The following is a 67,022-nucleotide window of genomic DNA, read 5'->3' on the forward strand; positions in this document are numbered from 1 at the left end:
TGGTGACCATCTTCTTGGTTGCTCTCATGGCCCACTACGTATCCAACGCCATGATGCTCTTGTTTCTATAGTACATCATGCTCTACTGCAAGATCACCCTGGTGTTCTCCGTGAGCAAAGCATTGCCTCTGATCAATCTCGTCCTGGGGACATTTACCATCCTGATTTTACTCTAGGCCATCCTGCTTACTTTGACCTCTCTGTCAGATGCACAACTCAGCCTTCCTTCATTTCCGCTGCTGCATCTAAGGCTGCATGGGGTAGCTGCTGCTGCCGGTGAGGAGGCTAAGGATGACCATTATTTGGAAACTGTTATTAACCATGGTGGTGAATTTTTTCCCCTGGTTTGCGAGTCGTTTGGTGTTTGGACACCCTTTGCTTTATCAACCTTATCCACGATTGCCGACCGTACCACTGTTAAAAGTGGTATTCCCAGACAGTTTGCAAGGAAGCAATTGCTTCAGCGCTTGTCAGTTACTCTGTGGCGATATAATGCCAAAATTATCCTGAGGCATTATGGCTTATGCCCAGAAGATGGCATAGACTTGTTGAACTAAGTTATTAATTAAGGTTGTTTTGTAGTTAAGGTAGCTAGTTTTGTAGTTAAAGTACTTAGTTTGGTAGTTAAGCTAGTTAGAATTTTGTATTTAATATATTTAATTTTACTTAATCAAAAAAAAAAACTTAATCAAAGCAGGCTTTCAGTTGACTGTCAAAAAACAGTTGGCGATCACGAAAAGTAGAATCAGCTGGTGAAGGAAATGTTTGTAGTAAGAAAAAAAGACAATTTGGACAAGGTCTGTACATCAGTGTGTTAATATTATAAAATAATGGTATAATGGTAATACCCTCCCGCTCGCATCATAATAATTATAAAGGTTGGATGAGAAACTAATAATCACCGAATAGGGGCCTAATTGCTAGCCTGTATACTCTTATTGACTTACAAACTTAATGTGTGACCGAATTGTGTTAATTTTATTAACTAAACCAGGTGTACATAAACACCAAAGGGTGTTAAAAAACACCAAGAAGTGTTCAAAATTGAATTAGTGCAGTGCAAACACCCAAGGGTGTTCCTACTACACCATAACAGTTGTGGGTGTTAGGGATGCGGCGATCATGCCGGCATAATTTCGAGCATAATGGGTATGTGTGGGAATCAGGAATTATGCTAGCACTTTGAGGTGATTATAAAGCTTTAACAGTAGGAAAATCTGCAGACTGCACATTCCGTTAAAAAAATCGAGATGCTCTAATCTAATCAAAAAACAGCCAAGCTGTAAAAAGAGGTGCGGCCCCGAAATAGGCCACGGTGAAAAAAGATGTGAAATCCAAGGTGGCGGCGAAGAAATGGCTGTGATGGTAGGTTAATGGTTAAATTCTAATAACGACAATTCAGGTGAATTTTGTGCCGCTTGGTCTTGGCACCAAATTCACCTGAATTGTCGTCATTAAAATTTAACCATTAACCTACTATCACAGCCATTTCTTGGCTGCTACCTTGGATTTCACATCTTTTTTCACCGTGGCATATTTCGGGGCCGCACCTCTTTTTACAGCTTGGCTGTTTTTGATTAGATTAGAGTATCTCGATTTTTTTTAACGGAATGTGCAGTCTGCAGATTTTCCTACTGTTACAGCTTGGCTGTTTTGGATTAGATATCACTTCTTTTTGTATTTGTATACTGCAAAGCCGGCATATGGCTGGCTTTGGGGCTTTTTTAACCCATGTGTTTTTTTTTTTACCACAGGAAGAAGAAAAGAACTTAAAGAAGATTTTAATACTTCAATTATTTTTGATTTTATTAGTAATTATACAAATTATATACATATATTTATTACATGCCCATTATTCCCCACAGGATATTTTTTGCAGCTGATCTCTCTACTGGGCGGCTTGAAATGTAGCTGAACTATATACAGGATGGTTTCTTTGTAGCTGAACTCTCTACAAGGTGACCTCTTCTAGCTGGTCTCTCTACAGGGTGATTTGTTTCTAGCCAAACTCTCTACAGGTGATTTGTTTGCAGCTAAACTCTCTACATGATGGTTTCTTTGTAGCTGAACTCTCTACATATGGTTTCTTTGTAGTTGAACTCTCTATTAGGTGACTTCGTCTAATTGAACTCTCTACAGGGTGATTTTTTTGTAACTGAACTCTCTACATGGTGGTTTCTTTGTAGCTGAACTCTCTACATATGGTTTCTTTGTAGTTGAACTCTCTACAAGGTAACTTCTTCTAGCTGATCTTACTACTGGGTGATTTGTTTGTAACTGAATTTTCTACAGGGTGATTTGTTTGCAGCTGAACTCTCTACATGGTGGTTTCTGTGTTGCTGAACTCTCTACAAGGTGAATTCTTCTACCTGATCTCTCTACAGGGTAATTTGTTTGTAACTGAACTCTGTACAAGGTGCGTTTTGTAGGTCATCTCACTGCAGGTTGATTTGTTTGTAGCTGATCTCTCTACAGGGTAATTTGTTTGTAGCTGAACTATCTATAAGGTAATTTGTTTGTAGCTGATCTCTCTGCAGGTTGATTTGTTTAAGCTGAACTCTCTACAGGGTGATTTGCTTGTAGCTGAACTCTCTACAGGGTGATTTGCTTGTAGCTGAACTCCTTATAGTTTCTAGCTGATCTCTCTACAGGGTAATTTGTTTGTAGCTGATCTCTCTACAAGTTGATTTGTGTGTAGCTGATCTCTGCAGGTTGATTTGTTTGTAGTCGATCTCTCTACAGGGTAATTTGTTTGTAGCTGAACTCTCTCCACAGTGACTTGTGTGTAGCTGAATTCTCTAGAGAGTGACTTAATTGTAGCTGAATTCTCTACAGGGTGCATGACTTGTTTATAGCTGAACTCTCTTCAGTGTGACTTGTAATGTTCTGAATCTCTACTGTGATATATTTGCTTAACTATCCACAAGGTGACTTGCTTCTTGCTGAACTGTCTATAAGATTAACTTTTTGCAGCTGAACTCCCTACAGAATAACTTGCAATGTAATAGAATTCTATAATGGAATAAATAAATTAGCTTAATGCTCTATTAGGGTGACTGTTCTATTAGAGTATCTCGCATTTGCTACACGGAGTTGGCTTTCGAACCATAACTCAGTGGTTTGTAATCCGATTCTTCTGTACTACTGCAAGGACTTTCTATGAAGATTATTCCAGCTATACACTGATTTTCAGCTCATTGCTCTAAGCGGTTTGCCTAGTAGGCGTGAAAACTAATACTTTTTTTTTTTTTAAAGATACTAAGACAATGATAATATAAATAAACACTTAAACAGTGGGCAGAGAGGCAAACTCTGCCCAGTCCTGGGATGATGGTATTGTTGCCATTACAGAAGCAGCATTGCCACGTTGAACATCAATGGCAACCAGCGGCGGAGGAAGTAGTTGATATGAGGGGGGGCTGGGCTAACCCAGACTTATTTCTATAGTTTGGTAAGGTGAGACCAAAAAAAAAAAAAAAAAAAGGTCACAACCAACTGACAAGAGCTTTCCACCTCACCAGCTACCATTTCTAGCTGATAAACTACATAAAAATCCTTACATAGCTCGCTACACACTGACTACTTTATTAGAGTGACTGCTCTATTAGAGTATCTCGATCTTTATCACGGTTTTCAGCCCCACTCCAAGAAAGATAATTTCGTTGTGATATCATTCTGTGGGGGGCTTAGCCCCCCTTAGCAGACCGAGGGGGGCTTTAGCCCCCTAGCTCCCCCCTTTCCGCCGCCTATGATGGCAACCTTCTGAATCAAAAATTGGGTGGCCCTATTATCACCAGACTGTTCCATCACCCGGGAACCTATTCGCCTCACTAATGAGCGTGCACATGATCCCCAAGCACCCAAGGTGTCAACACAAAGGGGAGAAGTGAAATGATGGAATCAGAGAAGAATACTTTCTGCACTTAGCTGACTCTGCAGAGTTTGCCAGCCGGCTGGCACCACTTGCAGAAGTAGATAAATTAGATGGGGCCAGGGTGTCTGAACAGGTAAAGTCCCAGAGCAAGGGTAAGCCCCGTGACCAAGGAATCAATGACGGTGGGGTCTATTCTACGGAACGGAACGGAACGGAACGGAATGATGGACTAAACTGCGGAACGGAATGCTTTCTCAGATTGAAGCTTGCAGCTTACCATTGCTGTACAAGTTATCAGTGGCACTTCCAGCAGGTAATCAAACGTACCCCAAGAAAGATAAAACGAATTTAAGGATCGATTGTGGTTCTTGTTGGTTGTCATTAGTAACGAAGTACTAATTGTGGGAATAGCTGACTCAGTGTGTTCATCTTCGGATATATCAAGTAGGGAACTTAATGCATGACTTGTTTTTACTAGTATGTGAGTTATTTTTACCTGCTTTGACTTTAGAGTGTACAGTCTGAGGCCCAGCCTTCCTAATCGGCATAAATCAGTATGTGTATAGCTACACTACAAAGGAAACAAGTATGGTGACAAGCTGAATCAACTCAGTCTAAGCAGAATCTAAAGGAATTTTATGCAGTGTGTGAGGAGCAAACATTCAGATACTTCAAAGAGGCTATATTGTGTGAACATCAATGATTCATTGACAGAGTAGTGGACTATTGCCGAGGGGTCACTAACTCACGAAAAAGGGGTACGGATTTCAAAATCTTGAACAAATTTCTCAAGATTTCACAAATTTCATCAAGGATTTCACAAAATCGAATGACAGCTGCAAAATCTGATTTTAAGTTACAGGTTGGTGTAGAGTAACAAGTTCTGAAACACTAAAAAATAATGGGAGAAAGAAATAGAAGTTCATGCAGGAGCAAAGCCTCACGAAATTGAGAATAATTGCGAAGCTATATAAACCAGGAGCAAAGTGAAGACATAACCATCAAAGGAAACCATACAAACCTAGGAGCAACTTGCAGCTGAAGCCTGACCGGGAAACAAGGCCAATCATTTAGGGGAGAAATCCCTCAAAACCTGGAGCAACTGTCGAAGCCCTATATGGTGTGAAACCCCACAAAACCAGGAGCATTTGTATGCTTTAGTTGCTTTTGTAGTTTGTGTGTTGCTAAGTTTATAAAGTGTTGCTAAGTTTTTGTAGTTTGCTCAGTAAATCCGAAGCGGAGCGGAACATCAGATTTCATTCTTACTTTTGTGCAGGAGCAGTTTACACGATTTTGTGCGGCTTCTCACAGCTCCTTGTTTTGTGTGGCTTCTTTCCTACAGCTCCTGGTTTTGTTTTGACTTCCACAACTCGTTTAATACAAATCCGAAGTGGAGCAGAACATAGAATTTCATTCTTACCTTTGAGCAGTTTGGATTCTCTCCTGGTTTTGTGCGGCTTCTTTCCTACAGCTCCTGGTTTTGTTTGGCTTTCACAACTCGCTTAATACAAATCCGAAGCGGAGTGGAACATCGGATTTCATTCTTACCTTTGAGCAGTTTGCATGGATTCTCTCCTGGTTTTGTGCGGCGTATTTCCTACAGCTCCTGGTTTTGTTTGACTTCCACAACTCGCTTAATACAAATCCGAATCGGAGCGGAACATCGGATTCCATTCTTACCTTTGAGCAGTTGGCATGGATTATCTCCTGGTTTTGTATGGCTTCTTTCCCACAGCTCCTGGTTTTGTTTGGCTTCCACAACTCGCTTAATACAAATCCGAAGCGGAGCGGAACATCGGATTTTGTTCTTACTTTTGTGCAGGAGCAGTTGAGATACGGTACCAGAACGAGTATGTAAGCAGAATCACGATAAGAACATAAGATTTCATATTTCAGGCAGGATTTCATTGAAGGTGTACGAGATTTCGAATCAGTTGGTGACCCCTCGTGTATTCCTCTACTGGGAGCTGCATGACGGCACTCTTATCTCTTCTAATCCTGCACAGCTGTTTTGAAAGTCTAGTATTTCTGACCTACAAGTGCCCTCCATGTATACTTGATCAAAGATACTTTGATCGATGCTAAAACCCAGACCAACGCCTCCCAGAAACGTCTGATATGCGACATAGCAGTTGGTGTCGGCCATTAGCGTAGAATTCGCAGAAATACATTGTACGGACGGCTCCTGTGTCATCTGTCCTCTGGCCACACAAATACAGGTGAGCAAGACAAGAAATACAACAGTTATCATCTTCTTCGACCTCGTAATTTTAGTATTCTCTATAGTACAAACTGGGGCGTAACGAACCAAAGCCGGATATAATAGCTAACCGGTTAGTAAGCATGCATGTGACTGGCACACCGATCTGGATTATTGGTTACCATATCCAAACATCCTGCATTCCAATATTAATTAGCTTTGTCATTGTTTTTGTTATCGGTACTCGTTACGCATAACTGAGAAGGTTGTGGCTAGATACGTACTATGTAATTATAAACCACAACTATGAATACTTTATGACAGGTAGATGTGTAGCCAAGGCATGTACCTCTACAGCAGTACAGCTAAACATGATAGTATTATTGATAAAAGTTGCCTATATATAGAGTCTAGCTACAGATATTCTAATGACTATACAATGGCGGATCCAGGATGGGGCATTTGGGGCAAATGCCCCCCCCCCCCCCTTCACCTTGTGGAGGAGCCAGCCACACCTCTGAACATAGCTACCAAACTTTATGTCAGGCCAAGAAACTCATGAAAATATGCTTTTACTAGCAATTTATTACAAATTCACCTGAAACCAAAGTCGAAGTAGCTGTAAAATTGTCACCCAGCACCTTCGTGTGTATTAAGCGCCTCTAAAATAATTATCTTGTTGTTTGAGACATTCAGAGCCTTTAAAGACTTCACAACCACCTGAAAAAAAAGGCCAAAATGGTAAAAATCAATAGTGAGATACTACTAAGAGGTGTATTATTTGCGAGATTATTTGCTGCTTCAAAATTGCACAACTAGCTAACAAGAGGATCTGCAGCTGGCTCTCCCCAACCACCTACAACTTGGCCTGCTTGTGCCCCTCCCCTTGCCAGATCCTGGATCCACCCCTGCTATATCTATATGTGTATAATTACAATTACATTCAGGGTTTACAAGCTACAGTTCAAGCCATGTTTCCATCAACTGTGTTAAATAAATACTACATGGTATTTGCTGCATTACTATTTAACCTCTAGGAACTTTTGATCATTTTGCAGATTCTCATCCACTATGAAACAATTATGTGCATGCCTACCTTGTTGCATTTACAATACCAGAAAAACCTGTCTATTCCAGTCACCACGCATTGCACCAAAATTTCCTGATCTTATTAAGCAGGTGGCTGCTTTAAGTAGATCACTTTGTACACAAATGGCACAATGACAGGTGTCCTCATTATACAGTTAGACAGGTTTCTCTATTTACTATATACAACATCCTTTAACTACCAACCAAGTAGAGGTGTACCGATAATCGGATCGGCTACAATATCGGCCACCGATATGGCATTTTTTACCAATATCCGTATCGGTACAGAACAGCAGGAGGACCGATATCGCTACCGATATTTATACAGTAGCAATGGTTTGTGCATAAATGGATTGTGCATTGGTTTTCTACGTTATTCATGTGGTTCATTAGTGCCAGTGGCTTATTGTTCACTCTGCAACAAGCGCTACGCTACGAGAAGCCATATAAATGCACACGATTGTAGTGTTCAGTCTTTACAAATGAAGCAGTTATAGAGTACCTTTGTAATAAAAGAAGGGTCACAGGATAACCAAGGAAACTTGCTGTATCAGCTTCCTCACAAGCCATTAGAATGCGGAGTAATGCAGAAATATCCGTTTTAGGCTTCATGGGAGTATACATAAAAATATTTGTGGGTGCCTAATTGTCTGGATTGCACAATAGAAACTCAAGCTGTATACCACCACAGGTACAGTATAGCAATGAATACATGCACATGTTGTACATAGGGTAGGTAATTGTACATTTTCGTGTACTTAAAAAATATCGGATCGACTATCGGTTATCGGCTTCTTTGGTTGCATCATAGATAATATATACCTTACCCGGGATTGGAAACCGGACACACTTCAATACAAAAATCGCGAGCCGTCAGCATTGTAATAATTGACACTTTCGCTTTGATATGTAAGGTTTCACCTCGCCGACGGAAGAAAGGAAAAGAACGGGTAGATAAGCTACTAGTTGTGAACATGAAGAGGATTTACCGTGGTGGTAAGAACAATACTGTTGTATTACTTGCATACAATCGTCAAAATTTTGAACAAATAGCGTTTGACGCGGTTTATGCAAAAAAATGGCTTTTTAGTCGTACCCTCGACTTTTGGGGTTCGTAGAGCAGTGTGGGAGCGATATTTTTCGATGTAAACTACACTGTTTGAAAGCTGAGACATTAGCGGACAAAATCATGCAACTTAAAACCCTTAGTTTTACCGTCTATGCCATCAAATTGCAACGCAACTGCGAAACAAGCGATTTTGAGGTATTAAGTTTTGAGGCCTACAGGTCATTTTCTAAAGGCTACTAACTTTCTTTCTTAAGTATTTCCTGTAATTCATATGTATACAAACAAAATAGGATAGTTTTAAGGCTGCTGACTTGTACTGATGTAGGCGAAATCCTTGAATCTTCAAGTGAATGCAAGTATTTCCTTTTCAGAACTGTTGCTTTATTATTATGCATATAGCTATAGTTTGCACTGGATTTTTTTGCAGATGAATGATAGGAGAGGTCACAGAAAGCTTAGACTTCATAGTAACAAACACTGGCAGCCTAAACCTAAGAGGCTACCAGTTTCAATTCCTTTGAGAGATGTGTCAGTGCTGAAGGTGTCTCTGCCACTGTCATTTCAAGTGTCTCTGCCTTTGTGCTCATTTGTTGATGCACCAGTCAGGTCTTTGGATATTTTGCACAGTAGACTGAAACAGTGTAATGGCATTCCTTCAGGTATAGTGACACAGTGTGTGCAGATGCTTAGCTAAATCGTTCCTTTTACAGGGTGGATTGATACAATCCAAAATGCAGAATTGAGAATATTCCAACTGGGTTATTTTGAGTCTGGCACTGAGGTTTTAAGATCGTTAGCCATTAAGGAAGACTTCTCATGGATTGTGAATTATAAAAGAGAAACTCTGAAGCCCTCATCTGCTCTTTTGAAAGACATTCCGACATCTCTTAATTCAGGTATTGGTTGGATTGCTGTACGATATTAAACATGCAACGGAAATTTTATGTTTCCTGTAGTTTCACATGTATCAAACTTTATCAACATTCTACATACAAGCAAGGTTTGCGAAGGCAACTGTGATGATGCATTCTTGAAGCTCCCAAACATTCAGAATGGCGAACTCAAAGATAATTCAAGTAAGCTGTCCTTTCTGCATACATTTAACTGTATGTAAAGTCAATAGAGCATGACAAGTTTTATGTGTGCATACCTTTGTTGTGTTCACCATACTTTGATGTGAATAACTTTTGTAGGAACCAGCACTGTGGCAGCACTGGACACCGCAAGGACTGGTAGCTTATCCATCTATCATGTTGAGTGTGATATATTGATGAACAGTACAGAAGAGTCCAGGCTGTGCATATGTTGTAAGAAATACAAGAAAACACTATCAGCTATGCTGTCACGTCGCCGAAAAGATCAGAAGACTCATCCCAGCAGTCATACAACTTATGCGAATTTGAGTGCGTCTGAAAAAGATGAGCGCTTGAGAAATCTACACCAGGAGAGCAAAAAAGCAAAGCTTCGTGTTTGTCGATTACAAGAGAAGATTTCAACTGCAGCTACCCAAGACGGTGTAACCTTAAACGTTGATCTGCATGATGATATGAAGGCTATGATGGATGCAACCACAAAGCAAGTACATTCTATGTATCCAGAAGGATCTTTTCAACGCCTTTTTTGGGACCAACAGCAAACAGCATGCTCTATAAAGGACTCTCGGTCAATGAAGTGGCACCCACTAGTCATTAAGTGGAGCTTGTATCTCAGACATTTATCTGGAAAATCATATGAACTACTGCGGAAAACAGGATGCATCAAACTGCCTTCACAAAGAACACTGTGTGATTACACCCACTATACATCAACTACCATCGGCTTCTCTGCAGAAACAGATCGAGAGCTTTACGACATTGCTTTTTTGAGTAACGAGCTTAACAGATATGTCTTCTTAGTCATGGATGAAGTTCATATCAAGACTGACCTTGTATATGATAAACACCAGGGTTCTTTAATTGGCTTTGTCAATCTAGGCAACACTAACAATAAACTGCTTGAATTTGAGAATGCTTTGGGTGAGACACAACATGAACAACAACTCGCAAGTTCAATGTTGGTGCTAATGGTGAGAGGCATTTTTCAGAAGTTGAACTACCCATATGCGCAGTTTGCTTGTAACAACCTCAGTGGAGAGTTGATGTTTGACCCTGTGTGGGAGGCAATATCAAGGCTTGAGAGAATGGGCTTCCGTGTTTTAGGAATTACGTGTGATGGTGCATCACCAAATCGTCGATTGTGGAAACTCCACAATGCCAAAGATGAAATGGTCTACAAAGTACCCAACCCTTTTGCACGAGAGGGACCACGTGACTTGCATTTCATATCTGATCCTCCTCATTTGCTAAAAACGATTAGAAATAGCTGGAACAGTAACAAACGAAAATTATGGGTAAGTTGATAGCTATAGCTGCAATGAGAGTACGTTATTTTTCCTTTTACATTTAGTGCAATGGTAAAGAAATATCATGGGGGCACTTAGAACAACTTTACCTTGATGATACAGGAGGACCACAAGCAGTACCCCAACAAGGAGGAGTTATTAGACAAGTGAAAAAGCTGAAGTACGAGCATGTTTATTTAACGACGTTTTCGAAGATGAGAGTGGATTTAGCTGCACAAGTAAGTTCACAAGAATGTGATTAGCATGCTGTATAATGCATTATACATGTGTAGGCTCTTAGTGAGACAGTGGCTAAGTCGCTTGAAGAGAATTATGGTGAAGAAGTACAGGAAACAGTCAAGTTTGTTAAAATGATCGATAAGTTTTTTGATTGCTTCAACGTATCCAATGCTGTTACTGGATACCACAGCAGGAAATCATTCAAAGATCCCTACACTTCTAAAAAGGATTTTCGTTTGCAAGTATGTTATTGGTATTATTATAATGTATGCATTGGGGTGTGACATTGTTTGTAGACAGTAGACCATTTTAGAGAACTACTTAGTAGATGTTGTACTTTATTGTTTGCTTATGCACTGCAGTGGCTTGAAGAAGAATTTATGCCTTACTTGGAGAACTGGGAGAAAAGTGTCTATGAAAGGGAAGGATTTTCTCCAAAACAAAAGGAAATGATGTTACTACCTAGGGAAACTCGTCTTGGCATCACTGTCACAGGTATTGCATGCAGTAATAATATATCATTTTAATTATCAATTAATCTTTTTTAGTTAAATCATTTGTGGAACTGGTTAAATACATATTCACCATACCAGGAGTTAAAATCTTCTTGAGTGAGAGGCTTTGTCAAGATCCTCTTGAAAATTACTTTGGCTGCCAAAGGCAACGTGGAGGGAGACATGAAAACCCAAATGTCAATGATTTTTGTAAGAATAGTCAGGCACTGAAAGTAATCAATTCTGTTTGTGGAAGCATTTCAAAAGGAAATTTCCGTGGCAAGAAGCAGTCTATAGATATAGAGCAGGAGAGCAGGCCACTTAAGAAATGGTGCAAGGCTAAATGTAGGGACAAATCTTATTCTAAGCTTATAAAGCCACCAAGAGTATTCAAAAGCAAATTGAAGTTACTGGCAGCCAAAAAGGTTAAAAAAAAGTCATTTGCTCCAAGAAAAGAATTGTTTACAGCTTCAAAATATTTGGATATTCCTGTACAGAAAGTTGTTACTGTTGACATGCCTGCCAGTTCAAGCAATAACCCTAACAGTAATGATGTGCCAGCACCAGTACTTAATGAAAAAGCAACATCAGATGTGACAGAAGCCTCCCATGAATCTTGCTCGAATGATCAGGTGAAAAGTCATAAGCATCAGCAAACTTCTGCAGAAGTAGACATTGTTGAAATGGATGAAAAGGATACACTTGCTGGCAGTCACGATAGAAATGATGTGACAGAAATGGACATATCATTTGAGCAGAAGGCCCATTCTACTGATGATGATATGATTAGTGAGGCACTAGGACCAGGACCTGCAGAGGAAGAATTATCAAGGTGTTGTACCATTACTTTAACACGTCATGACTTCTGGACTTTAAAAGATACCGGATGGTTAAATGACCAAGTAAGGCTATTCGTGATGTAGTACTTATTTTTTATGTGTTGCCATTTTCTTTTGCTAGGTGATAAACTGCTACATGAAATTAGTAGCTGAGGCCAACACAGATGTCTACGTATACAGCACATTTTTCTATCCAAAGCTTGTACGTTTTGGTTCCCAGGCAGTGTGCCGGTGGACAAAGGAAACTGATTTATTTAGCAAGAGGTTGTTGTTGGTTCCAGTGCACCTTGGAGCACACTGGTGTTTAGCAAGCATAAGCACAGCTGACCTACAGATTGTTTATTATGACTCGCTGCATGAACCAAATCCAGCATGTTTGGAAGCATTAAAATTATATATTTTAGAGAAATCATCCAACTGTGCCTCTACCACGGAATGGAATTGCTCTACTTCGCAAGGTGTTCCACAACAGACAAATAATTCAGACTGTGGTGTGTTTGTATGCAGAATTGCTCAGTGCCTGGCTAACAAAACTTCTTTCAACTTTAGTCAATGTGATATGGCTAGCATTAGGCGAGAAATGGTATTAGAATTACTTCTGCAAAAGCTGTTGCCTTAAATTCCATTTTTATTAATCAATTAATTAATATTTCGCTTGTATCATTTACTGTGTTGTTGTAATCACAAAATAAAGTTGTGTTATGCATAGCATTGCAAATGTTAATAATATAATATACTATAAGCTGCTATCATACAAGTCTCTACGTAAGCTTTTTGACCGCTGTGTACTCTTTTTTGCTGACTGCTTAAATTTCTCCATCCAAAAGCTCGCATATGAAAATCCACGGATAGTCACATAAAGCTGCACTATTTCCTTAAGAAGTGCACTATGTACCTCCTTCTCACCAATCTCGAAATCTGCAGTGGAAATCAGCCAATAAAATTCAACATCATCACTGGAGATAACTTTTTCAACAATCTCCTCTTTTTTTCCAGCTGCTGGGTTGCTACCAAGTAACATTTTTAGGCATTCTCTCACTTCTTCTTCTATTGCAATAAACAATATAAATGTTGTTTCTTTAACATACCATAGCCCACCTCTATCTAGTGCTAATGTCCATTCTTCAGAACTGCCACATTCACTATGTTCTTCGGGTGTGTCCTTTGTTAAAGCCATCAGGCACAATACCATCTCTTCCTTAAGCTCATGTTTACTGCGTTCGATTTTCTTACGTAAATGTCTACAAACATAGCCGGCAGCATAACGAAGAGCATTGCCTTCGCGTTTTGTTACAGCTGGTGCTGGATCAACCTTGGTTTCAGCTGTACACCCTGTCACATGATCACCAATGTATCCCCTGAACAAAATATCAGTTAAATGCTGATACAGGATAGGTGTAGCAGCCACATTAGCGGAGTCCAAAAAATTTACCCAGTCCTCTCGAAATTTCTCTGAAGAGCGCAACAGAAAAAAATTTCTCCAAAGTTTCTCACGATTGCATGATTTCTTCTTACAAGAGCTGATTGCCTGTTTCAGGTCTTCTGACAATTTCAAAACAAATGTTGTAAAACAGCTATTGTTGGCAGCATCAAGACACCAGTCTAACAGAATCTGTGCCGCTTTTCTTGCTTCAATTGCTTCTGAGGACATTATTTTAAATGAATCATCATTCAATACGCTTCTGAGTGCTTCCACAAAAGTATCTTTTGCTTTGGGACCTGCATTGAAAGAAAAAGACAGGTATGGTATAGCATAGTAAGGTATATATTATCTATGGGTATAGCTAATGAATGGCTACATCAACATAACTTGCACACAAACAAGGCCAGGCCAGGCACATCAGTGATTGAATGTTTAAGCTGTAAAAATGCCCAAATTCTGCTACCAGCGCTGGTTGTTTATTGTTAGCTATAATGACAACGAACCAGCATCGTCATTTCCATCGGATTCTCCGCTCTTCCGCTTCGAGCTCTTCTTTCTAGCACGAGTTCTTTTACGAGTTCCAGCATTCGCCATTTTATAAAACACGGACTGAATTACGGAATTACGTTACACTAAACTCGCGATACTACAACGCTGAGTGAACTTGTTGATAGGTGTTGATTGCCTCCGTTTCCAATCCCGGGTAAGGTATATATTATCTATGGGTTGCATCATAGATAATATATACCTTACCCGGGATTGGAAACCGGACACACTTCAATACAAAAATCGCGAGCCGTCAGCATTGTAATAATTGACACTTTCGCTTTGATATGTAAGGTTTCACCTCGCCGACGGAAGAAAGGAAAAGAACGGGTAGATAAGCTACTAGTTGTGAACATGAAGAGGATTTACCGTGGTGGTAAGAACAATACTGTTGTATTACTTGCATACAATCGTCAAAATTTTGAACAAATAGCGTTTGACGCGGTTTATGCAAAAAAAATGGCTTTTTAGTCGTACCCTCGACTTTTGGGGTTCGTAGAGCAGTGTGGGAGCGATATTTTTCGTATATATTATCTATGGTTGCATCAATATCGGATATCGGTACATGCCAAAAACCCATATCAGTACACCTCTACAACCAAGTCATCCATCAGACACATCCTAGAGGTTGCATACGTACATGCATATGTTCACAGAATTTAATGACTTGAAACTGTGGTGAGTGGAGAAATGGAAATTACTTTATTCTTTAATGCAATTACGTACACACTTTGCTGTCTTCACCCAGATCTTCCCTATTGTGGTTGCAAGAAATCAGGACTTACTTCTTCATTCATTGTATGCACTTTTTCATTTAAAATGACAGTTTCTCTTTCTGCAAACAAGTTTCAACAAAAACTACCAAAACCCTCATACACTGCTCATGGTACATGAATGTAGCTGTAACTACTTGTGGAGTTTTAGTGAATTGAATAGTTGTAAACAATGCAGAACCAGTCACAAAAACAAGTACAGGTAACAGAAAAACCAATAATATTTGTATAAATAGCAGTCCAGCTTATTTTTGAATTGAACAAATGACATCTATACAGTTCTTAATAGCATCAAACAACAGTCTTAGCAACTATACACACTACAAAAAGTAATGATTGATATTTAATGTCCCAAAAGAATGAATTCTAAACTACATGCACACACAATAATAGCAAAATTATTATTACTACAACTGAACAGTCTTCTCAGATAATCAGGCTTATCAATAACAAAAGGATGGACACCAACAGAACATTAGCTGTTTCTGTGATTGCAGCACAAGTGGCAGCAGCAGTTTGCTATATGGAGTATAACAATCAACACAATAAGCAACATGAAAAACCGCTGTATAAATACCCCCATGGAACCACAGTTATACAGATTCACCCCTGTTAAAGCTATTATTTTTGTTTTGTAATAAGTCCTTTGCTTATTGGTGAACTATTAATTTAGCAAATGAGTTGCTCTTTACTGACATTAAACATGAAAAGGGGTTGCTGAGACGAGGTTATTTTAGTAAATACAGCAGAGATTTACCATTTCACCAATGAAAATTGATGCAGCCTGCTTAAATACCTTGCAAGGAGCGGTGACACTCAAGTAATAAGGTTAGCTGGACATAATTGTACCACAAACCTTGGTCAATACAGAGTGATTTTTATACACTCTGACTACAGTAACTTAGGACCCTATGACGTTTAATTCTTCAATTTCTTAAAAAGGCTGGACAAACACTTATATTATTATTAAATAAAGGCTGAGAAATCAACCCCAGCATGACTATATCTACAGGGATCCAATCAAGTACTACACGTATAGTTACTCTACTATTTGCCTCACTTAGTCAATTAATATTTTTATGACTATTTGCCTTTGCAGCCCATAAGTCAAAATATTTTTTATTACAGGTGTGACAATCTTTTGCTTAAATTTGTCATGACCTTATTAATGGAATTCCACTTATTTCTATATGCAATAGTTTTTGGATCCCTTATGTGACTATCAGATTTTATGACGATCAATTTCTAAGGGAAATTTTTCATTAAATTATATTTTGGTATGTCGATTCTTAGTAAGACTTCACTGTATGTCTAGTACCAACATCTGATGTCACAGCACAAGTGCTGTTATGTGTCCTAATATGAAATGAAATGAAAAAAGTTTGCCCCTAAGTTTGCCAGGTGGCAACTACTGCAACAGCTTTTGGTGACTTTGTGGCAGTTTAACGCCAAGACGATACTCCGCCAATATCCTCTTTTTCCTCTGAGGACAACTTGGACTTTGGTTAAGTTATACATGCACAGGTAGCTAGTGTTACTGTAGCATAAGTAATTTGCTTTCAGTTGTAGTCTATCAGCTAGTTGCTTCTGTATTGTCTGTTTATCTAGTACTGTAGCACTTCCATATTATTTCATTGAAAATTAGCTTGTGATGCTAATACTATACAGTGATAAATCATAATACATTACTCACCAGTACACATCTTCCAGGATTAGTAACAGAGCAAAATGCATATGCTTGTTCAAGAGTGATAATAATATCTGAACTAGATCTGTAAGAAATTTGTTAATTTTATATACCACCATCAAATGTAACCACTCACAATCCCACATAAGTGAATTCCAAAGAACAACATCCCGTTGCATCTACAACAGCTTGAACAACCTGAAGAGTGAAATGGATTCACTTGTATTTTACTCTAAGAAATTGCTGATTACACAACTATGGATATACTACTGGAAGTAAAATTCCTGTATTTGGTTTCATTTCAGTAAGACAAATAATACTGATCTATTAAGCTCATTTGTTTGTTCATTATTGGCAAACACACTAGGAAACATGCAATTAACTGATAGAACAGTCATTAGCATAGTTAGCAATAAGGCAACTGCTATAGTAAATACTGAAATTGAGATGCCCTATAACAGACCAGTCATCAAAATATAAAACAGCAATCACACTATACTTGATTTGCCAAGTGCAATTTTAACTGTTACGAGTACAATTATTCCCTAATTGCACAAAAAATATGTGTGATTGCCTACTAATTACATAGTGACCACCCTTCATGCTAAATAATCTGACAACCATAGCAACTGTTACTAAGCACTAAGCAACAGAAATGCAAAAAATAACCACTGCAAAAGGCTAAGCAGACTTAGCAACCATTACCTAGCAACTATTGCTATGAGAGGTTTACCTTAGCAATGGTTACCTAGCAAATCGTTGCTAAAGCAACCACATTTTGCTATAAAATAGGGTATCTGTCACTATGGTAACATCAGTTGTCAACAGAATTACTCTATACTGTCAGAGTAACATTGCAATTACAAAAACAAACCAAGCAATTGAGACTAATTGCATTCCCTACTATTGGAACTGATGTATGGTAAACTAGATAACTAGAGCAATCACACTACACTTGACTCTAATAGAGCAATCAATAATTATATTCCTCCTAAATTGTTTTGGTTACATACACCTTTGAGAGTTACATATTGTACAGTTTAACAATACTTAACTTGTATTTATACTAGCAAAAATGATGCTTTATTTAAAGGTATTTGATTCATATATTGTGATACAAGCACGCAGTGATAGCAATTTTGGAGCTTCACACACTTTACTGATGTATATTGACCAACTATTGACACTGACCAAAAAAATACAAAAAGGTGATAGTGCAAACTGCAAAGTTGAACCATGATCTCTGGATTAGTACACTCTCATTTCTTCCAAACAAAATTATTGTTTCTATGGGTCAGGTTTAGGGTAAGTGTATATATAGTCAGATTCAGTTTTGTTTCGTAGCCATTCTAGTTCTATATCTATATGTATATATTATCATGAGCTCATCAAATCCTATGGACACGGGAGCATGTAACACTGTACACAACCAATACTATGGGAAAAATTCAAACACGGCATCCAGTGTTACTATGTATATAATTGGTTACATCATTCTTACGCACAACAGGGATACACTGAATGGGCTGCTACTCCATCGTCTTATGTGAAGGTAGCAAAGCTGCTTCAATAGGAAGATTGTCGAGTTGAAGGTAGAGCTTGGAATAGTCAAGCAGAGTAATTTTGCATGATCATCGACTGTAGAAAGACTGTCATGCTAAGCCTGTGCTACTATTCCTCTGTCGTGCTATTGAACTTTGTTTCCATAGCTTTGCTTCATTGCAGTGGAACATGACATACTCGAGCATGTGCCCCCTGCATTATATCCTAATTAGAAATTTTTTAAAAGTTACTTATAGTACATGGCAGCCATGTTTGAATTTTGCTGTTTATGGAGTTACATGCTCCCTTGTCCGTATGATTTGATGTGCTCCTGATATTATATAGGTTTATTCTTGGCTAGTTTTGATAAGATATAAGCATAATAAGCATAATAATGCCTGTATGTGTCAAGCTATTGGTTAGAGTTGGTCCACCATCACCACCCTCTAACCATAATTCACCTCATATGTACTCACCAAAAATGTATAATATTTTTGTAATCATTGATTGCATACAAAATAAATTTCCGCTTAAGCCATGTAAACTTAGCTGTCAGTTTCTCATACACCAATATTCAAAAACAACATTGCAGACATTGCAGATGGACGAAATAATTTTATTCTATAAGACTGAATTAGATAGCTCACATGACTCAGAATACAATTTTCTTAGTCTGTTTTATTAAGTGAATAGTAAATTTCACATGACTTACATACATAAAACAATTGTGATATGTGACCGGATTTGCAAAAAGGTACCTTTTTCACACACAAAATTTGACCCATTTTTTGAACTTTGATCCTTCATAAATTTTTGATCATGGCATATAATTGCCTAGAATTTTCCATGAGTGTTGCTACAGTATCTGGCTACAGTTTGATAGTAAGAGCAAGTTAATCAGCATAAGGAGTGAAGTGTTATATCATTTTGTTTGCTGGTATGTAAAATGTGTGGAAAAGGTACCTTTCGCAAATCCGGTCACATATAGTGATAATATAATTTATCAGCTACGATAAATATTTCCGTACACTATCATACACTTTCCTTGATTGAAGCACTATAAGTTGGGGAAGAGGCACAATTTTTTTTGTTGTTAAAGTGCATCAGTAACTATAGCTAGGGGGCATGCAATACAACTTCAAAGCAATATCAAAACTTATACGGGTACAAGGAAAATTTGAAATTTTCAGTTGGATTCAGGATCAAAGAATAAAAACGTAGTGAAACAAGAGAGGTTGTTTTCACAATGAACATTAATCCCTAATATAGACTGAAGTATAGGATTAAATGTCCATTAGTATAACTGCAGATATAGGCAACCTCTTTTGTTTCATACTGTTTTGCTCTCGTTTTTGCTACTCCCTTGTTTTTATTCTTTGATCCCTAATCTTTCTAATTTTTCCTTCTATTTGTTTACCTGTTTAATAACATAGTTATGAGTAATGAACCCATGCACATTGCATCAAAAGAAAGAATAACACCAGGCATGCTATAAATTAATTTTGCACCTGGATACGTGCCCCAAAAATCAATTACTGAAAGGTACAGCGGTGATTATGTTTCGTCTTCAGCTATGTTCACCCATTACACAGTGATACAGTACAAGAAGTGTCTCTGCAATCACAACGGATTATATGGGTGATGCTACCACTGCAGCCACAGGGAAGCCATGTCATGCTACTGTGAATTGACACCTTGCATTGTCAGCGAAAAGACCTGAGACACAAAGGAGGACGTAAGCAGGGGCGGATCTAGGATTTGTAAAAGGGGGGGGGGGGTAACTCAAGGTACTATTCTCTTGGGTAGAGGTGTGCAAAGCACACTTTCCAGCATGCGAACTAAGGGGGTCTGGGGGCATGCCCCCAGGAAAAATTTGAAAAATAGATGCTAAAATACTGTAATTTGGAGATATTTCCACATAAAATTCATAATATTTTCTGCCTGTAGATATTTTATATACTGCCTTTAGGTTATAGGTATGGCTCTCTGAAGCATTTTGCTAATGGAAACATTTGGGTAGGTACAGACAACCAAGTACATGCTGCACCCCTCTCACAATTGCACAACACTGAATAGGTGCATGTTAGAATAATAATGTTGAAAGTGGAAAATTTTGAAATTTGAACAATGCAAGATTGAATCTGAGAGTATTTTCAATGGAAATTGTGTACCTGAATTAAGTATTGCCATACATATTAACTACACAAGTACATGAATGAAGCCCTTTAAACAGACCAATGCACTTCATTGTATTTATAGGTGCAGTGGAAAAATTCCATAACAGAACCAACTACATGTTTCCATTGAATGTTCTATTAGAGTAGTTAGCTGACTGCTCTATTAGAGTATCTTGATCTTGTACACCTCCAATGCTGATCCGGGTCCTTGTTGTATAAACTTTAGCATAAATCCACTGATAATACCTTGGAAAGATGTTTATAAGGTGGTTTTATGAGTATTTGTATTGTTAGTGATTATATAATTATGCTAAGACAATATTTCATTATAATACTCAGCATATTGATCAAGTAAAGCCTAAATATGAAGGGGGGGGGGGCTTCAGCCCCCAAAGCCCCCCCCCCCCCGGATCCGCGCCCCTGAAAGGTAAGTCCATGGTGTTTGTGTTATATGTGTACTGCAGTTATGTCTTGGGATGAAGCAATGAAGTGAAAAAATCAAGCCCGTAGCATTATGCATTATGTTTGGCTGAAGGAATCAGCTTGTCAGTTAGTAGAAAATTCTGTTAAATAAGAATTTTTTAAAATTCCACACAAACTTGTTGGAGTCATTCTGAAGACATATTTGGGTTTGGTTATTACCACCAAGCTGTTTTGAAGAGAAAGAGATTTTATTTTTGAGGTGATATTGTAGGACAAGAAAGTTCAAAACTCCGTTATCCCTAATATACAACACTACCACACTGTATATAATACATGATACCAGGCTGTGTTTAGAACTTCAAAAGTTGGGGGGTTCAAGCCCCCTGAGCCCCAGCTTTTCACTACTGCTTTGGTATTATCAGAAATATTTAAAAACTGTTATTATAGAAAACTAAAGTAGAGTGGTCAGATATCAGAAACTCTATATCAGCTATATACAACATTCAATCAAATAGCTATGTGGCCAGTAGTAAAGCTACATCAATATGGTTACACTTATTATACTCATTAATGTCATACCTGTGTGCAGGTGCTGCTGCAACTTGGGTTAACAGGATCTATCACAGACTCACAGGCCTGGATGGAAATAATAATTTCTAAACTCTGAGCTATGCACAAACTGCTGTGTGAAATGATTAACTCTTACTGGCACTGACATTATGCACAGTGCAGTATCAGATTATTAGGGTATAATGCACCACAGGTTGGTTGTTATGCAATGGCTGGTAATCAACCCCATGGGTATTGCTGTCTTTTGAATTGTGGTACAAGCCAGTTATATCGTGCTTACTACTATAGTGTTACTACACAATATTATCATATGAATAGTATTCTTGTATAGCTACTCATAATGATGATACAACTAGAACTAACTTGCATCACCAGTAACATGACAAAAGAGGCTAAAGTTTGTCAAACTAGCAATTTGGTGGATACAGGCTTGGTAAATTTATCATGCATCCAATATTCACAAAAGATAATCGTTTGGTAAATTTCATCCAAATTGTCAAATTCACTAGTCTTTAGCCCAGCCAAACTTTTGTTGCTGATGGTGCTTTATACCAAAAAAGCAAAAATTTAACTCCAAAACTCATACAGCAATCCATCTGACCAAGCAACCTGTATAATTATGTAAACTTAAATACCGTTGTGACTGGGGGTAAACAAAATCCAACCACAACTCAGCCACTCACGTCACCATCTTGGAGAGCTCTGAGGGGAGTATTTGTTGTCAACAAGGCAATACAGCTTCCCATGTCATTTCTGCGACAACCAAAATCTGTGTAGTATCTTATAGCCTGCTGAGGATCATAATCATCCTGTAAGAAATCACTTACTAGCATAATAAAATGCTCCTATGCAGTCTAACAATTGACACATCACACAATTTAATGGCTGCACTTGTTAATTACTATTCCACTAGGGACCTGCAAGCTTGTGAAGGACAGACTCAGCAACTTACACAGACAAAAAACTTAGACTAGGTTGTGACTTGATCCACAGATAGCTTGCAGTCTTGGCAAGTGCCTGAGGAGCCACACAGCCTGGGATACAGCATTCAACCAGTGCATGCATATACAGATAAATGTGTTTCTTTCTCTTTATTAAGGACTGCATGTGTAAGCATATTACTCCATCATTGTATTTCAGAAGTAGAGAAAAGAGTATAGGACAATCTACATGTGCATATGACTATATCCAAGTAGTGAAACAAGATAATATGGTGGTAATACAACATAGCTATGTCGTAAATCCCTACTTTGGCGTGTTGATTTAATTTGTTCAATGCCAAAGTAGGGTTTTGTTTCACAACTTTATTTTTTAAAATAATTACAGTTTGTTTCTTTTGTTATAGTTTAGCTATGATATTCATGTGTGACTGTTCTATTAGAAACATCTGTTGTACCAAGGTGACTGCTTTATTAGAGTATTTTGCTGGTCTTGACTGAACTTCTAGGGAGTAGTAAAATTACATGATCAATCAGTAAGGGGCATGATCATCGTGCCATGTCTTCGCCAGTGACACCAATAATTGTTATAAGTCAGCTAGATCATTAAGGAGTAAGAATTCTCCACAAATAAAGGGCAACCGCCAAATGTGCTGCCAAAAAACATCATAGAAATATGTTACATGACAAAAAGCACCCTTACAGATAAATCTAATATCAAATCTAGTGTTAAATCTAAGAAACCTTGTATATAAGTATCAATATTGATTTTTAAACAAATCGCCATAGCCCAATTTTTGATCTGCCTAGCTTTCTGCATGCCTGACCACAGTCAAAAGTTAGAGGCTAATTGACACATAGTATATACAACCACCATGTTACTGTTCTCACAGTAACAAATTCACAAGCAGCAGGTGCCTTTCGCAGTTCTCCCCTGCGTGCTTTGCCTTCACTATTTACACTAGTTGTCATCTTATGCAATTACAAGGAAACCATATCAAGGTGTTAGTTTTAACACTTTCTTTGCAGGCACATACATAGATACCACAAAATCAGTTGAAGCATTTTAATATGCTACCGTTAGAGGGAGGACATAGTTGCACTTGTAATGATCGGTTGGCTAGATGATCTAGAGCTTCACTGATAATTATTACTAAAACACATGACTACACCACTGTACAGTACTATATGATACTACTAAATCATAAGTAGTATCAGATGAATATTTTAACTAGTTCAACAGAATGAAATGAACTGCTAAGGAAATGCGTCACTATATCAAAGTCACTTCTGACTACTTGTGATATAATTATACAAAATTCCTTCACGTTTTATATATGTAGGGAGGTGTATTACTTACCTTTGTACAAGCTGTAAAATAATTAATCAGACGTTGCCTACATCCTGGGGTTGAGCAAAGTGTACCATACATCTTGTCAACTTCAAACATTCCCTCCTTCCTCTTCTAAACCTTCAAGCTCAAAAATAGACTGCACAGCAGTACCACAACTATCCCCTTGACTAAACAGTGATAAACTAGCAGATTCACAAGGAGAGAGAGGTGGAGCAGTAGGTCCCTACAATAATGAAGTATCTGTTTAACACTTCAAGAGTACCACAATACTCAACTAGAAGACACAACTCTAACATGTTAATATGACAAGCATATTTTACTATTGCACTGTAATGCTTTACATATACTGTCTAAGTATATGAACTTTTATATTACAAGTACCATAAGGAAAAATAGGAATTTTAAGTTTGATTAGGGATCATAAAAAAGTTGGGAAACAAAGGAGGTCTCCTACAGATTAAATGTTCACTAGTATATCTGCAGGTGTAGTTGTTTCCCTTTTATTTTCTATGATTCCTAATCTCCTAATTTTTCCTTATACTTGATTGTTTACTTTTTTTGTAACAACATTATGACCAGTGAACCGTGCATACTGCATCAAAAGAAAGGATGGTGCCAGAGTTAATGTTTTTGTATGAACACACACCCCAGCTATCAATTACTGACTCAAAAGTGAAGTGGCCATTATGCTTTGCTTTCAGTTATGTTCAGCCCATTACACAGCATTACAAACAAAGAACAGTATCACCTCTGCAATCAATCCAGTCACCACAAAAAATACAGAAGATTCCCATTTACAAATGCAGGAAAGCCATGCATTGCACTACCACAAATCGACACCTTGGGCTGTCAGCAAAAAGAATGGAATGCAAAGGAGGACAAAGGTAAGTCCATGACACATGCATTGTACATGTTGCAGTATGCCATAGGCACATCTCGGGACAAAGTAATGTCGAACAGTGAAAAAATCAAGCGTGTAGCCTTAGCTGCTATTGAGTTATGCTTACTGAAGGCATCAAACAGGCAGGCAGGCAGGCAGGCAGGCAGGCAGGCAGGCAGGCAGGCAGGCAGGCAGGCAGGCAGGCAGGCAGGCAGGCAGGCAGGCAGGCAGGCAGGCAGGCAGGCAGGCAGGCAGGCAGGCAGGCAGGCAGGCAGGCAGGCAGGCAGGCAGGCAGGCAGGCAGGCAGGCAGGCAGGCAGGCAGGCAGGCAGGCAGGCAGGCAGGCAGGCAGGCAGGCAGGCAGGCAGGCAGTTGATTTTGGAAAATCACCCATATGGGTACACATGAAATAATTAGAATTTTTGTGTTTAGTGGGTTGCTAATAAGAGCAGGGCACAGTTTTGAAAATATTTCAAAAACTTTCTTGTAATTTAAGGTATTGAGAATGGCGTAACACCATCAACAAGTAGATTTGCATATAAAGTTTGTGATTTGATTAAATATTTTAGGTGTCAAATGTGGGTAATTTTCCAAAATTCTACCATAATTATGTTTCCTTATCACCACCCGCATCAATTTTTAGGTAGCTAGCCACTTCAATTTTTTGATTATTTGATTACAGATCACGTGAATGCACTATTTCATGATAGAGAGATAGCCAAACGTAAAGATAAATGCATTAGCTGTGCATAACACACAGGAGAAGGGCAACTCTGTAATGGGGTGAAATCCCTCCAATTATGTTCAATAGGCTACCTAGTCTTTGCACCTGCAAGATCGAGACTAATAATCAGTTATCACCTTCCGCCCGCATCAATTTTTGCTGCGCTAGGTGACGGGAAACAAGCAATAAAATAATGAAGCTAGCTAGGCCTCATAGCTATATATGACTAATGAAAACTCATTTTGCTTTTTTTGTTATCAAATCTGCATTAATGGCCTGTGGGCACTGAACATGTACCCACAGCCAGAGAAAGCATAGCTACATATACATACAAATTACAATATTTAGAAATAATTGTTATATGCACAATAAGTATGAAATAGCTCATAAACAAGTAGCCGTACAGCGGTTTCAACACTTAATTGTTGCAATTTGTGCGAGTGGCTGTGTACGGATGTGTGAATTTGCTGTAGCTATCTGATACAACGGGGGTAGTAGGTACCCGAATCAGACCCCAGGCTGTTGTAGCTACACACCACGATTTTCATTGGCAGGGGTGGTAGAAGAGTCTAAGAACAGCCAATTATTATAGCACTCACGCATGCGCACAACACAAAATTGCAAGCAGTGCTGAAAGCTGTCGTTCGATTTTGCAAAATCCTTGATGAAATTTGTGAAATCTTGAGAAATTTGTTCAAGATTTTGAAATCCGTACCCTTTTTTCGTGAGTTAGTGACCCCTCGGCAATAGTCCACTACTCTATCAATGAATCATTGATGTTCACACAATATAGCCTCCTTGAGGTATTTGAATGTTTGCTCCTCACACACTGCACAAAATTCCTTTAGATTCTGCTTAGACTGGCAGCTTGTCACCATACTTGTTTTCTTTGTAGTGTAGCTATACACATACTGATTTATGCCGATTAGGAAGGCTGGGCCTCAGACTGTACACTCTAAAGTCAAAGCAGGTAAAAATAACTCACATACTAGTAAAAACAAGTCATGCATTAAGTTCCCTACTTGATATATCCGAAGATGAACACACTGAGTCAGCTATTCCCACAATTAGTACTTCGTTACTAATGACAACCAACAAGAACCACAATCGATCCTTAAATTCGTTTTATCTTTCTTGGGGTACGTTTGATTAGTCTCGCGTAGCCAGACCGCTTTTTTCCGTATATTGGGTGGGGAAAAAAGGGTCTGGTGCAACTCCAATAGCTGTTTACTTCTGAGCCGTCCCCACATTCCGGGGACGCTAATTGAATAACATTGGTCACAAAGGAGGTGCCATGACGTCAGTAAAACTATGAAGTATTCCTACACTCCTGCTCCGGTTGTGAGTCTTGTTACACGATGAGGATTAACTTTCAAGACGCTATAAAAGAGACATCGGAGCAATTTAAGATTCGTTTAAAGGATAAACAGATCTCTAGTTAACTTACTGACGTCATGGCACCTCCTTTGTGACCAATGTTATTCAATTAGCGTCCCCGGAATGTGGGGACGGCTCAGAAGTAAACAGCTATTGGAGTTGCACCAGACCCTTTTTTCCCCACCCAATATACGGAAAAAAAGCGGTCTGGCCACGCGAGACTAACGTTTGATTACCTGCTGGAAGTGCCACTGATAACTTGTACAGCAATGGTAAGCTGCAAACTTCAATCTGAGAAAGCATTCCGTTCCGCAGTTTAGTCCATCATTCCGTTCCGTTCCGTAGAATAGACCCCACCGTCATTGATTCCTTGGTCACGGGGCTTACCCTTGCTCTGGGACTTTACCTGTTCAGACACCCTGGCCCCATCTAATTTATCTACTTCTGCAAGTGGTGCCAGCCGGATGGCAAACTCTGCAGAGTCAGCTAAGTGCAGAAAGTATTCTTCTCTGATTCCATCATTTCACTTCTCCCCTTTAGGCCAACATAATAAGATTCCTTGTTTCCCGTCACCTTGAGAGCAATCGGGTAATGAGGGCGGGTGGTTATTATTATTAATAACTAAAATTTTATTATTTTGGTCAGCCTTAACTGTCCATAAGTTAACTAGTCTAAAATAGCATTCTAGCTAGCTACAATGGATGTTTAAGAGCTTGTCATAAGCATACCAGACAAGTAAGCACTTAGGAAAACGTTTAGCAACAAGGTAAGGAGTTCAAAAATGCTATCAAGCAAATAAATATCATTAAAATGTGTTGTAGTAGAATAACTGAGTGTATGGCTGACTGCTCTATTAGAGTATTTCGATCTTTACACAGAAATATTTCGTATTTCTAAATAGTTATAAATTCTAAATGCAATAATAATTGTGACCGGGCCTGCAAAAACAGGGCATGTGGGCACAAACTACACCCTGTCACTCTACAGGTCATATCTCAGTATTGGAAAAGTATATTTCCATTCTGTAACTTGCATCATGATGCCAATTAAATGCTTATTAATAGCTGGAAATTGCAGTTTCATAGCATAATGGTGCAAAATGTTATGAGTGGTGAAACTTTGAAAAAGTAGGCAAAAATTGTGTGCCCACATGTCCTATTTTCGCAGGCCCGGTCACAATTACCAATGCGGTAGGCAAAGTGGGTATGCGGGCGGGTGACGGGAAACAAGGAATTAATAAATGTTGGCCTTATGTGTTGACACCTTGGGTGCTTGGGGATCATGTGCACGCTCATTAGTGAGGCGGATACGTTCCCGGGTGATGGAACAGTCTGGTGATAATAGGGCCACCCAATTTTTGATTCAGAACGTTGCCATTGATGTTCAACGTGGCAATGCTGCTTCTGTAATGGCAACAATACCATCATCCCAGGACTGGGCAGAGTTTGCCTCTCTGCCCACTGTTTAAGTGTTTATTTATATTATCATTGTCTTAGTATCTTAAAAAAAATAAATTAAAAAAAAAGTATTAGTTTTCACGCCTACTAGGCAAACCGCTTAGAGCAATGAGCTGAAAATCAGTGTATAGCTGGAATAATCTTCATAGAAAGTCCTTGCAGTAGTACAGAAGAATCGGATTACAAACCACTGAGTTATGGTTCGAAAGCCAACTCCGTGTAGCAAATGCGAGATCGAGATACTCTAATAGAACAGTCACCCTAATAGAGCATTCAGTTAATTTATTTACTCCATTATAGAATTCTATTACATTGCAAGTTATTCTGTAGGGAGTTCAGCTGCAAAAAGTTAATCTTATAGACAGTTCAGCAAGAAGCAAGTCACCTTGCGGATAGTTAAGCAAATATATCACAGTAGAGATTCAGAACATTACAAGTCACACTGAAGAGAGTTCAGCTATAAACAAGTCATGCACTCTGTAGAGAATTCAGCTACAATTAAGTCATTCTCTAGAGAATTCAGCTACACACAAGTCACTGTGGAGAGAGTTCAGCTACAAACAAATTACCCTGTAGAGAGATATAGTTACAAACAAAACACTTTGCAGAGAGTTCAGCTACAAACAAATCAACCTTTAGAGCGATCAGCAACAAACAAATAAACTTGTAGAGAGATCAGCTAGAAACAAATCAACCTGCAGAGAGATGAGCTACAAACAAATCAGTTTGTAGAGAGATCAGTTACACACGAATCAACCTGTAGAGAGATAAGCTAGAAACAAATCACCCTGTGGAGAGTTAAGCTACAAATATATCACTGTAGAGATTCAGAACATTACAAGTCACACTGAAGAGAGTTCAGCTATAAACAAGTCATGCACCCTGTAGAGAATTCAGCTACAATTAAGTCACTCTCTAGAGAATTCAGCTACACACAAGTCACTGTGGAGAGAGTTCAGCTACAAACAAATTACCCTGTAGAGAGATCAGCTACAAACAAAACACTTTGCAGAGAGTTCAGCAACAAACAAATCAACTTGTAGAGAGATCAGCTAGAAACAATTCAACCTGCAGAGAGATCAGCTACAAACAAATCAGCTTGTAGAGAGATCAGTTACACACAAATCAACCTGTAGAGAGATAAGCTAGAAACAAATCACCCTGTAGAGAGTTCAGCTACAAAAAAAATCATCCTGTAGAGACATCAGCTAGAAACTAGACACATGAGTTCAGCTACAAACAATCACCCTGTAGAGAGTTCAGCTAAAACAAATCAACCTGCAGAGAGATCAGCTACAAACAAATCACCTTATAGAGAGTTCAGCTACAAACAAATTACCATGTAGAGAGATCGGCTACAAACAAATCAACCTGCAGAGAGATCAGCTACACACAAATCAACTTGTAGAGAGATCAGCTACAAGCAAATTACCCTGTACAGAGATCAGCTAGAAACTATAAGGAGTTCAGCTACAAGCAAATCACCCTGTAGAGAGTTCAGCTAAAGCAAATCAACCTGCAGAGAGATCAGCTACAAACTAATCACCTTATAGAGAGTTCAGCTACAAACAAATTAACCTGTAGAGAGATTGGTTACAAACAAATCAACCTGCAGAAAGATCAGCTACACACAAATCACCCTTTAGAGAGATCAGCTAGAAACTAGACACAATATAAGGAGTTCAGCTACAAGTAAATCACACTGTAGAGAGTTCAGCTAAAACAAATCAACCTGCAGAGAGATCAGCTACAAACAAATTACCTTATAGATAGTTCAGCTACAAACAAATTACCCTGTAGAGAGATCGGCTACAAACAAATCAACCTGCAGTGAGATGACCTACAAAAACGCACCTTGTACAGAGTTTATTTACAAGCAAATTACCCTGTAGAGAGCTCAGGTAGAAGAATTCACCTTGTAGAGAGTTCAGCAACAAAGAAACCACCATGTAGAGAGTTCAGCTGCAAACAAATCACCCTGTAGAAAATTCAGTTACAAACAAATCACGCAGTAGTAAGATCAGCTAGAAGAAGTTACCTTGTAGAGAGTTCAGCTACAAAGAAACCATCATGTAGAGAGTTCAGCTACAAAGAAATTACCCCGTATAGAGTTCAGCTAGAAGAAGTCACCTTGTAAAGTGTTCAGTTACAAAGAAACCATTATGTAGAAATTTCAGCTGCAAACAAATCACTCTGTAGAGAGTTCAGCTACAAAGAAACCGCCATTTAGAGAGTTCAGCCTCAAACAAATCACCCTGTAGAGAATTCAACTACAATAAATCACCCTGTAGAGAAGAAGTTACCTTGTAGAGAGTTCATGCTACAAAGAAACCATCATGCAGAGAGTTCAGCCAAAGAAACCACCATGTAGAGAGTTTAGCTACAAACAAATCACCTATAGATAGTTCAGCTAGAAACAAATCACCCCGTAGAGAGATCAGCTGGAAGAAGTCACCTTGTAGAGAGTTCAGCTACATAGAAACCATCATGTAGAGAGTTCAGCTGCAAACAAATCACCCTGTAGAGAGTTCAGCTACAAAAAAATCACCCAGTAGAGAGTTCAATTAGACGAAGTCACCTTATAGAGAGTTCAACTACAAAGAAACCATCATGTAGAGAGTTCAGCTACAAAGAAACCACCATGTAGAGTGTTCAGCTACAAAAAATCACCCTGTAGAGAGTTCAACTAGGCGAAGTCACCTTATAGAGAGTTCAGCTACAAAGAAACCATCATGTAGAGAGTTTAGCTGCAAACAAATCACCTGTAGAGAGTTTGGCTAGAAACAAATCACCCTGTAGAGAGACCAGCTAGAAGAGGTCACCTTGTAGAGAGTTCAGCTACAAAGAAACCTTCCTGTGTATAGTTCAGCTACATTTCAAGCCGCCCAGTAGAGAGATCAGCTGCAAAAAATATCCTGTGGGGAATAATGGGCATGTAATAAATATATGTATATAATTTGTATAATTACTAATAAAATCAAAAGTAATTGAAGTATTAAAATCTTCTTTAAGTTCTTTTCTTCTTCCTGTGGTAAAAAAAAACACATGGGTTAAAAAAGCCCCAAAGCCAGCCATATGCCGGCTTTGCAGTATACAAATACAAAAAGAAGTGATATCTGATCAAAAACAGCCAAGCTTTAAAAAGAGGTGCGGCCCCCAAATAGGCCACGGTGAAAAAGATGTGAAATCCAAGGTGGCGGCGAAGAAATGGCTGTGATGGTAGGTTAATGGTTAAATTTTAATAACGACAATTCAGGTGAATTTTGTGCCGCTTGGTCTTGGCACCAAATTCACCTGAATTGTCGTTATTAAAATTTAACCATTAACCTACCATCACAGCCATTTCTTCGCCGCCACCTTGGATTTCACATCTTCTTTCACCGTAGCCTATTTCGGGGCCGTACCTCTTTTTACAGCTTGGCTGTTTTTGATTAGATTAGAGTATCTCGATTTTTTTTAACGGAATGTGCAGTCTGCAGATTTTCCTACTGTTAAAGCTTTATAATCACCTCAAAGTGCTAGCATAATTACTGATTCCCACACATACCCATTATGCTCGAAATTATGCCGGCATGATCGCCGCATCCCTAACACCCACAACTGTTATGGTGTAGTAGGAACATCCTTGGGTGTTTGCACTGCACTAATTCAATTTTGAACACTTGGTGTTTTTTAACACCCTTTGGTGCTTATGTACACCTGGTTTAGTTAATAAAATTAACACAATTCGGTCACACATTAAGTTTGTAAGTCAATAAGAGTATACAGGCTAGCAATTAGGCCCCTATTCGGTGATTATTAGTTTCTCATCCAGCCTTTCTAATTATTATGATGCGGGCGGGAGGATATTACCATTATACCATTATTTTATAATATTAACACACTGATGTACTACCTTGTCCAAATTGTCTTTTTTTCTTACTACAAACATTTCCTTCACCAGCTGATTCTACTTTTCGTGATCGCCAACTGTTTTTCGACAGTCAACTGAAAGCCTGCATTGATGAAGTTTTTTTTTTGATTAAGTAAAATTAAATATATATTAAATACAAAATTCTAACTAGCTTAACTACCAAACTAAGTACTTTAACTACAAAACTAGCTACCTTAACTAGAAAACAACCTTAATTAATAACTTAGTTCAACAAGTCTATGCCATCTTCTAGGCATAAGCCATAATGCCTCAGGATCATTTTGGCATTATATCGCCAGAGAGTAACTGACAAGCGCTGAAGCAATTGCTTCCTTGCAAACTGTCTGGGAATACCACTTTTAACAGTGGTACGGTCGGCAATCGTGGATAAGGTTGATAAAGCTAAGGGTGTCCAAACACCAAACGACTCGCAAACCAGGGGAAAAAATTCACCACCATGGTTATTAACAGTTTCCAAATAATGGTCATCCTTAGCCTCCTCACCGGCAGCAGCAGCTACCCCAGCCTTAGATGCAGCAGCGGAAATAAAGGAGGCTGAGTTGTGCATCTGACAGAGAGGTCAAAGTAAGCAGGTCGGCCTAGAGTAAAATCAGGATGGTAAATGTCCCCAGGATGAGATTGATCAGAGGCAATGCTTTGCTCACGGAGAACACCAGGGTGATCTTGCAGTAGAGCATGATGTACTATAGAAACAAGAGCATCATGGCGTTGGATACGTAGTGGGCCATGAGAGCAACCAAGAAGATGGTCACCAAACTGATCTATGACAGACAAACATGTACAAAGTGGTAACAATGGGAAAAGAGGAACACCCAGTGTTGGGCAAGTTACTTTGTAAAAGTAACTAGTTACATATTACATATTACTTGCAACAGAACTATTTAGTTACAGTTACATATTACCCATAAAATAAAGTAACTGTAATAATATTACATATTATATTACTTCTTGTCCACAGCCTTAAGCTGTCACGTGTGAAACTACCACTTTATCACGTGACATGATTGCGCTGTTGGACAATATGCAAATTTTGGTTATAAGTAAGAAGCTGGTGAATAAGCTTCATGCAGTAGGCCTCGTTACTTCGCTGTGGCTAGGCATTACTCAGAGGATAACTAACGAGATTAGTAACTTCGTTACTTGTAGTAATAATATTACATAATATTAGACTCGTTACAGTAACTATATTACTTAGGTAACGCGTTATATTTGTAAGTAAAGTAGCTTGCGTTATATTACCTGTTTTTATAGCGTATTTCGTTATATTACTTTGTTACCACAAAAGTAATAATATTACGTAACGCGTTACATAAGTAGCGCGTTACTCCCAACACTGGGAACACCCAACCATAAACGGACAGCGATAACAAACTCATGTGGAGAAAACGCCAAACCCAATGTTGGTTGAGGGATGGCCTTCAGCCAGCCACTGCTGACACCAGAGGAGTGAGCAACAGCACGTAAACGAGCCTGGTCACGGATTGTGGAGGTGTTGAAAATGCTTGCAAATAATTGATCATCAAGGGAAGCCTGTAAGTTATTTTGAGAAGATAAGTTAGAAGGCAAGATGGATAGACTTTGGAAATAGGAGATAGCACAATTTTCACCTGGAAAAAAAAGTCTTCTAACTTTGATGAAGTCGATAGAGCAGGATTGCAACTGGCACTGCAGCAATTTGCTAAGGAAAACAACAGTTCTCCTGGTGACATATAGCGCATTGTAGCGTTCATCAACAAAAATTATAACAGTTTGGTATCACGTGTTCTTCTGAGCATGCGCAGAGTAAATAATGGCTTACCATGCGGTAGCTTAAGAAGGATGCAGGCGGTGGATGAGAAACTAATAATCACCAAATAGGGGCCTAATACAAACAAAAATATCTACCAGCATTGCACATACATTAAATCGTTAATCATTTACAATGAAGAAGGCCAAACAATGGATAGGCTGGCAAAAGCATCAAGCAAAATGCCAGCATAATAGGACGATTTTCAAGATTTTAAATCAAATTCGCAATGCGCTCGCCAAAAATGCAGCAAAACGTGAGCACACTACACTTTGGTACTGCATTTCATATCAAGAAATTGTGCGACGCTATTATTTTTATTGTTTCTTGGCTGATTATTCACCCTTCGCGGAAACAAGATCGAGATACTCTAATAGAGCAGTCAGGAAAGGCTGATATACTCTAATAAAACAGCCAACTCTAGAGCATAATCTTGATTTTGAGAGCATAATAGGCTGGATTTTTGAATACTGCTCAAGAGAATAATAGGCTAGTTTCAAAGCATAATTGGCTCAATCCTATTGATAACAAGTGCAAGAAAGAATTAGGAATTTTCCATATGAGTAGGGACTGGAGCAATAAAAAGCATTGAAACAAGCCGCTGAAACAAAACATAACTGAATGATTGCATTTTAATCCCTACTTTAACCATAGCAGGCTATAAAGTAGGGATTAAAATGCAATCATTCAGTTGCGTTTTGTCTCAGTGGCTTGTTTCAGTGCTTTGTATTGCTGCAGTCCCTACTCATATGGAAAATTCCTAATTTTTCTTGCACTTGTTTGTGTACTGTTTTTTGTAAATTTTTATTGAATAATCGTATAGTAATCCCCCTCTGCAATTCTTGAAATACACAGCTCAGTAAACGTTCCTAAGAATGCGGATTTTTAACAAACCACTTTAAACAACACATTACCCACAGAAGTATCTTTTCAACTGTTTTATAGTGTGTCTACAGTATTATTTTCCACTAATTAGGGTCTCCACTCAAAATTGGAAGGTGCTTCATTTTCTTGTTTCTGGAGATTTTCACACAGATTTACCTTTAAGATAAAGAAAACAAGTGCTAATTTGTTATTGGAGTGTTTGCAGCAGTTGCTATCAGCACAATTTTAGCATATGTAGCTAAATATCCAAAAAGTGGTCATGTGACCAAAAATCCCTTCATATAGGATTTCCACTGCAAAATAAGATGATGTCTCAGCCTTTTAAATTATTTTCATGCGGGCTGACCTTAAGATAAAACAAACAAGTGCTAATATATTAGTAAATTGTCTATTGTTTTCAATATCAATGCAGTTTTAACTGTAAATACCTAAAAAGTGGTCACATGGCCAACAATCCCATCACAGCTATACAGGATGCTAAAGCACTACAAGATGTAGAAGTCTTCATTATAAGGCAAGAAAACATACTAATTGTGACTTCGGTCACCCTAAAATACAATGATTTTCTAATAAGCTGCCCAATTCAACTATTAGGCCACTCCAATTGGTAATTTTGTTTCTGGTCAACCGCCCGCATCCTTTTTTGGAGAATGTTAAATTTCAGAAATACACGAGATACATGGGTAAAATTCCCGCATCAGCTTTTTGAAAAACCTGGATTTCAGAAACAAATATTGGGCTGCAACAAGTGTGCTAAATCTAACCATAATTTGTATTTTATCAGTGAAAACCTGCAAGAAATGGACATAGTGCATAGTACAGATCGATATACTCTAATAGAACAGTCAGTAAATCACAAAAGTACTCTAATTGAGCAGTCACTTCATTGTTGCTTTGTTGCTGAATTCCGCCCGCCCGCACCTAGGACTCATTTTCAAAGGACCAGAAACATAATTAGAGGAACTCACCTAACATCGGACGGGCTCCAAAATCGGACGCAATTACTCGAGCTACAACAGGAATTTTTGAACAACTCATATGTCTTTAGATAGTTCAAGGCTGTGGGACTTTGGGCACCAAGTATCAGCTTTCTCGGCTTCTTTGTCTGGTGGCAGCAGCCCTGCAAAGTCATTTCCGATTAATACGTATAATCGGAAAAAACAGTCGATTCACGGACACTTACCGTCTACATATCAGACTTGCATTCAATCAACAGTTTTCTATCTTAAAGTAGTAGAGCAACTCATCTACTTTCTAAATATCCCTGGTTTATTAAATCAAATCCTTTTAATCACGAATTACAAATCAAATAAAATGAGACGTCACTGGAGTAATAATCGCTCTATGAATTTAAGTATACGGAAGTAAACGATGTTTGTAAAAGTATACGGTGAACATTTCCCGTATACGTATCTCAAACAACGTATACTTTATCAAGTTTCCGTATACTTAAATTTATGGTGCGAATATTACTCCAGTGACGTCTCATTTTATTTGATTTGTAATTCGTGATTAAAAGGATTTGATTTAATAAACCAGGGATATTCAGAAAGTAGATGAGTTACTCTACTACTTTAAGGTAGAAAACTGTTGATTGAATGCAAGTCAGATATGTAGACGGTGAGTGTCCGTGAATCGACTGTTTTTTCCGATTATACGTATTAATCGGAAATGACTTTGCAGGGTTGCTGCCACCAGACAAAGAAGCCGAGAAAGCTGATACTTGGTGCCCAAAGTCCCACAGCCTTGAACTATCTAAAGACATATGAGTTGTTCAAAAATTCCTGTTGTAGCTCGAGTAATTGCGTCCGATTTTGGAGCCCGTCCGATTTTAGGTGAGTTACTCTACCAATTGAAGTGGCCTTATCATAACATAACAATTTTGCGAATTTGGTGAATGCTCTATTAGAGTCAGTGAATACAGTCATTATGGATTTTGGTACTATACAGAGCATTTCAAGACTACTTTTAAGCAGAAACACTTAGCTAGTACAGTGCTATATACATCATAGGGACTAATAAACTTCCTTTAATAATGAATCACATTATAGAAGTCAAACGTGTCAGACGTGTCGCCAGTAGCGGTGTGAATATAGTTTACAATTGTAGGGATTTCATTAGCTAGATAAACAGCCATTAAACCACTCAATACGTCAAAGTGAAAAAAGTGATTGTAAGTGTATAACTGCTGCTGATATGAGCACAATTATTTTGAGTTACTCTAATAAAGCAGTCACCCATTTTTAGATTTATTTTTGTTACAGCGCACAGCAATCCTTCAAAGAATAATTGTAGGCTTTGACGTTTAGAGTATTATTAGCTGTACCATATGGGCTAATGAATTCATTGCAACTATGAATCTTGTTTAGGTAATAGTGGCGACATAGTCCAGACTAAATGGCTACCAGTGCAAGACACTGGTAGACCTTCAGTTCTGTAATTTAATTGTTATAAGCTCTTAAATATTGTTTAATTTTGTTTTTTGATCTGTACAGTTCTGTAAAGTATTAATAATAATAATAAATGACACTTATAACCATATGAATATAATTTGCACTTGTATGGATTTAATTAGTTAGATAAGCTACTGGTTGATCAATAAAGCTGTCTGCACACATCAATTAGCTCTCAGTACAACTATTTGTGATTTATGACAAAGTAATTTTAAAACTCTCTATTAGAGCAGTCTTTCATTTTTAAGTATTAAATAGTTGGTAATGATGATATTTTTGGCCAAGTGACCACTTTTTGTATGTTTTGTGTGTTAAACTTATGCTGATACCCAATGCTACAGGCAATCCAATAATAAATTAGCACTTGTTTGCTTTATCATAAAGGTCAGTCTGTGTGATAATCACCAGAGACAACAAAAGGAAGCACCTTATTTTTGACTTGGAAACCCTATTATACACTAATTCTCTCAACAGAGCCTCAGGGCTGTTTTTACTTTTAGTTCGCGTAAGTACGGGTCACACCTACTTTCTAGACGATGAGATACGCGAGCCTATGAGGCCTACTACGGTGTTTTTCAGTTGTAGTACACCTGAAAAGTGCTCTGGGAAAGCTACCCGTAGAGTCTGTAGAGAGGCGCCATATACAACCGGTCGGAAAAGAAACCACCTTCGAGCCAAAGCAAACACTCTAATCCTTGCGCGTGTAGTGGCGATGTTTCTAATCCTTGCGCGTGTAGTGGCGATGTTTCTAATCCTTGCGCGTGTAGTGGCGATGTTTCTAATCCTTGCGCGTGTAGTGGCGATGTTGAACAGGCAGCAGAATATCCCGAGGTGTATTCCAACATTAAAATCACGTGCTTGCTACAATTATGCTACACGTTTATTCCAATTTGTTAAGGCGCTGTGGTGTGCGTGCTTTGATGGAGGCCGTACCCATGAGAAATGGCCACGATAAAGAAGATAAAACTGTAAGACAGCAGTGTACACATCGTAGGTATTTAATATTGTGAAAGTTTTTTTCTCCACAAAATTTGAAGTGTTTCTGCCAAAGAAGCAAGGCTGTAGCTGTAGCCAGTTTTCCGCTACGCTTGACTGAAAGCATCAGTAGTGAGGCAGGCAGTGAGGCAGGCAGTGAGGCAGGCAGTGAGGCAGTAGAAAATTTGCTAAAATAATGTTTAAAAAAAATTTAGTAGCACCTTGTTGGAAACGTTTCGGGTAGTTCTGAAGACACATTTGGGCTTGTTTATACCTGACCAATACTGTGAAATGGCCGTGAAGGATTACTAAAGATGATTTTGTGTAGATTTTTCTTTGTGGACCACTCCCACACCTTCATCGTCCCTACTATACAGTACTATTGTACTGTATGATATGGTGCATCCATGTCATGTGGTTCCCACTACACCCTCAACACAAAATATTAGCCTTTATTTTCCTCAGTAAGTTTGCTGTTTCGACTGTCTGCATGTTCTTTTCTTCCTGATGATGCCAAAAAGCATGATGCACAAATTTTAAAACATACTAGACTCAAACCATATGTGACCAGATTTTATAAAACTAATCCAAATTGCACATCAGGCAAAACTAAACTAACACCTCCAGTGGATAGCTACACTATTGTACTAATAGCTTTGACACTCAGTATCACTCAACTACTCGAGGCTGGTTTCAACAGATGTCTTTTCTGGGTGGTGTGCAGAGCTCAAATGGCAGTTTTAGTAATTGTAATTGTAATTGTAATTGTAATTTTTAAGCAGGGAGTCCACTCAGTAAAACTGATTTTCAGTGGAGCCCTGAACAAACATACAATAGACACATACAATAACTAATAATATACAAAAAAAAAAAAAAACAAACATACATACACAACTAAGGATACATAGACAAAATTACACAGGAATTAAGAATTAAGATAATAATTACGAAATGACGACAAAGTGGCAGCCCCAGTAACAGTGGACTTAAGGTTGTTCCATAAAACAGTTCCTCGGTAGAAAAAAGTTCGTTTGCCATAGTTGGTAAACACTCTAGGAACAAATAAACGTTTAACATTACGACTAAGATGACCAGTAACATCCTTCGAAAACTGAAATATATCATGTAAATAAGGAGGAGAAATTCGATGTAAAGATTTAAAAATCTGAATAGCCGTATGAAAACGGCGACGTTCAGTCAATGTAAATGTAAAACGGCGACGTTCAGTCAACGTTAGGCCTTGTGAAGGACCTGGCTTGGCAAGAATAATCAGTGGTTTTCTGGTGGACAGCCTGATATTGTTGGCCAGACGTTTTTCTGTGGATTTTGCTACATATCAGGCACTAAGGAGCCAGTAAAGCCCTGCATGTAATCTCGTCTCTGGACTCCAATCATGGTCTGCCGCCATTTTGAGGTCTAACGCTTGCCCACCCCCACCCTCCTTGTCCAACTGCTCAGGTTTTCTATCTTATTTGGCGGGAAACTCTGTGAGCAGCTGCAAGTACTGGAAGTGGTCTGAAAGGTAACAGATTGATGCATCTTTTGTGTGAATTTCATACATATGCTTGCTATCCTTGGAGAGTTATGCTGGCTTGAATTCTTTAAAGTTTATCTCGAAACTTTCAATGTGTAATTTGGATGGTTTTTCCAAAATCCAGTCACATATAGTGATCACTGACTTGAAATGTACAAATAAATTTATAGCCATTTAAACCATACATTAAAATAAATAAGTGAATAAAGCCATATATGCAACAGGTTAAAAATTACGTTATACATGTCCTGGTTTATGTGTTCACATAGCTTGAGCTGTCTTCATCAACTTCTGACTATTTTGTGATTTGTGTAGGAATCCTACAGTGGGGATGACATTAGTAATACATACCACAAGTGATAATTTTAATTACAGTGAAATGGCATTAATAGGTCCACCTACAGAATATGCTATTAATGAGGTGGCTGCTAATTATCCAATGTGTGTGATAACTAATGTGTTTTACAGGTGTTAAGCATAATGATGTCTTTTACTCTCTGTAGTTTACTTACTAACTAACTATGTAACTATAGGGTGCAACCCTTGAGGCACAGTTGCAAGAATTTCAATGAACTACTTGTTCTGTATTTTCAGAAGGAAAAACATGGCCACATGGCCATCTTATCAACAATTGAATCACAGATTCTATAGGAAATGTGTCTGACAGAAAAGACATCATGCCTAGCTGCATTACCACTTCTCTACACACCACACAACAACACAGCTAGTCATTACCTGTCACACATTATGGCAGTCACTTTTTGGCTGTTCTGCCATGACTCAGATTCCTCCGCACTGTTATTTTCACCCCATGTCATTACAAACAGTCCATGATTGTGTATTAAATCGATAACTTCTGACAAGTTGTTCACCCGATCAACACATACACTAATACCCTGTAACATAATAGACCAATGCTGAATGTATAATCTCCAGACACATATGTATAGGAATAGCATATAGTAACATCAATAGTGTGTAAAATTACACACAGTGGAACATTTCTTAAAAGCACACACATAGCTATTGGTCTCCTTATTGGTTATTTTTTACATACTTGACTTGACTTGACAGATTAAAGTATTATACTAGCAAAGTAATGAAAGTGGTCTTAGAAGTTCTGTACAATCACAGTAACACTTACAGCAAAGTTTTGTGATTTTGAAAAAGCAACTGCATCACAAGCAGAATGATTCCTTATGTCAACAGCTAAGGGATACTTCAATGATTTGCTCTCCGTTAAGAAGAAGACTGGAATTTGCGGCTGTTTCAATTGTAACCTGAAAGAGTTAATCATTTAGTAATCAGTGATGTTATCAACCTCTCACATTGTACAAAGTGATGGATCAAATGTTGACATCACCATATTCCTTTTTGAACCATATTGGTATAATGTAGAGATGATTACATCAGCAATTGTGTTACGGTTGACGTATGGGAAATAGTCACACTCCTCACTATCCTAACACAATACATAAGTCACTATACACAAAAATGTGGCCCGCTGAACGAACACTCAACTTGTTTGCATATTTCTGTTTTTTATTATATAAATGCCACTGAAATACATTAGATAAAAAATGTGTCCTACATAAATAATTTTACTCATGTTTTAATTAGTGTTGTTTTAGTTAACTATAACTAAAAATAAAAGTACTTTTAGTAAGGCAAATATGTATTAGTTAACTAAAACTATAACCAAAAGCAAATCCATTATTATAACTAAAACTAAATCTATAACTAAAAACCGCAGAATAATTTACTAGAACTAAATCTAAAACTAAAAAGAATTAAGAAAGATTACTAAAACCAAAACCAAAAGATTTTCTATGCTCAACTAAAACTATAACTAAAATTAAAAGGCTTTCATGTTTTTAACTAAAACTAAAACAACAAAGACAATATGTGACCGGATGTGACAAAACCAGGCTTCCACACACATCCAATTCTTCGACTTTAATCACTTGTAACTTGATCACTCAGTATGCTATTGGCCTACAATTTTCACAAAATTCATTCATTGCATTATGTAATAACAGGTGACAATTTGAAAGTGATAGCTTACTCCTACATTGAGTTATGGTCCTTCAAAGTCACACATCTGGATGTGTGTGGAAGCCTGGTTTTGTCAAATCTGGTCACATATAACCATAATTAATCTATAACTAAAATGAATTAAGAAAGATTACTATAACTAAAACTCTTCACTATATTGTTCAGACCAATGTATGTATAAGTTCACATATGTTCTACAGGTGGAACAAAGCACAGAATGAAACTGTGCTGCTGTATGTAGCATCAAAACATCAACATATGCTATAGTTTGTGACCTGATGGTGGTTTGGCGATTATTAGTTTCTCATCCTAAAACTAAAAGTACTTTTAGTAAGACAAATATGTATTAGTTAACTAAAACTAAATCTATAACTAAAAGCAAATCCATATTATAACTAAATCCATAACTATAATAAAATACAACAGAATATTTTACTAAAACTAAATCTAAAACTAAAAAGAATCGGAAAAGATTACTAAAACTATAACTAAAACTAAAAGATTTTCTTATGTACAACTAATACTATAATACTATATATAACATTTTTAGAAATGTTACTATAAGGCCCCTATTTGGCGATTATTAGTTTCTCATCCACTGCCTGCATCCTTCTTAAGCTACCGCATGGTAAACCATTATTTACTCTGTGCATGCTCAGAAGAACACGTGATACCAAACTGTTATAATTTTTGTTGATGAACGCTACAATGCGCTATATATCACCAGGAGAACTGTTGTTTTCCTTAGCAAATTGCTGCAGTGCCAGTTGCAATCGTGCTCTATCGACTTCATCAAAGTTAGAAGACTTTTTTTTCCAGGTGAAAATTGTGCTATCTCCTATTTCCAAAGTCTATCCATCTTGCCTTCCAACTTTTCTTCCCAAAATGACTTACAGGCTTCCCTTGATGATCAATTATTTGCAAGCATTTTCAACACCTCCACAATCCGTGACCAGGCTCGTTTATGTGCTGTTGCTCACTCCTCTGGTGTCAGCAGTGGCTGGCTGAAGGCCATCCCTCAACCAACATTGGGTTTGGCCTTTTCTCCACATGAGTTTGTTATCGCTGTCCGTTTATGGTTGGGTGTTCCTCTTTTCCCATTGTTACCACTTTGTACATGTTTGTCTGTCATAGATCAGTTTGGTGACCATCTTCTTGGTTGCTCTCATGGCCCACTACGTATCCAACGCCATGATGCTCTTGTTTCTATAGTACATCATGCAGCATTGCTCTACTGCATATACATATACATTCTCTTTTAGTGGGCATCATCTTACAATTGCCACAGTGATACCTGTAGGAATTGTATTATTAGGTGACAAGTAGTGGTAGAATAGTCCTACCAACTCATATCATTGGGCAATTTCCCGGCCAAGTAGCTCTTCATCAGACGATGATTCATCCTCAGTCAGTTGGTCTGTATCACTAGCGTTAGCATTGAGGTTAGCATCTATTGGCTCCAATTGGTAAGGTTCAAGAGAGGTTCCAGCTATCTCCTCAGTATTTTCGTGATAGTCTGTGTCTTCGCTGAAAATGCTCATTTCGTTGCTAGAGACCAAACTGGAAACGTCACTATATTCATCGGAAATATCTTGGGAATCAATCTATGATCAATCAAACTGAGATTTCAAGCCAGTAGTACAGCAGGAGTCCGTTGACGACTTGGAAGTATCCATAACAAAGTCTTTCTATACCTATTACTTCACTCTAATACGTGACTGAATTACTAATAAGATCTGATTCTTCCATGGAATGTATACTTCATTCACGCAGCGTTCCCCCTCTGATGTCAGCAACTTATGACGCGTTATGACGCGTTATAACGTATGATTACTCGTGAAACATTTTTGATCGTGTATTTCATTAACAAATCATACAGTAAATTAAATACAACTATACACAAGGGTATTAAATCAATACAGTAATGAAATAAAAAAAGAATTTTAAAATTCCATGTCTCCCTCCCTTTAACTAGTTTAAGTGAAGTTCAAGAAAAATGCAAACAAGTCGGGTTTTCGCTCAGCGGGTCACAAATATGATCACACATGCAGTACATACACAAAATACTTTACCGTCTTAGGGAGGGGATATTTCACTTCAACGTTGAAGAAAACGGACTCTGGAAGTTCCTTTAGTACCTACACATGAGCACACAGTGATGTGTCATTAACCATCTGATCTACAGGTACACATCACGCATGTTATAAAGTGGCATTGTATAACATGCTTCACTCTGGTAGCTCATATTTTAGTCATTTAATAGAGCTTATGGTACAATGTTTAGAATAGTCCTTCAAGAAATGAAATATTTATTTTTCTATTGAAATAACTTCTGGTATACACATGCAGGCACACCTCATAACAGCCCTTGGAGATTGTACGATGAATGTACATAAACCTGCCTAATAAGGTCACCTGTATAAACTGACAATGCATACATGTGATCTAACAATAGAAGCATATGTGACCGGGCCTGCGAAAATAGGGCATGTGGGCACACAATTTTTGCCTACTTTTTCAAAGTTTCACCACTCATAACATTTTGCACCATTATGCTATGAAACTGCAATTTCCAGCTATTAATAAGCATTTAATTGGCATCATGATGCAAGTTACAGAATGGAAATATACTTTTCCAGTACTGAGATATGACCTGTAGAGTGACAGGGTGTAGTTTGTGCCCACATGCCCTGTTTTCGCAGGCCCGGTCACATATATATATATACGTGACCAGATTTTACAGAACCGAACCAAATCGCACATCAGGCAAAATCAAACTAACACTACCAGTGGATAGCTACACTATCGTACTACAAGTTTTGACCCTCAGCACTACTCAAACTACACGAGGCTGGTTTTAGTAGACGTCTTTTCTGGGTGGTGTGGAGTGCCCAAATGGCGGTTTCAAGCCTTGTGAAGGACCTGGCTTGGCAAGAATCAGTGGTTTATTGGTGGACAGCCTTATAATGTTGGCCAGACGTGTTCTCTGTAGAGGCCAGACGTGTTCTCTGTAGATTTTGCTACATATCAGCCACTAAGGAGCCAGCACAGCCCTGTAATCTCGTGTCTGGACTCCAATCGTGGTCTGCCTCCATTTTGAGGCCTATCTTTTGCCCTCCCCGCCACCCCCCAGCCTCCACCCCTTTGTGAGCACTCGTGATACTACTTCGCTTGTCCAACTGCTCAGATTTTCTATCATATTTGGCGGGAAACTGTACAAGCAGCTACACGTACTGGAAGTGGCTTGAAAGGTAACAGATTGATGCATCTTTTGTGTAAATTTCATACGCGTGCTTGTTATCCTTGGAGAGTTATGCTGGCTTCAATTCTTTAAAACCGTTTATCTCGAAACTTCTAATGTGCGATTTGGATCGTTTTTCCAAAATCCAGTCACATATATAGTTTGGTATGGCACAGGCGACCAAATTAGAATAGGAGTAACTTACGCAACTGCCACTTAGCTAGAAATCTTCAAAGGGGAAAATTGGACATGTTAAATGTATAGAAAAGAATTCTAATGGCCCCTTAGTAATGGAGGTTTTCTGATCTACGGTACAATGATGAGTGCATGTCAACATCACCTCTCTGAGATGTGGAAACACTTTATTCTTGCTGTGTCCACCCAGCTCAACTCCTGTGGTTTGTATGACACAGTACAAGCATTGTACACACACCCGGAGCTATTGTATTGGCTGGTGGTGGCTGGAGTGGATTAAGGCTTTTACCATGGAATAGCTACCATACAGCACTGTGGTGGGGGGTAGAGTGCTACTGGTTGGTGCTAAACCATCAAAACCTGCTCCACATAGTACACACATTTCACGTTCAAACGCATGATGACAATTTCGTCATCACACTTGTGACGTGGTACAATAACATATCTAACTAACACTTACCTGGAGATGATAATGGGATCCGAGATTTATCTTTGCTGGAAAGCTGAAAAACATGATACATAATGACAAACATCTAGCTTTGCGTTCTCATTTTTTCTATCTTAAAAGATTTAATCTGGTCATAAGTCAAATCTTTCAACAGAACATCAAAATAGTGATCCTGTAATGGATTATACAGTAACTGCAGCAAAAAGTTATTTCATACACTGTAATAGTCACATACAACAAATAACAAAGCTGTGGACAGTTTCCACAATGAGATTAAGTGTCCATCACATGTATTATTAATGAACATCCACCTCACAACTCACTGGAGCAACATTTAGACTGATCATTAAGTCATGATAAATGACTGGTTCCAGGTCCTTAGTCAGTTGAACATCAAACTCTACACCAATAGCTCCCTATAGCAGCAGAGATAGTGATGCATCACATGTGAAAGTGTGACAGACTTTTCATGCCTGTGTCAGCCATGAAATTACAATGCAACACAATACTGAGATGAGTTTAGCAGTATAAAGTGTTTATACACTTACCAGTTCAGTGGCTTTCTCAAAAGAAGCTATCGTGTTCTCTATTGTGTCCGTTGGCCTAAAAACACAACAAATAATAGATACCTCTCGCAGTGTTACAAACTATGTTATACTTCATTTAGTTGTGACTGCTCTCATATGAATGGGAGAAGGAAAATGAGACTAATGATACAACATCTAATCTCACAACATTAGTAAGTGCTAAGTTAATTGATTATGGTGGTATGTACCAACCACCAGGCCCACAACCATGTTTTACTCCTCCATCAGTTAATTTTACAACATTTCATATCACCATTGGCATAAGGAGTGACCATTGGACTGGGTACTATTGGTGTTTTTATAGATGGACTGAATTGTACTTTAACCGTTAGTGTATATGTATTGAACTGACCCTTCCCTTGAGCTGTACATGACCTCAGAAATAATGACCTTACACATCATATAATGCACAACATAATGACATGCTTCCTCAAATTTTAAGTTTATTATATTATTTGTTTAACATACCATGTTGTACACATCAATACGACTGAAGTTACAGAGCGTTTAGAATAGGCATTTATATATCGAAACCACCAAATATAATCGAATATGGCTAGGGACCCGCCGATAATGCTGGCATAATTTTGAGCATAATAGGTACCTAAAAGCATTGAGCATAATGCCAGCATAATAGGTTAAATATTTGTACGATAGTGTAAATTCTTGCTGGAAAAATGACAATTGCAAAATAAGATCGATATACTCTAATAGAGCAGTCAGTAACTCTAATAGAACAATCATCAAACTGACTGTTCTATTAGAGTATATCGATCTTATCTCTTACATGCAGGCGTGCAGCAAGGATTTATTATTTGTGTTCTAGCCACTCATTTTTTTCTTTCTATACAGTGTTAAACTAGTAGCAAAGCATATGAACTAAGGCATGGACATTAAGCATAGTCGAGCATAATAGGTAAATATTGAGCATTAATTTAAGCATAATATGTGAATTTTTGAGCAGTGCAGCATAGCATAATAGGTAAAATTATGAGCATAATCGGCGGGTCCCTACATATGGCAGTTGCGATGGTGAGAGGGTTAACTCTAGAAAAAACAATGATCGTTTCAACCCTATTAATAACCAAACCCATTGCTTGTGTAAGAGAACATAAACCACTAGTAAATGTAATCAGGATATACAGAAGCTCCAAAAAGTTAATGAAATGAATACTCCCTAATAATTGTAACTAAAAGCCATACAAATGGTAGATTGTGTGCAGCACATGTGATGTGCATCCTCAAGAAAATAAACCAGAAACACCTAGTGATTATGTTGTGTATGATACAGTCATAATATAGTTACAGGTACCAATATAAGCCATGATTACAAGCTGGAGGCTTCCAGCACAATTGGAAAATAGACAACTGGTCTGAGGTCCAGGCTATTGATTGTTTTAATTCTTTCCCTTGCTGCTTCAGGCTGAGCTTACAGCCATCTGAGAATGAAAGTACGAGCTATGAGTAATCACATGACCAAGTAGTCCATGCAAGTTTGTGTTCATGCAGATATGTACAGTATCATCAGGAGCCCATAATTTAGTTATTTGTAACCAACATTACCTTATTCAGCAAACCAATAATTGGATCTAATTTGTGGTACATTTTATTGGCTTCAATGACCAATGTATGTTATGGCTTCTTGATAAAATTGTGAACCGATCTTCACAATTGAGCATGATTTTGTCGAAACAAATCTGGATACAGTGACGAAGAATGCTACATCTTGAAGTGCACTGAAGTCGCTATGGAGTTGCATTTACAGATGATACAATGCCAGGCGCCACTGGACTATCCAAAATAAACCAGTCTCAAATAAAGGTCCTATTTGTTTACAGGAATGAAGTAAAAGCTTTCAGCCGTTTGTATGAGAAAATACTGTGCTTATAATATTTGTAGGGAAGCTAGTCAGCAATGGTTAAATGTGACTGAGCATGCGAAAATAGGGCATGTGGGCACATGATTTTTGCCTACTTTTTCAAACTTCCATCACTCATAACTTTTTATACCATTACGCTATGGAAATGCAATTTTCAGATCTTAGTAAGCATTTAATTGGCTTTATGATGCAAGATACAGAATGTAAATATTTTGTTCAAGTAGTGAGATATGACCTGTAGTGTGACTGGGTGTAGTTTGTGCCCACATGCCCTGTTTCCGCAGGCCCGGTCACAAATAACACCTCAGTTGATCTTTAGAAGGATTAATTGATCAACCCTAATAACAGTTATTTTTCACCAGTAGTAGATTTTGACTCACTGCATTAGTTGGTATAGCTGTAGAGGAGGTAGGAATACTTTAGGAAGATCCCACAGCCACTACATTACTCACCACGAACTCCATGAAAAATGGCACCAAGCATCAATTTAGTTAGGTGCAATGCCATTCATCACACCACTTAGAAAACAGCCTTCTTCATACTATTGAGGGTCATGAATTAATATTGCTTTTTTTTGAAATTGACAATAATTACAAACAACTACATAAACATGTCCTCAATGACAGTATCTGTCATTGAGGGTCATGTGAAATAGCAAATAAACTATGCAATTAAGGTAAATGATTTAGATGGTGCTTAAAGCATGTCCAACCCCCTATGGTATACCTCATTGACAGATACTGTCCCTGTATAGGACGTGAGTAGTGGTGTGCGATATATCGAAAAATATCGATATCGCGATAATTTGTCAATATCGTTATCGTATCGATTTCTGGGCTGGGCTGTGGACATGGACCCATGCGTATACGTAGGCACGATGCTTTATGTGATGTGATATATCATGCTTTACTTCAGGACAACACTGGTTGCCGTAAAGAGCAACGGTGTGCTGGTTCCCGATTGGATCGCCCGGGTGATGTTTTTCACCCTGACTTTGTGCATGGGAAGCCTGCGTACTTCGATGTTACTGTGCGTTGTCCATTACAAGAATCTCTGTTGGGTCGGTCTGCAGTTTCAGCAGGTGTGGCTGCTGCTAAGGGAGAAGAAGATAAGGATGCTCACCATGATGAGCTTGTACAGGCTGCTGGAGGTGTTTTTGTCCCCCTGGTGGTTGAGTCCTTGGGTTTGTGGTCTGCTGCTGGTCGTCCTGTCTTGCAGGATATTGCTTTGAGGACAACCACCAGGAGTGGCATTTCTCATGGCCTAGCATACCGCCATCTGCTAGAGCAACTCTCCGTTTGTCTGTGGCGCCACAATGCCCGGACATTTTTACATCTGTTTAGCCTGTTGTTTGGCAGTCCTTTGTGGGAGTTGAACTCTGTTTCATGCTCCCACTCCCTGCAGTTTGGTCAGTAGTCTGCAGGGCTTTCTTGTTAAGGCCCCTGTCCGGGGGTTTTGCTGTGTGTATGCTGGCGGTCCATGCGGTGTTTTTGTAGGCCTGTGTAGGCTCTGTAGGTTTAGCTGCTTTTACTTTCTTCTGCTTTTTGTCATTTATAAATTAAATTAGGTTTAACTTCTGGCTAGAGATCGGGGAGGATGGGAGTGCCATTAGGGCCGGAATTAAAAAATAATAATAATAAAAAAAGAAAAAAAATTTCTATACCACTTTAGCAGATTTCGAATCGAAAATTTTCGATAATTATCGAAATATTAAAGAATATTTCGATAAATCAACAGCATTTAGTATGTGATTGCGCAATCAGGCTAGAAATGAAGGTTGGTTCTGTACAATCTAGCCACTTAAAAAGCTTGTCTACCAGTTTTCTAGGCTTCTATGCAATGGTTTTGGAGTGTAAATTGTATTTGAAACATATTTATAAATATCGGCCGCCCACGCAATTACTCCACCCACACAATTAAAAATTATCGAAAATTGAATCGAAATTTCGATATTTACCCTATTATTGTATCGATATCGAAATGAAAATCCTGACATCGCATACCACTAGTGAGAAGGTCAAGCTATGTGCATGGTGTCTAGCATAGTAAACACTTACTGATTAAGACAGAATGTCATCCCATTACCACGATGTCCTATAATCATAGAATGACCCACCCACTGATGTAGTTTAGACACCCTCCACTGGTCATTGATTTTCCAGTCAGCCAATGAATCACAGGGCAGCACCACGATGTAATCCACTGCTTAATATAGTAACACATCATTTCTTTCCTAATTTACTGACCTGATATAGTCCCAACAGGAAGTAGGTCAGCATCATGTAAAGTTAGTGTAAGAGTTCCCTCCAAATTCCTCAATTGTTGAGGTAGGACACTTGCTCTACCCACGACTTCCTTGTTGGAGTCACTACAGACTTCAAACCCATAACTCTGTAATAATACATATCACAACAAGTTAACACTATTACTAGTAACTACTCACATAACACTTGTAGTCTGGTACCCTTAACATCCATAGTTGTGGTAATAGTAACATCGGGTGACCAACTTTAGTGTCCAGCTCTTGGCAGCGACCAGTTACTGAGTCTAGAAACTAATAGTAACAATATTGATTATTAGAAAGGATATTAACAACACAACTGGCTACTCTATGTGACGACACTTTGACAACTTTATATATACACATATACCGCACAAGCACATCAACTCACACAAGCTTTGAAATTGCTCGGTGGAGAAGGCTATAGCACAAACAACAAACACATTAATACAGGTAGGATGTTATTATAGCATAATTAACTCTCATATTATATTCTTAGCTTATACATCATGCTTATACTTGATTTTGCAAAACATTATGCACTACTTGGTTACTGTTCATTAAACACAGCATATAATAACTAAACTGACGTTCACCGGTGGACATGTTGCATGCGCCACCGGTGAACGTGAGTTGTTCTCTCTGCCATGTCGTTTCGGTGGGCTCGGTATGGATGACCCTACAGCTTTCTGTGAATCTCAGTTTGATGCTTCCCTGCGAATTACTGCACCACTAAAAGACTTGATTATTAGTCAGGTAGCACATGCTCATCCCCCAGATACTCGATCCATCAAGACTCAGGTTCACCTTTTGGTGCCACCCTGTCATTTTGACAAATTAAATAAATAATAATAATAATAACCAACACCGGCGTGAGGCTTCTAAGAAACGGGCTCTTGAGATCAGAAATGGTCTCTCTTCACAGCTTCAAAGAGCTATTGATCTGAATAGTGAACCTGGAGCCTCTTCTTGGCTTCTGGCTTTACCACTGCAAGACCAGGGTTACCATCTGACAAAGCAGGAGTTCTGGGATGCTCTTCACCTGCGATAAGGATGGACTTTATTAGGGTCCGCAATCCGAAAAATCAACTTTCACAAATCGATCCCCCTACCATTGTGGGATGTTCATTGTAGTATCCCATTGCTAGATCCACCATGAAACCGGAGGCACGGTTGTTGTCTTCACAGAACTATCGATTTTAGTATTTCGTGAGATGAAAAAATTATTTTTAAAATTTCAGGCTCCACACAAAGAACAGGATAGAACTTGCTGCTTATCTAGATATTATCTAGAGTTAATGTAGTTAAAAAGTACGCACAGTAATAAGCAAATGATTCACTGGGTTCCCGGCACAGGGTTGCTTTCTCTCAAAAAGCAGAAAACGAAACACGAATTTTCGAATTCAAACTGCCCTACCAGCCAAGACAAGAAAAGCCAACTCTTCCTCATAGTGATGTGTTAAGGTTGGATGCATAGTCTGTCTATGCTGTTAGTTTGAAAAGGATCTGAGACTTCTCACCATCTGGGTGAAGAACATCAAAAGTTTCGTGCGTCATTTCAAGGGATTCTCTCAATGGTACCAAAGTGCTTTCCAGTACTTCTGATGCCACACTGGTCACTTAATTTTGTTTAGAATGATGATAAATGATGGTTCAAAACGTTTGGTAGTAGTAGTAGTTGATGTTTCTGTGATTTCATATGATGCAGTATACCAGCAGCTCACCAGGAGCTCCACCCAGCTCGAATAAAAAAATGAAAGATTTTGTGCATTTTTCGGTTTGTTTTGGGATGTTTTGCAGCATAATGGTGATGTAGGGTGATCTAGTGAAGATTTGAAACTGCTGTGGAGCGTTAGAGGTGAAGTCAAATTTGGACGATTTTGCTGCCTCCCTTGATGCATAGCTTAGAGCGAGGCGTGGAAGCTGTGGATGAAATAATAATTGACAACCGCTGTTACCAAACGTTCAGGGACATCTTTTGCCATAGTTTTAGTCTATAATTGATGATTGTTGTGGCTGCAGAAGCGCTGGAAATAAGTAGAATTCGTAACACAATTCTTTGATGCTGCAAAAAATTTTTACGCTCGTCACCCAGATGGTGAGAAGTCTCAGATCTTTTCCAAACTAACAGCATAGACAGACTATGCACCCAACCGTATCGAAACACTATGAGGAAGAGTTGGCTTCTCTTGCCCTGGGTGGTAGGGCAGTTTGAATTCGAAACTTCGTATTTCTTTGTCTGTTTTTTCAAAGAAAGCAACCCTGTGCCGGGCACCCAGCAAACCATTTACTTATTTCTGTGCGTAGTTTTCAACTACAACAACTCTGGATACGATTTGGCTAAGTAGCAAGTTTCATCCGGTCCTTTGTGTTGAGCACGAAATTTTAAAAATAAATCTTGCATCTTGTGAGACACTGAAAATGATATTTCTGTGAAGACAACAATCGCGCCTCCGGTTTCATGGTGGATCAAGCAATGGGATACTACAATGAACATCCCACAATGGTAGGGGGATTGATTTGTAGAAGTTGATTTTTCGGATTGCGGACCCTAACTTTATTGAATACTCCTAGCCACTGTGTGAGTGGTTCACCTTTCACTGGAGGTCACGGACCGGAGGTCACGGACCGGAGGTCACGGACCGGAGGTCACGGACCGGAGGTCACGGACCGGAGGTCATGCCCAAGTTGCAGAAGCAAAAGGCCAAGGACAAGCCGTACACCAGAACTACTCAGGACAACAGCTCTTCTGCCAGCAACATCGACGTGGAAGAGCCTTCTGTGTGTCCCATCTGTGAGGAAATAGTCAAAGAGCCCTCTGACGATGGCAAGGATCCAGGCGATGAAGCGTTATTTTGTGAAGGTAAATGTGAAGCATGGTACTATCGGAAATGTGTGGGACTGTCAAGGTGTGCTTACAACAGTGCAAGTGAGTCTGATAACCCATTTTATTGTCTGTTTTGTCTGCAACTCTTTTATAATAATGTAATTGCGGACTTGAAAGATCAAATCAGCACACTTAATCTAAAACTTAACCAGTCCCCATCAGCAGCAGTTGACCAACCACCAGTCAACCCAACTCCCAGCAGCAATCCATCTCCTGCTGTTAAAGCTGCTACCCCTAGCTCAGATACAAATTCAGCTCCACCTTCACTTGTAGTTGCTACTAAGCACGACTCAGCTAGGAAATTCAATGTTGTTCTGTTTGGTGTCGATGAGTGTTCCAAAGGCACCAAAAAGATGGAGAGAGAAAAGTTAGATTTAAACCATGCTACTGAAGTTCTTACAGACCTTGACAACACTGTTCAGCCTCACTCAATCAGAAATACTATAAGGCTTCACAATCCCTCCTCAGGGCGCCCTAAACCCCTACTGGTGACTCTGAACAGGTCATCTGATGTCAATTCCATCTTATCCAAGCGATCTCAGTTAAAGTCACCTTTTGTCATCAAACCTGACCTCTCACGTGATGCAAGGGTCACGGAGTCTCATTTGTTAAAAGTTCGTTGGTCATTAATACAAGACAATACCCCAAAGTCTGATATAAAATTTCAAGGCAATAAAATTTATGTCAAAGGTAAATTACATGGCCAAGCAGACAGCGCAGGATTCAGACCTAATGAACCATCAAGTACAGATAGCACCTCACCACCCCACAACAACATGGAGACTTCAACTGCTGCCTCCACCTCTTCAGCATGACTCGGCCCTACTGGGCCCAAAGTCTGTGTGCAAAATTGCAGGAGCTTGGCAAAAAACTTACCCCTTTTCCAGAGTTTTGTATATGCATCTGATTTTCAAATTATTGGCCTGTCTGAAACTTGGTTGCATGAAGCCATTGCAGATCTTGAAATCTTACCTCAGGGTTACACAATGTTTAGAAAGGACAGAGGCTCACGTGGTGGGGGCGTTATGCTGGCAATCAGCGACAATCTACCTAGTAAACAAATTCCAAGTCCCAGAAACCTTGAAGTGGTAAACGTTTCTGCCTCTTTTAATGATTCTGATGTCATTTTTTGCATGGTATATGCACCTCCAAATGCCACTGCTGACTATCACAAGGACCTATCCGACTACCTAGCCACCACTACCACCCTGTCCAACCCTGTATTTATTCTTGGCGATTTCAATCTACCGGACATAAACTGGGCAACTTTCACTGGCAGAACACTGATCTCCAACAACTTCTGTGATAGCATATTTGAATCTAACTTCACGCAACTTGTGGAATCCCCAACCCATACATGTGGTAACATACTAGCTAGACCTTGTGTTAACAAATAGTCCTGAACACGTTTTACATTTATCTGTTCATTCTCCAGAATACCAATGTATTACATCTGACCATTATTTAATCACATTTTCAATTAATTTTAAGTTCTCAACACATTCTACATCTACTAAGGAGTTCTTCAATTTTTCTAAAGGTGACTACAATGGATTAACAGAGTACCTATTGAACTGCGACCTCTCTATACTCTACAATTCTTCTGATGTTGAAGAAATTCGGTACATTTTAAGAAGTAACATACTGGCTGGCATTGAACTGTTTATCCCAAAGGTCAAACTGCACTGTAGACAATTTCCTAACTGGTTCACTCCCCAACTACGTCATTCCCACAAGTGTCTTCGTACACTTCAGCGTAAATACAACAGGAATCCTACACCAAACAATTTCCAATGACTAACCAAAGCTCAAGTCTCTTTTCAAGCTTCTAGTATTGCAGCAAAGTCTGCATTTGAGCAGACCTTAATATATAACTTCACTACAAATAAGGACACAAAAATTTTCCGATACATTAAAGAGTTCTCGAAATCTCACAACCTACCGCCTGAGCTACACAATGATTCCATCACAGCAAACACAGACCTCGGTAAGGCTGAGTTATTCAACCAGTACTTCCATTCAATATTCTCTCAGAGTAAATTTAATCTACCCCACACTTCGAATCTACCAGTCCCTGGTAAATGCTTGGACTCGATCCACTTCACAGTACAAGAAGTCCTAGAGGCCTTAAATAACCTGGATCCCAACAAGGCCAGTGGTATAGACAACATTCCTCCAACTGTTTTAAAACATTGTGCCTTTGCTCTTGCCATACCTATTCACCACCTTTTCATGACTAGCATTACCAGTGGAACCATACCATCTGAATGGAAGTTGCACAAAATTACAGCTGTACCAAAGTCTGGTGACAAAACCTCAGTCAAAAACTATCGTCCCATTTCACTTCTTTGCATTACATCCAAAGTTTTAGAAAGACTAATTTATGATAAGATAATTAACTCAGTTTCTAATTGTATCACACAATATCAATTTGGGTTCCAAAAGAATTCTTCAACCTTGCACCAACTACTTATCTATTTTAACCAGCTAATAACATCAAAAGATGAAATAGATACTATATACATTAATTTTCGAAAAGCTTTCGATAGTGTGCCGCATAATGAACTCCTAGTTAAACTTTGGAACATGGGAATCACTGGCACCTTATGGAATTGGTTTAGTTTCTATCTACACAACAGAACCCAGTGTGTTTCTGTGGGCAACCACCTATCCGGCACTTTACTTGTTATCTCTGGCGTGCCACAGGGGAGTATTCTGGGTCCTTTGCTCTTTTTAATATTTATCAATGACCTCCCATCAATTGTCACATCAGATCTATTTGAGTTTGCTGACGATACAAAATTATTCAGACAAATCACATCAACATTAGACATTGAGCATCTCCAAGAAGACATCAATTCATTATTCAACTGGTCCATTAACAACTTTCTCTCATTTAATCTTTCAAAGTTTGTGTTTATGAGCTACCATCGCAAATTCAACTCTACATATCATGTCAACGGTCATTCAATTGATGAATCCTCCAGCTGTAAAGACCTTGGGATTATTTTTACTAATTCGCTAACATGGCAAGCACACTATGAAATGATTTCTTCTAATGCCTATAAATCTCTTGGCTTATTGCGTAGGGTCTTCAAGGACTCAAATTGTCCCCAGGCCAGAAAATCTCTGTATATCACTCTAGTTAGATCAAAGCTACTGTATTGTTCCCCACTGTGGAGGCCATACCTGTTAAAAGACATTGAATCACTTGAGAAAGTCCAACGAAGAGCCACTAAATTCATATTATCAAACTATCAATCAGACTATAAAACAAGGCTAATACAAACTGGTATGTTGCCACTAATGTACATTTACGAAATTGCCGACATATTATTCTTTATCAAATCCATCAAAAATCCATCAGATAAGTTTGACATCTTGAACTATACCAACTTTACTACAGGTTCAACAAGATCTGCTGGCACAAAGTTATACCCCAAGACAGCTCATATCAACCCTATCATGAACTCATATTTTTATCGTTTACCAAGATTATGGAACTCTACCAATAATTGACCTATCTCAATCACTAGATGTAATCAAACCAAAGTTGAAAGCATTTTTATGGAATCATTTTTTAGCTAACTTTGATAATACCCCCTGTACTTTTCATTACCTGTGTCCTTGTACCCGCTGCTCCAAGACTCCTGCACCAACCAATTATAATTATTTGTAACTATTATATAAATGTATGCATGTATAGTTTTTGTAGTTAAGTAATTAGTGCTCTAGGCTACCAGTGCAGGACACTGGTAGTCCTTCAGAATTGTATGTCTCTGTAATCACTATAGCCTCTACTGTATGTAATTCCAATTCTGTAAAGCAATTATTAAATATTAAATTAAATTAAACTGCTGATTATGCAATGATCTTTCAACATGGTGGTTTGACCTTTGTTCGCCACAATGACCTGCGTGATACAACTGCTGAATTACTTTCAAATGTTTGTACTAATGTTGCAATTCAGCCACCACTTCAATCCCTGAGTGGCGAAGAACTTACCCCTCGATCAGCTAACTGCCAAGATGATGCCAGGGCTGACATTCATGCACGCGGATTTTGGGGGCGGCGGCAAAGTGCCTTTTTCGATGTAAGGGTTTTTCACCCAAACCCACAAAGCTACCGCAACGTTTCGATACCATCTGTGTATAGGCATCATGAGATGCAGAAGAAGAGGGAGTATGGTGATTATGATTATTATTATTACTGAGCAGTCAGCCCTGCTGGTGTGCTCAGATTTGCCCGAATACATGTAACACAATTACAATAATGATTGTAGTCCAGTTCTAAATGGTGACTGTGTCCGTGAGGTGGAGTTTGCATCCTTTACTCCATTGGTATTTGCCACAACTGGGGGCATGGGGAGGGAAGCCATCACATTTTATCGCCGGCTTGCTGAGCTCCTTTCCAAACGTGGTGCTTTATCGTACAGTAGTACTTTAGCGTGGATTCGCTGTACCCTTTCTTTCTCCCTGTTGAGGTCAGCGACGATGTGCATCCGTGGAAGCCGCTCCCTCTCGTTTAGATCACCAGATGCTTCCCCGGAAATGGGCCTAAGAAAGGGCGCTAGGGACCTTTAGATGTCCCGATTTTCAGTTCTTGTCCAGCACGTTTGCCTCTTGTGCTGGGGGTGGTAGGAAAGGGCATTACATCTAGCCCGGGATAAAAAAAACTAAACTGACCTAATAGGCAGCACTACATGACCCATTTCATCAGAGTCAAATGTACATGCATTCATCCAATACTTTGTAAAATGCAAGTTTGACAATAGCTAAAATGGGACTACAGTGACAAGCATGTCCTGCATGTGCTCAGTGAGGTTTTATGTACCTAGCGATGTATTGCCCCACTCCCCCTTGCCAGGAAATATATGGGGCTATAGTGGGGATTTGACACAGCTGAATGTCAAATGCCCCCATAGTGGGGCAAACCTATCATGTCAAATCTCCACCATTGGCCCCAGTTGCAATGTGGAGATTCGGCATCTATAGCAAAGAAAGTCACAACAAAAATACTTGGACGCTTAATGAATTGCTATCAAATGCGTTGCGCATTTTGTGAATTCATAAAACGCGCAACAATTTATAAATTGCGCAGGTGTCGTACTTGCCGTATTGACATATGGCAAGGGGCAACGCGAGATGCGACACATTACAGTTGTATCGGTTGCCGAATTACTGTCGTTCCAAGTGTTGGATCACGAGATTTCCTCGTGGCAGTGTATGCGAGGTGTGAGTTTCGAATCACTATGAGTCTTGCTCTCGGAGATACGTCGGAAAGGCCAAGGGTCACGCACAGAGACCTTCTGTGGAGGAAAATATCTTGATCCCAATCACACCTCCTAAAGCAAAACAGTAACTTAACGGAGGAGAAGGTGCAGAAGATAACAGACATTTTGAATGGAGTGGAAAGAAGTGATATTCATTGCTGAAACAAACTGGAAGCCGGTTTGTTTTGTTAACCCAGAGCTCATGCAGTGAAGTTCAGGAAGGTGTTCTACATTTGCCTTGCCAAGCAAAGGGTAAGAAACTAAACCTGCTTTGTTTGTGCCTGCCCTTCACAAAATTCTGTAATTACAGAGTGAGAATGACAAAACTGTCTTAGGCCACCATCGTTTAGTTGCAACAGTTGAGAATTTTTATGATGTAATAGAGCATGTGCATTCAACTGAAAATGGACATGTAGACTACAAGAAAATGCTTACAGAGGTATGGAAGTATAGTGAATTATGTATGCTATCATATTCTCAAGCATCACAAAAATTTATAGCCATTAGCCATAAGACCTGGGCATTGTGGAGATGGGTGGTTAATTATATAGCAATATTTTATAATACTGAACAGGTAATCAAGTTCCCAAGTTTGTAATAATGCCAAGCTGTAGTGAAGGACAAGTCAGGCTGGATTTTAGCTGATATTTTTGCAAGAGACCAAACCTTTGTGATCCCCATAGGCATAGCAACCAGCTATCAATTTATGGAGCCCGCCTATCAATTTTCTGATATATTAGTTTGGAAAAAGATTTATAGAACAGTCATTTGTTCTAATAGAGCAGTCAGTAAGTGATCTTAGAAGAAATCTGTAGGGGCATGCCTCCAGACCCCATAGCTATGTGTGTATTTTCACACGGTACTTCGCTTTACAACTACCTGGAACAGACCCCCTGATTTCTTCACTGTTCAACATTGCTTGGTATCTTAATTTGGCATACCGCAGTACTTATAATGCAAACATCATGGTCCTACTTGAGTCTTCTTTTATGTATCTTTGCTGACAGTGGAAGATGTTGATTTGTGGTAGCTATAGCTTCACGTAATGGCTTCTCTACACGTGTAACAGAAGTTATCTGTACTTTCTGTTACTGTAGTGACTGGAATGGTTCCAGAGGAGCTTAATTCCCATGCAATGCTGTGTAACTGGCTGAACATGGCTGAAAACAAAGTGTAGTGGCCTAATTATTGTTGGGGGTACGTCCAGATGAATACATGAAGTATGGCACCTGTTTTCAGTTAACTGTGACTATTTGACTTACTCTGTTTGTGCAGACTACCCACTGAGTGAAACTCAACTATCCTTTGTTTAAAATGAAATGCATTGAAATAAGTTAGACTATGCCACAAAAATTATTATAATTATACACCTATTAAATTGCTTCAGCAAACAGTTCAATATACACCATCACATTCTGTGTACTCAATTGTACCATTAAGTAAACATATACACGTTTGTATATATCTATATTGTTCTAACCTTCTTGGTGAATAGTTGGATTTCTTGGTAAATCAGTGAATTTTTTCATAGTCTGTTGTATATTCTGATGAGTTAAGATGTGTCATGCACATGCATTAATTTATTATCAGATAACGTTTGTTTATTTAGAATCACTTGATTACTATTGTCATTCTTGTGGAATGATTAGTTTGGATGATGATATGACTGACATGGTGAGGTCTAGTTATGCAAACAAATTTGTATTTGTGTGTGGATTCCATAGGTCAGGTGCAATAGTTGCTCATCAGGGGTATGGTACCATGAATGGTATCTACGAAGACATGTGGTTACACCAGGCAAGATGAAAGTGGATATAACTTTTCTAGGTCTTGCTGTTCATCAAAATTGATCAAATAGAGCTGTGCCTTTGTAACTTATGTATTGGAGTATACTTAGCTACACGTGTAACACAGCATACCTGATTCCAAACACTATATGTTTGTACTAATAGCTGTATGAGGTGACATTATGTAACTGTGTGTTGTTACATCTGCATGCATGGGATAATGTGAGAGTGAAACTATAAGTATATGTACCATGTAAACTGGACATTAAAGATATGATGTTGGGACACGAGTTACAATGCACCAAACCTTATGTGCTGATATACATTTCATAACTGGTGGAACATGCATGTACAGTGTTTGTTATTATTATTATTATTTGTTTACTGTACAGAAACCTCCATATCGAGTATATAGTACAAACAGATTAAATTAAGAATAAATTATAGTGATTGTACTTAGCTACAATTAATACATTGTTTAAATGTGTTTAAGGTAGGTGATTCCACAGTACTGCTAGATAGGTTATTCCATAATTTAATTGTAGAGGGGTAATAAGAGTAAAGGTAAGAATCAATTCTGGAGTGTGGCTGCAAAAATCGTTGATCGTGACCTCGTGTTTGGCTTGCTGTTGGGATTAAATAGGTTCCATTATCAATGTGAACTTGTCTATGCACCATTTTATACATCATAACTAGCTTCAAATTGTTCCGTCGCTGTTCAAGAGTTGGTAGATTCAGGTGATCTAGTATCTCAGTTACACTAGCCCAGGGTGAATAATTGTTTGTAATAAACCTTGCAGCTCTTCGTTGGACCATTTCTAACTTGTAGATGCTACTGTTAGTGTATGGAGACCAGACAGTTGATGCATACTCTAAGATAGGACGTACCATTGCTAGATAACACAGCTTCTTAGTTTGTTGAGTGCAAGAGCTAATATTACGTCGCAAAAAGGCATTGGCTGAGTTTGCTTTACAGGTAACATGTTGGATATGGTTTGTCCATTTCAGGTGTTCATCTATTGTTACTCCCAGGTAAGTGGCACTGGAAGATCTACAAATTTGATGTTGTTTCAGAAAATATGTTGAGTTAGTTGTTAATATCCTGTTAGTGATCTTGAGGTGTACACATTTGCTAAGGTTGAAAAACATTTGCCAGTCTTCACTCCACCTCACTATGGCATCAAGGTCTCTCTGCAATACTAAAGTGTCTTCATTTGAGTAAACCGGTCTAAAAATAAGTATATCATCTGCGTAGAGTCGTATCTGAGAGTTCACTAGAGCTGGTAGGTCGTTAATAAAACAAGTAAATAGTAAAGGGCCAAGTACTGTACCTTGCGGTACGCCAGAGATAACTTCACACTTCTCACTAGTTACACCATTCAGAACTACTTGCTGTTGTCTTTGTCCAAGAAAATCTTTTATCCAATTGACAAGTTGTGGACAAATTCTGTAATGCTCAAGTTTTTGAAGAAGTCTTACATGTGGAACTTTATCGAAAGCTTTGCTAAAGTCAAGAAATAAAGCATCCACTTCTCCACCATCATTAAGTATTGTTGCAAATTCATGAATTGTGTAGATCAGTTGTGTTTCACAGGACTTATTTTTCTGAAAACCATGCTGTTCTTCTCGAATAAGTTGATGATTTTCCAAATGAGAGCTGATGGAAGAATAGATGATGTGCTCTAGAACTTTACAACAGATTGATGTTAAGGATATTGGGTGGTAGTTAGATGGTAATTTACGATCTCCCTTTGTGTGCTGGACAAATGCTATAGAAAAACATACATGCAGGCTGGACTGTACATGTGCCCATCAATATCAGCTGAACGAAACGAGATGAACCTGCTAGCTACTACAAATGCTGTAGTATGCAGAGGGCAAAACTGAGAAAGACCTTATCCAGGCCAGCTGCAACTTGAGCACGCTGCAAGCACGCAAAGGAACCTTAAGGGAGAGATCTGCAATGTAGCTAGAATGCGTATTTATCCATGCATGTCCCTTCAGCTAGTAAATATATTATTATTATGATGATTAAAGTACTTGGTAAAGGTAGAGCCTGTATACCAGAAGGCCTTATAAAATTTATACAGTAACATCACATAGCAAGGGGGTAAAGAAGCCTGTTATTCCTCCCTGAAAGCAGCTATGATATGCACTTGAATCATAACGGCGGTACGCTGAATGGACCAGAATCCAGTTGATGTTCATAAAATGCGCAGCTCTTACGGTAGTTCACAAACTGCGCAACAATTTATAAATTGTTGTAAAGTCATGGAACATAATTATATACAGCAATATCATGTCACACATAGAATCAAATAATATCTTATCAGACATGTAATTTGGATTTCGGAAACGGCGTTCTGCTGAGTTGCAGTTATTGCAAACAATCCATGATCTAACTTACAACTTAAATAAAAAAAGCGAAACAGACATGATTTTACTTGATTTCAGTAAAGCTTTCGACAAGGTATCACACCATCACTTACTTCTAAAATTGAACTATTATGGAGTTAGAGGTCTTGTACCACTCTGCGTGGGCAGTTCAAAGGCACCGCCAGTGCCATAATTTGTATATTGCACTGCTGCAGACCGCAGCGAGTGCATTATAACTTATAACGCACTGGTTGCAGTTTTGTAGACCACAACGAGTGCATTATAAGTTATAATGCATCGACCACAGTGCAATATACAGATATTGCACTGGCTCGTCACCAATACGTATAGAGGAACTCACCTAATATCGGACGGGCTTCAAAATCGGACGAAATTACTCGAGCTACAACAGGAATTTTTGAACAACTTATATGTGTTTAGATAGTTCAAGGCTGTGGGACTTTGGGCACCAAGTATCAGCTTTCTCGGCTTCTTTGTCTGGTGGCAGCAGCCCTGCAAAGTCATTTCCGATTAATACGTATAATCGGAAAAAACAGTCGATTCACGGACACTTACCGTCTACATATCAGACTTGCATTCAATCAACAGTTTTCTACCTTGAAGTAGTAGAGTAACTCATCTACTTTCTAAATATCCCTGGTTTATTAAATCAAATCCTTTTAATCACGAATTACAAATCAAATAAAATGAGACGTCACTGGAGTTATAATCGCACCATAAATTTAAGTATACGGAAACTTGATAAAGTATACGTTGTTTGAGATACGTATACGGGAAATGTTCACCGTATACTTTTACAAAAACCGTTTACTTCCGTATACTTAAATTCATAGTGCGATTATTACTCCAGTGACGTCTCATTTTATTTGATTTGTAATTCGTGATTAAAAGGATTTAATTTAATAAACCGGGGATATTTAGAAAGTAGATGAGTTACTCTACTACTTTAAGGTAGAAAACTGTTGATTGAATGCAAGTCTGATATGTAGACGGTGAGTGTCCGTGAATCGACTGTTTTTTTCCGATTATACGTATTAATCGGAAATGACTTTGCAGGGCTGCTGCCACCAGACAAAGAAGCCGAGAAAGCTGATACTTGGTGCCCAAAGTCCCACAGCCTTGAACTATCTAAAGACATATAAGTTGTTCAAAAATTCCTGTTGTAGCTCGAGTAATTACGTCCGATTTTGGAGCTCGTCCGATTTTAGGTGAGTTACTCTAATGTTTTCAAGCAGCCGATGGCGATTGAAAAAGCCAACGCGGGTGGCCACGACTCTAGTCTACATATATAAACGTACTTATACACCTTGCTAGTCTGGTGCCATCTTAGCCCAGATTAAACTGTAGTCCACTTCGACAATGACTCAATGAAACAAATATATTCTAAATAATGCTAACCTTTATGTTCGATTGTGGGAACCAGTTTTGTCATGCCACCAGATTTAGCCAGTGTAAATAGTAAGAATTAGACTAGTATCGTTTAGTAGTTAGATTTTGTTTACTTAAACCGTCTATTTAGCTGCTTTTTTTCGCTCGAGAGTATCACTATGGTGATTAGTTTGGTGCTTAGTCTATATGGCACGCTGGCATGCTGAGCACTACATGATGAGAGTCGAACAGCAAATGCAGGTTAGTGATATAACCCATAGCGTACTAGCTTTCAATATCTCAGGTGGCTGAAGTACTGCAGGGGAACGTCATCGCAACGTCTGGCTTGGTTAACAACAATCGATGTTAGAAACCTGGCCTTTATAAGTGTTACAGCTGTCTTGTGAGACTCTCCCCACCTATTAGGTGAGTGGTACATAACAGTTATACAACGTGCACTCGTGCTCTGTCTGTATAAACGCACTTGCTTTCGGGCCAAACGGCCCTCAGGCTCGTGCGTTTATATCAAGCAGAGCACTCGTGGCCGTTGTATAACTATATAATATACTAAACTGGATTACATCTTTTCTGACTGGACGTACACAAAGTGTTGTGTGTGGTGGATGCACCTCCACCCCTTGTAATGTTTTAAGTGGTGTCCCACAAGGCTCTGTGCTAGGTCCTCTTCTATTTCTTATATATATAAATGATATTGTACAGAAATTAAGCTCTATTTGTCGCTTATACGCTGATGACTGCATACTATATAGGAGAATTGACAGTTTTACAGATGTTAGAGCCCTGCAAGATGATCTGCAACTTTTGGAACTATTATTATTATTATTATTATTAGTGATTATTGTACAGAACTCAAAGTTGAGTGTAATAAAAGTACAAACTAATTATAAAGATTAGTTAAACTGTTGAAACAAGGATTCTGACATTACCACGACATTTGGTAACTTGTTCCACATACAAATAGTAAATGGAAAAATGAATGTTTATATGAGTCAACCCTGGTAGCTGGCTGAATGAATCTATGAAGATGTCCTCGGGAGATGTTGTTTAAGTTGGAGTAGGTTAGTGGTAAACTATGGGAGAAAGAGTGGAAAATGTCTTTCAACATCGATAAGTGTATGGTTATATACATGCTAACTCTTAAACAAACCCCAATACATGCTAATTACACCCTTCATGGAAAACAACTTACTATGGTCGAGTGTGCCAAATACCTGGGGGTATCAATTGACTCCAAGCTATCTTTTAACAAGCACGTGGACAATCTGTGCAAAAAAGCAAACTCTGTATTAAGTTTTGTAAGGAGAAATTTTGCGAACTGCTCACGTGAAATCAAAGATGTGTATCTTACATACGTCAAATCCACTTTGGAATATGCAGCTACAGCTTGGGCACCATATAGCAGACAGTCAATTAACAAACTGGAATCTGTACAAAGACGAGCAGCTGGTTTTGTGATGCATGATTATAACCAAACTAGCAGTGTATCAAACATGCTATTACGTCTTAATTGGAATACCATGGAAACACACTTCAAACATCTAAGACTTCAAATGTTGCACAAAATTATTCATAGCAGCATTGGTGTCTCACTACCTAGCTATATAACACATAGAACAAGGCATACCATGCCAGGGGAAGTGACCTTAAATTTATGCAGTCAGACACAGCTATTGACGCATGAGTACAGCTTCTTTCCTACATCTATCCGATTATGGAACAATCTATCTATTGATACTTTAAATTGTAACAATTTAGATACTTTTAAGGAACATTTAAATAGCACTAGATTGTAACTTAACCTAAATTATTACTTATTGTAACATACTCACTCATGTGAGTTCTACAATTATTACCTATAATAATAATAATAATGATAATAATTGCCGTTGAGTATGTGAGTGTTTTACTTGAAAGGGTCTGTAATGAAGGTTCCACACACACACACCAGAACACTAGCTACAGGTGTCCAGGTTAATCACATGTCGCATGCATGAAATATGCGCTTAGTCTTCCTTGAGGTGTTGTCAAATCCCCTACTAGGGGGTGGGATTTGACAAAGGATTTTTCCCAAGTAGCGGGGAATTTGACACCACGATTTTTCAAATCTGTATTCCCTTCCCGGAGGTGGGGCATGACATTGACAAGTGTACAGTATATTAGCAAAATTATTATTATCCCCTATAGTGACTAGACTATATAGACATAATAGCTTACAATAATATGTGTATGCGGCACAGACTGGCTTACACGAGGGCTTAATTAGCTACACATTCGAGTCACACGGAGACACGCAGGGGCGGATCCAGGGGGGCTTTTGGGGCTGAAGCCCCCCTTCATATTTAGGCTTTACTTGATCAATATGCTGAGTATTATAATGAAATTTTGTCTTAGCATAATTATATGATCACTAATAATACAAATACTCATAAAAACATCTTTCCAAGGTATTATCAGTGGATTTATGCTAAAGTTTATGCAACAAGGAACAGGATCAGCATTGGAGGCGTACAAGATCGAGATACTCTAATAGAGCAGTCAGCTAACTACTCTAATAGAACATTCACTAGAAACATGTAGTTGGTTCTGTTATGGATTTTTTCCAAATCTGCCTGCACCTATAGCTACATACAATGAAGTGCATTGGTCTGCATGTTTAAAGGGCTTCATTCATCTACTTGTGTAGTTAATATATATGGCAATACTTAATTCAGGTACACAATTACCATTGAAAATGCTCTCAAATTCAATCTTGTATTGTTCAAATTTCAAAAATTTCTACTTTCGACATTATTATTCTAACATGCACCTATTCTTGGTTGTCCGTACCTACCCAAAACTTTTCCATTAGCAAAATGCTTCAGAGAGCCATACCTATAATCTAAAGGCAGTATATAAAATATCTACAGGCAGAAAACATTAGGGATTCTATGTGGAAATGTCTCCAAATTGCAGTCTTTTAGCATCAATTTTTTTAAATTTTCC

At 38.6% G+C, this 67,022-nt stretch overlaps 4 protein-coding genes and 2 long non-coding RNA genes across 7 annotated transcripts; 1 reads left to right on the plus strand and 5 right to left on the minus strand.

Moving 5' to 3' along the window:
* Positions 1 to 7,974: 7,974 nt before the first annotated feature.
* On the plus strand, positions 7,975 to 12,925 carry LOC136266300 (uncharacterized). Its single transcript, XM_066061309.1, has 10 exons — positions 7,975 to 8,159; positions 8,660 to 8,891; positions 8,943 to 9,128; positions 9,189 to 9,308; positions 9,426 to 10,621; positions 10,678 to 10,851; positions 10,906 to 11,094; positions 11,215 to 11,347; positions 11,401 to 12,248; positions 12,307 to 12,925. Exons 2-10 carry the CDS (start codon positions 8,660 to 8,662, stop codon positions 12,802 to 12,804), a joined length of 3,576 nt encoding a protein of 1,191 aa, XP_065917381.1. The 5' UTR covers positions 7,975 to 8,159; the 3' UTR covers positions 12,805 to 12,925.
* Positions 12,818 to 14,322, minus strand: LOC136266301 (uncharacterized). Of its 2 annotated transcripts, XM_066061311.1 has the most exons (3): positions 14,112 to 14,322; positions 13,284 to 13,904; positions 12,818 to 13,232 (listed from the first exon to the last, which is right to left on the minus strand). In XM_066061311.1, the coding sequence occupies exons 1-3, from the start codon at positions 14,200 to 14,202 to the stop codon at positions 12,922 to 12,924; spliced, it is 1,023 nt and encodes a 340-aa protein (XP_065917383.1). In that variant the 5' UTR covers positions 14,203 to 14,322; the 3' UTR covers positions 12,818 to 12,921. The 2 variants fall into 2 exon arrangements, with proteins under 2 accessions (XP_065917383.1, XP_065917382.1); XM_066061310.1 differs by having other exon boundaries at positions 12,818 to 13,904.
* Positions 14,323 to 22,004: 7,682 nt separating this feature from the next.
* LOC136267374 (uncharacterized) lies at positions 22,005 to 26,970 on the minus strand. Its single transcript, XR_010706664.1, has 3 exons — positions 26,835 to 26,970; positions 23,625 to 23,841; positions 22,005 to 22,135 (listed from the first exon to the last, which is right to left on the minus strand). It is a non-coding gene; the product is annotated as an uncharacterized lncRNA (long non-coding RNA).
* On the minus strand, positions 25,962 to 26,708 carry LOC136267373 (uncharacterized). Its single transcript, XR_010706663.1, has 3 exons — positions 26,669 to 26,708; positions 26,244 to 26,601; positions 25,962 to 26,176 (listed from the first exon to the last, which is right to left on the minus strand). It is a non-coding gene; the product is annotated as an uncharacterized lncRNA (long non-coding RNA).
* Positions 26,971 to 39,795: 12,825 nt separating the features above from the next.
* Positions 39,796 to 45,634, minus strand: LOC136267651 (glycerophosphocholine phosphodiesterase GPCPD1-like). Its single transcript, XM_066062801.1, has 7 exons — positions 45,574 to 45,634; positions 45,259 to 45,311; positions 43,750 to 43,815; positions 40,951 to 41,084; positions 40,767 to 40,902; positions 40,358 to 40,518; positions 39,796 to 39,942 (listed from the first exon to the last, which is right to left on the minus strand). Exons 1-7 carry the CDS (start codon positions 45,632 to 45,634, stop codon positions 39,918 to 39,920), a joined length of 636 nt encoding a protein of 211 aa, XP_065918873.1. The 3' UTR covers positions 39,796 to 39,917.
* Positions 45,635 to 45,646: 12 nt separating this feature from the next.
* LOC136267652 (glycerophosphocholine phosphodiesterase GPCPD1-like) lies at positions 45,647 to 51,367 on the minus strand. Its single transcript, XM_066062802.1, has 8 exons — positions 51,265 to 51,367; positions 50,700 to 50,729; positions 50,471 to 50,581; positions 50,274 to 50,418; positions 50,085 to 50,229; positions 46,110 to 46,164; positions 45,885 to 45,977; positions 45,647 to 45,733 (listed from the first exon to the last, which is right to left on the minus strand). Exons 3-8 carry the CDS (start codon positions 50,522 to 50,524, stop codon positions 45,647 to 45,649), a joined length of 579 nt encoding a protein of 192 aa, XP_065918874.1. The 5' UTR covers positions 50,525 to 50,581; positions 50,700 to 50,729; positions 51,265 to 51,367.
* Between the last annotated feature and the right edge of the window lie 15,655 nt (positions 51,368 to 67,022).

This window comes from Dysidea avara, chromosome 9 (genome assembly GCF_963678975.1).
Source record: "Dysidea avara chromosome 9, odDysAvar1.4, whole genome shotgun sequence".
Taxonomy (NCBI): domain Eukaryota; kingdom Metazoa; phylum Porifera; class Demospongiae; order Dictyoceratida; family Dysideidae; genus Dysidea; species Dysidea avara.

What these genes read in the sequence shown, in the direction of transcription:
- LOC136266301 (XM_066061310.1), bottom strand. Translation starts at nt 14,202, where the DNA reads ATGGCGAATGCTGGAACTCGTAAAAGAACTCGTGCTAGAAAGAAGAGC. An exon ending in CGATGGAAATGACGATGCTG is followed by an intron (nt 13,905 to 14,111) that starts GTTCGTTGTCAT and finishes CTTTCAATGCAG; the next exon opens with GTCCCAAAGCAAAAGATACT.
- LOC136267652 (XM_066062802.1), bottom strand. Translation starts at nt 50,524, where the DNA reads ATGTTACTATTACCACAACTATGGATGTTAAGGGTACCAGACTACAAG. An exon ending in TCCTGTTGGGACTATATCAG is followed by an intron (nt 50,230 to 50,273) that starts GTCAGTAAATTA and finishes TATATTAAGCAG; the next exon opens with TGGATTACATCGTGGTGCTG. An exon ending in ATGACATTCTGTCTTAATCA is followed by an intron (nt 46,165 to 50,084) that starts GTAAGTGTTTAC and finishes TTGTGTTTTTAG; the next exon opens with GCCAACGGACACAATAGAGA.
- LOC136266300 (XM_066061309.1), top strand. Translation starts at nt 8,660, where the DNA reads ATGAATGATAGGAGAGGTCACAGAAAGCTTAGACTTCATAGTAACAAA. An exon ending in GTGTAATGGCATTCCTTCAG is followed by an intron (nt 8,892 to 8,942) that starts GTATAGTGACAC and finishes TTCCTTTTACAG; the next exon opens with GGTGGATTGATACAATCCAA. An exon ending in AAAAGGATTTTCGTTTGCAA is followed by an intron (nt 11,095 to 11,214) that starts GTATGTTATTGG and finishes TATGCACTGCAG; the next exon opens with TGGCTTGAAGAAGAATTTAT.
- LOC136267651 (XM_066062801.1), bottom strand. Translation starts at nt 45,634, where the DNA reads ATGTATCATGTTTTTCAGCTTTCCAGCAAAGATAAATCTCGGATCCCA. An exon ending in TGTTTCCACATCTCAGAGAG is followed by an intron (nt 43,816 to 45,258) that starts GTGATGTTGACA and finishes GCTCATGTGTAG; the next exon opens with GTACTAAAGGAACTTCCAGA. An exon ending in ACTGCCATAATGTGTGACAG is followed by an intron (nt 39,943 to 40,357) that starts GTAATGACTAGC and finishes TCCCCACTGTAG; the next exon opens with GATTCCTACACAAATCACAA.